Raw genomic sequence first — 57,720 nt, forward strand, 5'->3', positions numbered from 1 at the left:
ATGTCCTTTTCCATTGGTGCTGCTATCTCCTTCCATGCCTTATCACCCCTATCACCAGACACCAATACACATTGATCTCCTTTTTACTATGCTGGTTGAATAAAACACTGTTCTGGGATGTAAGCTTTTGCCAGATCCTCAGCTAAAGCACACCAAAAGAGTTTCATTAGTCCCTTGTTTACATGCAGAGGGGTGCAAGTTATTTATAATTTAAAATAAAGAATCAGATTTTTTTGTAGTCTTCTTTTGTCCCATTGTATAAAATCAGGGTAATCCCAGATCATCCCAATAAGGGTCCTCTGTTGGTGTGCGGCATCAATAGCCAGTCTTTGCCAACCTGATTCCCTGGATCTCTTGTGTCAGAAACACTGGGAGAAGAGCTGGACTAGTCCTATGACCCCAATGATTTGAGAAAGGCAAAACCCACCTATAAAAAAGATAAAAAAGAGGACTCAGGTAAATACAGCCCAGTCAGCCTCACTTAAGCCCCTGAACTAAGCATGTTCTCAAAGAAGAATTAAAGAACTAGTAATTGCTCATGTAAAATTTCCAAACCTCATTCAGCTATAGGAAGGCAAAATCCAGTGTCAAGATCTAGATTCATTTTGTCCTTGAAGATTAAGTTAGTTTAGTGGGCAAAATGAAAGACTAACAAAGGGGAAAGATCAAACCAGAACATAATATAAGAAAAAAAAATCCTAAAAAAGTATTGAGGAAAAGAAAGATTCATCATGTAAAGGCAGTATGAAAGATACCAAGGCAGTATAGTACACTGAAGTTGGATGCATCTGTAATGATGCTATGCATACTAGTCCTAGGACAGTGACAAAAAATTTAGTATCTTTGCTGCACAGATACATTCTGAAGACACTAATACTTCAAAGGCTGAAAAATTAATAAAAACACACACAAAGCATTAGCATTGTGTCTGTATGTTGAAATGCATTTTCATATGGTCAGGCTGATAAAAGCAGATTATCCAATTAATGAGATAAATAATTACAGATGCACTTCATGGAAGAGCATGTTATTCTAAGAAAATTGCTGTAATCACTGGAGGTGCCCTGCAAAGTATTATCCATTCCTAGCTGTTTGAATCTTAAAACTTTGATTCAGATCTTAATAAAATATCCTAACCAGAAGTGTTAGCTATGCCCCTAATAACTAACCTTGAAAATAAATTACTAGTTTATCAATATAAGGCACTGTCTATCTTTGTGTAGACAAGTCAACTCTATATACCCTGGACATAAATCCAGTGCTCATCAGATAAAGGAAAACAATACCTGCTGGAAAAATACCTGTGACATGAGTGAATGCAGAAGAGGCTGAGGATCATCAATAGACATGGACAGCCACAAGCTGTCTCTAAAGCCCTTCTACATTGCTTGGGCTGATACTTCAAATGATAGGTAAGTTTCAGAGATTTATTGGTGAAACAGTTGATGTTTGAAAAATAGTTAAATGAACTACATATCACTTCATTAAAATAATTTTAAAATTACATAGCCGCACAATCATAGATGTTTCCACATGTCTATTTTGATACAAATGGTCAAGGGCAAAATTACTATGATGCTCTCAGAAAGAGTCCACCTATGTCTGCAGAATGGCATGATCTCTTACCAAAAAAAACGCCTTTTATCTTAATCTGAAAATTAGCATCAGCAAAGTAACAGAGGCTCATAACAGCAGTGTTCCCTTCTTTTTTTTGCTTTTGTTTTCATTCTGTACTTAGTTTTGAGACAAAACCAAGGAAAATAAATGTTTTTGTTTGTTAAAAGGGGAGAATTAAGTGCTAATGTCCATAGCATGATTTGCTCATCTACCACTTTGATGCCTGTAAAACACTCCCAATTCCATCCTCTTCTGGAAAAGACAAGAAAAAGAAAAATCACTAATGTCCTAGTTGATGTGGATCCCAGAAAGATCTAAGCACACCATAAAATAAACAGTTAAAATAAATGTGAAATGCTAACAAGTCATATACTAACAACATTAATAATTTTCCTGTTCCTGCTGAGCTACATACTTGAAAGTAAGTATGGGAAATCTCTTTTATTAAGAGCAGTTAAATAAAAAGTCTAATTCAAACTCCAGTATTTCCATCACAAAGTCAGTCATTTCTATTGCATTTCAACTTTAAAGTCATATTAGGTAACAATAAACAGCAATATTTGAATTATTTCTGTCAAATTGGCCTAGAAAAATGGGACTTCTTTGACATCCTCCTATCTGTTTATCCAAGAAAATGGATATAAATATTTTTATACTGTAGGCGAGTAAAAAAGCTAAATGCACTGTCCAGAGATATTTCCTTAGAAGTCCAATGATAACAGAACACTACTGACAGAATACAGATGTAAGAAGAAGTTTCTTATTACTACATGGTAATTTTTTTTTCTCTTTCCCCCACCCCCATCAACCCTGACATCCTTGGACTATCCCAACTTCTTCAACCTCAAAGCCATGGTTTTTTTGACCTCTGATCCTCTGGCTACCATTGTTGAGGACTAGTTGGTCCAAGTCTTTCTCAAAGTGCGATGTGCCAAATGGGTCAAATTGTTGAGGTGAAGGAAACATGGAGCACTTACGTGCTGTGCTTCAGTTCGGACAGCTCAAGTGTTTGCTATTTGCACAATAGTACAACACTGTTGACTGAAGTCCAATTTATGATCTGCTGAAGTCCCCTAGACTCCTTTCCGCAGAACTCTCTCTAGCCAGTCATTCTGTTTTCCTGATGTTGTAGCGATCATTCCTACCTGTGTTGCCCTTGCTCTTACCAAGTTGTCTTCACATTTTTTCAGTTCATCTCTCTAATTTATAAACACTGCTTTGAATACTAATCCTATCTTCCAAAATGCTTGCAGCCCTTCAATTCTGGTGTTAATCTGAAAATTTAATCATAATGTTCTCTAACACCTCATTGAAATCATTAATGAAGTTATTAACATTTTCAACTTGAATAGCCCTGTTTGACATAGGGATGTGGCTCCATGTATGGCAAATTTAAGCTTCCTAATAATACGTTTTTTCAACTACCTTTTCTGATCTCCTAAACTGAAGCATATTCCACAGGAAATAGTGCAAGATTCCTGACTCAGAGATCTATTCTCAACCCATGTGCACATCCTTTCTCTTCTGATGAAGAAGTAAAAGTGTCTCCTTTTCAGTCTCAGAATCTTAGTTCCTAGAGGGGAACAACCAATGCACTTCCATACTGAATTTGTCCTCAAATAGGCAGGGAACAGACAATGAAAGATTCAAAATATTTTTATGCCAGTTAGATAACTGATAAGAACACAAACATTTGTCTTCCCTGCCATCTGGGGAGATATATTTTGAACTGCTATGCCAGTTCCTTATGTTTTAATTGTTGTTTATAAGTTGCACATACCTTGAGACCGCAGTAAACATATTTTACTGAATAGAAAACAAAATATCCAGAAATCACCAAGTTTTATATATCACATCAGTGAAAGATGATAAAAGCAAAGGATATACTATACAGTAAAATGATGAATCATACTGCTGGTTATTTCTGCTACCTACAGGATCTGTGATAGCAAAAAAAGTGAGATGCTGAAAATATACATTATGCCCTTCATCTACATGCCTTGCTGTTCATTAATCCCTGCATTTGTATGGATCTTGTAATATGGTTATGCAAGTTCTTTCTGTGTCAAGAAAGACCTTCCCTTTTTTTTGCCCATTGTTGCCACTTCATTATTTACTAGACATAAACTAAGCCATAAATACCCCAGTATGAACATCTGCATCTCCTGAATCAAAGGTCTTAGAAATTTTATTTGCAAATGTTGCAGCCGCTCCATATCAATCCTTAAGTCCGTGTACATTCCCACTTGTCTCTTCAGAGATTTCTTCATGTGAAGGTCTCTCTAAAGTTGGCATTGACTAGCACTACCAATGGAGGGCAGATGACACGCTTCTCATAAGGGATGAATGGCTATGGTCTCAATTAATACATTTATTTTTCTCTTTCCAATATGCCGCCTCTCAAGGACTAGCCACAACAAACCCTATTTTATAAGATTTCTACATTTGTATGCCTCTGGTGCAGCAGCATTTGGAGCATGTCCACAATGTACTGCACGCAAATGGCTCTCCCATGAAATTTTCAAAGAAACCCTTATGCTAGTGGCACGAAGACGAGTTCCAGTAGTTTTGTGACAGGTGAAAACCACTCCTGCTCTGTGGTGATAAAGGGATGAGTAAATGCATGTTATGGCAGGAAGTAAGACTCTGCCTTTCAGTCTGTATTAGCAGTGAAAAGGTTTCAGTGTAACAACTGTGTTGTTTTGCATGCATCTGCATCAGTAGAAGCTGGTCCTTTATTTACAAGTATGAATTACCTGCTGTTTCAGCTCAGTACTACTAAGAATTGCTTTGGCCAACATGATGAGGGGAGAAAGTCTATGAATGGAAAACTGTCTTGACTCCAAGCAGGTGTGAAGTCTGAAAGATGCAGATGACAATTTGATCAGTCATCTTCCTTCAGGCTGGGTGCTTCAGTGTAATGGAACAGACTTGCCTCATGAAGAACCTCTAATGCTGCTGAATGGTTATTTTCAGAGACCTAAATAGCTTGAGGTTTTGAAAATAATGAACACAAACATAAGAATTATTTTTCAAGGATCATCTATTCTACTCCACATACATAGGCTACAAGAGAGATTTAGTAATCTTATGCCCAAACACACAGAGAAAAAAGTAAATCAGTCAGTGACACCAAATATGCTATAGCGAAGATTCACTTTGACTTCCAAAATGTGTCTGATGTTTTGGGATGCTTCTCTTTTTGAACATGAAAGACAAGACAGGGACTTTGCTTTCAGGAAGTGCTGAGCATGCACTGTCTGTAAATCATATACTCTTTAAGTTACTGGATGTCAGGCAAAAGACAGCTATATTTAAAAAATTGAGATCAAAGTTTTACTGACCTGCTTTAAAATATCACTTTGTGATAAATTAATGCTGCAGTAGAAAAGCAAAAATTATAACTAAACTTCCCTAGAACTTGCAAAATAGGAGAATTTATAGATTAAAATACAAATCCAGGAGCAAGTATAGCTAATTATTATTATTTTCAAAGCCTCCCTCAGGTGGCATTATTCTGTTGAGTCTTGACTTGGCAGTTCACCTGGGTGCTTTTTTGCAAAAGACTCAGTCTCTGCACCAAAGGAATGACATTTTAAGGCCAAAAAAAGCTCAACCCATGCAAAAATAGGTATTTTGTAGGTAGACATTTTGAGAGATATGAATTAGATGAAGGAATATATTTGATGAATAACACAATTAAAAAAAAACACAAACAAAACATGAAACAGAAATTGTTGGATAACTTTGGGCATAAACTGTGTGTAAATTTTTCTGTCTCTCTGAAAGGGAAGATAACATTCCCCTGCTTGTAAAGCAGCGTAAAAACTCTGGAGAAAGGAGTTATAGTTCTGAAAAATAAAATTGAAGATATCCAGGCATCTCTGAGAATGTATTCTGAAGAAAGGACTAACATTTATTTCTTTTCTTCTTCCCCATTTCTGCTCTTGCTCTCTTTCTTACACATACACACACATGTTTGTATGACCACAACATTGGAGAAAAAACGAGCACCAACCAGGCAAGACCTTAGCAACTGTACTCTTAAAGCAATGAACAAAGACAGAACCACCAGATCTACTTCTCAAATATGGAATTAAATTTACATGTATGACTAAAGACATAATTTACAGTGGGAGCAGGTCTAATGAAAATAAATAAGAGTTTTGGAACTGCTGCCCAACAGGAAAACAGGAGTGACCCAGAATGGACACAGAAATGTTTCTTTTGTTGTCTTTCACAGGCTGGGCATGATCTATCCCTATGCTTTTGAGTGATTCCACTCTGCCAGAGGCATCTTTCCAGTTTTGCTTTGAGTGATGGAGTATTTTGTAGCAGTAGACTTTAGTGACATGGAAAACCCAATTTGTAAGCATTTCTTATAACGATGTGTTTAAGGGACCTCCTTAGGGCAGCTTTCATGTTTGTACATTGCAATAATCATTGCTTTATTCTATTGAACTGTTTCTACTTTACGATTTTATGCATCACAAAGTTTGTTCTTGTTTTAACATTCTCTAAAATCGGTGTGACATACAGGATTAGTAACTAACTTTATAATATATGTGAATTAAAGAAAAAACAAAATATGAGTCTGTACATTTACCATTGTCAATTTTGATTTAGAGTGACAGGGATACAAACAAATACAAAAATCCACTGAGCAGTTTCATCAAGTTACCCATCAGTGGCAAAATTCTAGGTCTCCATTCCCAGCTTTCCATGTTGTATTTCAAGTCAAGCTTCTCTTTATGCCCACATCAACTACAATAACAACAAGTTATTTTCTTCAATTACTGCAGAAAAGATTCAGTTAACAGGATTGTCATATGAGTAAGGAACAGTTCTGATGCCTAGATAGAAAGAAGATGATTGTGACCAGTGAGACGAGTCAGTGAATTATAAATTTGAATGAAAATAAGTGTACTAAAGAACACATATATTCCCACTGAAAGGGGCAATACTGAGCTCAAATGATACTGAAACAGTGCATAGGTCTTTGCACAGAAGTGCAGTTTACTGTAAGTGAATAGATGCCAACTCACTGGAGATGGTGAATCCATTACTTTATTGGTTTTTAGATTTCCATCTTAGCACCTTTGAAAAGATGCATGACTTCGCTTTGTACATGAATATTTCTGTTGCCTGTATCATTGTTCAGTCTGCAACTTCACTCTTGCACTGTGGTAAGCAAGAAGAGGGAAAGGGTATAAAATTAATTGATTGCTTTTGCAGCTGATCAGCAGCTTTCCCTCTTTAACTTAAAGAGTTTCAGATGTTCACGCAACTCTCAAATTTTGTGGAACCCTTCTGCTCACTGAAATGGCTTGAACAACAGGATCAGGCATTAAGCCATCAACTTACATGATGCTGTTACGGTACTATACACTGAGAATACTGCCTAAGACAGATGTAGACTAAGAGAAAAATCTGAATGATAGCTTTCTTGCTGCCTGCAAAGGAAATGAAGTAAAGGATATGTATTGTAATCAGCAAGACCTGCATTTTATCAGTACAACATTAACTATATTAGATGCAATTGGAAATGCCATTCCACTGAAATGCTGGGGTTTTTTTTTCCAAGCCTTCTCTTCATATATATGCTTACTGATTGCATAAATATTATCATCATTAAAGAAAAAAAAACCACACAGAAGCATGTATCAGATGACTTTCCTATGGCTAGCACAAAGTGTCTGCAGTGTTCTTAATTTTCAATAGGGCATGAGTAGGATTTGTGCTTGTAAGTACTTGTCTCTTAGGGGGATGATTTTCACCCACTCAAAATGTGTTTTCCTCTAATCACATACTCCAACTAGGAAGAGGAAATATGTCATAAAATACCGGGAAATTAAATATCACAAAGACCAGACACTCCAGATCAGAACTCAGCCTCATTGATTTGTAGAAGTCTTATACACAAAAAAACCCAACCTGCTACTTGTTAAATCCTCAGAGCCTCAGGTAAAGTTTTATTTGAAGTCTAGTTCATGCCAGAAATAAAAGTCTGTCATAAAACAGAATTAATAAATTTGAAAATTCATTTACGTGTCATTTAAGAAGGACTTCTGTTTGGAAATTACACTGTACATAACAATCCTGATTGAAAGGCAAAGCCATGCATTAGTATACAGCAGGGCATGAGGTTAAGCAGGTGTATCAAGTTAAGAAAAACTTGCTTTTTGTTTTTTGCAGTGCTCTCAAACCACTTATCATATTGCACAACTTTTGCAGTCACATAATTTCATCGATTTCAGTGGAGTTGCTCCACTTACACCAATGAATAAGGAGGAAACTCAGGTGCCGTATTTGTACTTGCAGTGAGGGCAGAATGTTTGTCAGGATCATAGTTTGTAACTTGCTGTGGTGGGGATAAAATGGGAGATGATGTCAGGCCAAAAACACAGTCTCCAATATAACTGGTGTGGACAGCTATGCAGAAATCTGATGAAGGTGATTTGGGAGGACAGTCGAAGATACATAAGATAGCACTAATTTCACTCATCTCCATATGGTTCAAAAATAATTGTCATGTCAAAACTGTTGACAGAGAGTTGTCAAGTCATTGATTGACTACCTTTATTGATTAAACCTATACAACTAGATTTCTGAGGCAACCAAAAACGAGGAGCCTCCTTTTGCTGCAATTTCACAGTTAAATGCTAAAACAGGGGCACGTTGGAGGTATCAGAAAACAAAACACACATTGCCTAGTGTGCAATACACGCATGTGGCAGCACATATGGCATGATGTGTGAGCACCAAACAATATGCTCAGGACCCAACGAGTTTGCAGAAAGTCAGAGAAAACACAAGTGGGTGACAACAGTAATATGCAATATAAGAGGAAAGTGTGGACCCAGCAGAGCATGAAAATGCATTCACTCCTCCTTCTTCCAGGATGTATGGAATATGGCTAAAAGCAGAGGATTGTCCTCCATAGATCCATGGACTGTATCTGAGGGAAAACAGGATAACTACAGTTGTTGGATTTATTAGTGTTTGTGTTCCCGTCCTGACATTCTGGAGAAGTCCAGCTTGTACACAATCCAAAACATACAGCAGCAGGACAGAATGCTGTACAGCATGCCTAATATACTGCAAGTAATGCTACACTGTAATGTTTCACCACAAAGATAGTGGCTCTATTTCACAGATGCATCTTGTACCAATGCTATTTTGGAGACTGAGATAATAGTCTACCAGTAATGTGCTGCCTTCTGAACTGTTATTCCCAAATGATTTTTGATTTTTTTATATCCTTTCCCATTATTTCCTTTACTATTCATTGCATTCATTTTTTTCCAAAATTAAAGCATACCTATTTGATGTCTTAAGCATACACTGGCTGAAGACAAACAGATAACTAATTAAATATTTACATCATGGTGATTTGAACATGTGCAGTACTAACATACCATGTGTTTCTTGTACAAGGAAAATGCACAGAAGCTACAGAACATGACTGAACACACAGCAAGTCCTATCACATAGCAGATTTGCTCCTCAAGTGCAATTTGGCGTGAAGGCAGTAACAGCTCCTAAACAAGGAGAAGCACTGGGATCTTGCTAGGTAATTCTTGGTATTTTGATGATAGAAAACCTTTGCCTCAAAACCATAAATAAATGTACTGTTTACAAACTTGAAAGATTGCACTGTTGATGCAAGGTGTTTCTCGCAGGTTGAATTAAAAGCCTCTGTTAGAGAGACAGGTAATTAAATAGGGTTTGCTAGACAAGGACTGGTAAAGCAAGAAAAAATTACCGCTGTCTTTCCTATGTGAGGTTCTGTATTGACTGTATGAACTGCTGCTCACACGATTACAGCTGACAACACAAAAGGAAGGTGGATTTCAGCTCCTGTGCAAAGGGAGTTGAAGAAAATTTGAAGTTGGCTTTTCTACATCTCTAATGATAAGAATTCTTTCTTCTTCTTTAATGTTAGGGGAAGAAGATGACCAATGATTTAATGGTTTTCAGAGAGCTGCCATAGTAAGCATGATGTAAAGGCAAACTCCTCACAAGTGGTAGCTGGAACCAGATACAGTACATTCTATCTCTGTTTAGAGGGGTTTTTTGTTTGTTTAGGATAATCAATTTATTTGAGAACTTATTCCCTGAGCAGATAATAGAAAGGTATTGCACAGGTAAGCATTTTTGTGTACTATCTTTCATATCTCAACAGCATCTAAAGATTTAAAAGCTTCACATGCATGATAAAAGTCTTGCTTATGCCTAGGCAATTATTTTTCAAATTTAAACGTGTGTACTATTTTAAGGATTATTTTTTTTACATCCCCTAAAGGTCTTTAGCTAGCCTGAAGAAAGAACTAACATCAGATTTCCCTTTTTAAAATGGAAGATGTCTATAATTTTAAAATGCAGTATTTACTTGGTTCCCATTTAACTGAAATTTTATACATTTAGAAGCCTCCTAATTTATATTCAGGATCACCATTTCAATACCAGTGATCAAAATTTCATACATATTTGTGCACAGCAGCTGCTGTATGCATACTGATGAACACCTTTCAAGTAATTCCTGTTGCGCTAACATTTGCAAATGATGTGCTGACATGATGGTCTTTCAGATAAAAAGACTGCATGCAGACAAACTCTCCCCAGACCACTCCAGTGGACTGTCAGTCCAAACTTACAATAAAGTAGTGAAAAGAGGCTGCAAAATGCAGGAGGAAAGACACGAGTCCCTGGAAATTCCTGTGCACCTAAGTCTGCCTCAGTAAAAGCAGCCTCTTTTTCCTGGAAACTGAAGTCCTAGCAGTTTTTGCAGCAGCTTGTGACACACATGATTGAGGAGTCTGTATTTTGTTAAAAATGCTTCTTGTGAGAAGAGAAAAATCAAGGCTTCTCTCCAAAGGAAAGTAAATTCATGTTACCACTTGCCTCTCGATCATAGGCATTTAAGAAAAGTACTGAATATCACCCCTGCCTTGGGATGAAACGAGGTCAGACCATTCCCACATACACTCCCCAAAGGTAGTGGCTACAGTTTTCATTATCAGTGACACGTCAAGCCCCTGCTGAGATCAGGGCCTACCATGGGAAGCGAAGTATGTAGACACTGTGACTGCTCCAACCTCAGAGAATTCAGTCTTCTCAGATGAGGCAGATAGGAGTAAATGTGAGCACATCCAGGAGGAATTGCGACAGCTAGTCAAAGACAGGTTTCTCAGAGCAACCTGTCATGGCTTTTTGAAGGTCACACCAGAAATGAGCAGAGAGAGGCACTGAATTAAAAGGTGTATGTATGTATGTAAGCCACTTGTGCCTTCGCCACATGACTTATGAACTGTCTATTAACTTTCTTCCCCAGATAGCACACTACTGAAGGATCTTTTTCCTTCACAGAATACTGCTTGTTAAATCTCACATCAAAATGTTTAATGCTACTCCTAAAACAGAGAATAATTACAACAGATTTTTTACTGTTTCAGGCTCTGCTGTGCAGAACATGGCCAAATTTACTCTCTAATAATGTAATTTCAGATGCACTGTAGCATATACAGTTTTGCATTGTACATCTGTGGTTCTGCTCCTCATGGACTGATTTATCAGCTTATCATTGTATCACAACTGGAATGACTTTTCAGTTCTTCTCTCTCTCTTTCTCTGTTGTCTATAACTACTACAGAAAGAACTTAATATAGGACATTCAGCTGTTTTGGTGGCCAAAAGCATAGTCAAGACTGGTGACTAGCTTTTCTAGTTATTCTTCCCTTTAATTTCTAGAAAACATTCTTTCCTCAGCCATACTAATTTCTAATACAGAGCCAGGCTGCCTGCCTGTCATTTTTGTTTTAAGGAAAGGCTGGTGAAAAGGGGCTAGTACTAGCAACTGCAATCTAGCAAGTTTATTCTTACAGTAAGAGTGCCTATTTCCCCAGGGGTGACTGGCTAGAACCATGCTGGGAACTTCTGCAGCAAATGCCTCCCTGTCACTCAATGTCTCTTCTCATAGCCAGTGCCATGGATGCCCTGAGATGGCTCGGCCCCAAGATTGCTGTTGTGTTGGAGCAGAGGAACATTAAATGTGCAAGTCAAGCTCTAGGTGTTTTGCAGTCCCATCTGTCTGACTATAACCACAGTGACAGTACCCTGTAGGAGCTGCTATACAACACTGCAATTTTTTGTTTTGGTTTGGTTGCTTTATTTTGCAGAAGATTTCCCTAGTGCAGTTCTTTACTTGCTGCGATAAACTACTATTTATGAGTTTCATGAGGCATATAAAAATTAAGTCATAACATTGCCTGTGAACTATATGCCCCCTTTAATAAAAGTATTTCTCCATTTGAAAATAATCAGGCATCATCTTTGTCTTTAATAGTTCCTTCTACAGAAGCTGTCCTGGGCAAGGGCAGGAAAGCATGTGCTGGTTTTGCTAAAAATCTTCAATCAATCAGAAAGCCCCTTCACATAAGTTGACAAGTCCTATCTTGGCAGTTTCTGCATCTCTCAATTTATTCTCTGTGGCTCTTTCACAGGAAGATAGATTAATCTGGTACGTGGGATAAGGTAGAGGATATGAGGATCCATAGTGCCCATCAAAAAATCCTTATTTTATCAATTTATTAGTATTCTTCCAGATTCTATTTCAGTTTTGCATATCTGCCATATAACAAATCCTAACTGGGTAGTTAAGTTAGATCTTCATGCAAATTTTGCCTGTTTGTTTCAATAATTCACTCTGTCCTTCTGTTCCCTGACACAGCTAGGCTGACACCACACAAAATCTCTTTACAAATCACCTTGAGTAGACTGATGAGCTCTCCACAGTGGTGCAGAGCAGTCCTCTGTGAGTGGAACAACATTATGATGTCCTCCATTTCTGGTTCTTAGTACCAGTAGTGTTTATACACTGGGGAACTGGTAAAAAGAAGTTCTATTGATCCTAATCTCAGATACGGAGTTGGTTAAAAGACCACTGAATACAAGGGAAAACATCTGTAGAACTTAATAAGCTCTTGCTTGCAGCCTTAGCAAGGGTCATGCTTTTATTTCCTTATATTACCCACTGTCACTCCACTTAGCTTTAATTTCACTTACTCTGCCTTTTCCTTGCATTTTGTACAGTCCCTTGTCTTTTTCACATTGCACAGCTGTTCTGAATTCTGCAGAAGCCTTAAATCATGTCTCAGAGGAAATAAAAAATATTCCTGTTACATTCAGCAGAGGAACCCTGCCAGGTAGGGAAGGGTTAGTAAATACAAGTCAACACAAATTCAGGTTTTGTCTCATAGCTACTGTACCTGCAGTGGTAGGTATGACCATACACCTGCCCGTCTGCTTCAGCCTTTCTGACAGGCTGGGATGGAAGAAGTCAGCCTGCAAAATACCTGGTCATTCAATCTTGGATTTAGAGGTGTCGTTCTGAATTCAAATCTAATTATTCTGCATCTGTATGTTAGCCAGGCAAAATATTTTATCGTCTTTGCTTCACCCTTCTCCTCTCATATGAAGATTCTGCCCTTGTCTTTTGGGGGGTTTTGCTTCACTGGGAGACACTGATATCTTTAGAGAGATTTTGTGATGGGATATGAATCCAGCTGTCAAGTACAAGTATCAAAGCCTGGACATGTGGTTTCATCTTCTGGCTCTATCAAATCGACACTCAATCTCTTAACATGGCACTTTAGCCAATAAGATCATCAATGGGTCATATGAATGTCAGCATCTGAGTTTGCAGAGCTATGTATTAGCACAGCTCAGCAAGTCTCTCCTTTTCAGTATTAGCTTTTGGGGGAAATGCAGCTTTGAGAGGACATCAGTGCAAAGCTATCAATGTGCAAATCTATCAATGCAAACCCTAATGCAGTTTGGAGTGCTGTAAAATAGCAATTACTAGCATGTGCTGTGAATAAAATATTCCAGTTCCACCATCTGAAATACACATAGATGTGTGTGCATGTTTTCCCTCTCTGACTTTCCTGTTTTTTCAGCGGCAGCGCCTTAGCTTTTTAGCACTTCATAGGAAAAACTATCTAATAACAGTTTGATTGTTCACCTTGGTTCAATTGATATGTTAGTCTTGTATGCCATGGTTTTTGCTGCAAAACCTTTGCATTTTATTTGATTGATACCTTGGGGATCTGCAAAATTAAGGTCATCTACATGCTCTTCCCTGAGCACCAGAGCTCCTGTTCTCTTCTTTGCACTCTACATAAGCAATTCTACCATATGACAAATAAGCTGAAGAAGAAACCAGGCGAAACAGATTTTCCTTTGCAATACAAAGCAGCCTCAATTTGTAAAAAACTTACTACAGACAAGAACCTTCTCATGCTTCAGGAAAGATGAACTATTCTTTAATAAGGAGTTGCAGTGCTGAGCTCACAGTTGAAAACGATCAAATTTGCTACATCCTACATTATTTGCATAATAAGGAAGCAAAATCCCAGACATGTCCAGATGAGGTATCTCCTTGTGCCTTGAACATATGTATAAGGAAGACATGTAGATAAGTGTGTGGATCTGATATGAGAGGTGTGGGAATACGAGGGAGTGTATCTGCTTTGTATTTCCTAATGACCACTTTACTAATCAACTTTGATTAACTTAGATTTTACTTAGTCCAGCCTAGGAGCTGCAGTGTTTAGAACAAGGGGTCTGGCAGCATGAGCTAAACAAAACAAGGATCAAACCTTCAAAATCATTTCAGAACACAGCGATATGCATCTAGTATCATACTTCTCCTAGTAGGAAAGACCTGCCTGACTTCTATTGGGACTAAGTATCTCCTCTCTCTGGGCATCTGGAAAAAATGTACTATCTACCTAGCAGCAGCTTCCAGCACCTAAATACCACTGCAAACCTCGCCCATTCTACAGCTGATTCATAAAACTCAAATATGGACTGAGTACACAGGGACAGAGACTAATGCTTACGTAGAGTGATTATTTCCCTCAAGACTGGGTAGATCAGGGAACTGGAATCCATCAAGATTTTCTGTCCAGCACTGTGCATTTCCCAGTTGTCTTTTTCTTTTGCTGGAAAGCACTCTTAGTTGCCTGTAGCTGAGGCTTAGCCTGCACCTCTCACACAAGCTTGTCTGTATTGCCATGCAAATTTTCCACTCAGAAAGATAAAGCTTGTGGGGATGAGGTGGCTGTTATGGCAGAACTGTGCTGCAGGGTTTCCTATGCTCTTCAAAGTGCTCTGTGGTGGGTGTTTGTTTTCACTTCTTTCAGAATCCATAATGACTCCACCTTTTCTGCTTTTCCCCAGCGTTACCTGCTGCACATGAAAGCAAAGCCAACAAGATCAGTGGAACTAATATCATACTGACTTACTGAAGATAAGTAATCAGAATTCAAGCCGTCAGGGAACAGCCTAAAAGATGCTCCAAAATATCTGACAACAAAAGGTCTTCACAGATATTTTTTTCTGTCGCATACATTCTTTTTAATCTTTACTGGACAAAGATAAACCCAGTTATCTTTGGGGGAAAACCTGGACTAATAAATGGTCTGATGTTACTTAAACCCTAATATTAAGATGCTGATACGATGATTCTTCTGTGACTGAAGTGGCTTGTCTGTTTATACGAGGAGAGAAAGACAACCTTTGTGAAAGCTTTTTACTGATCTTCCTGCAAATTTCTATTTATTAAAATAGTTCACTGTTTGAAGTCTGGTGCAGAGGTTGGATTCTATTCTGATTCTGAACCATATGGATATTTTTGCTTTAGGATTTCCTCTGTAATTTCTCTTTGCAAGGATGGATAGGATTTAATTTAAATTCAGTCATTGAAGATTTTAATGCAGAGTTCAGACCTGGTAAAAAAAAAGCTGCCTAGAGTAGATCCATGTGGCTGCGATGAGAGAAGAGAGTTACAAAGTCCTGCCTTCTATTAGTGGATGAGTTTATGCTTCCCAGCCATTTCATGTTTTACTGATAGGACTTCACCCTTTGTAGACCTAGCTAAATTAAGTGGGCCAAATCTATCTCTGGGGGAGGCTCACTAAAGACTGTGATATTAGCATACTGTGACTGACATGCTGCAAAATCAGATTAGGCACCAATTTCTTCAATGGCTAATCTTGCTATCTGTCATGCTGCTACCCAGACTTAAAATTGCCCTGCTCTCTTCTTTGTAGAACTCCATTTTAGAGAGGTCCCGCAAATCATCCCATTTGGCTTTTTACTAAAACAAGCCGAACATAAGCTGTTTTTCTCTTCAAAAACTGAATTAAGCATTTTTGTACAGTACATTCATTATCTATAGTATAGCTGTATACAAAATGCTTAATTGGTCTGTGGGATGTATGAAGCAAAATACTGCCCAGTTAAAATACAGTTTGAAAGACATTATCCTGGTTATGAATATAACTGAATTGTGATTCATTAGCAGATTTGTATCTGGAGAGGGAATCTGGAGATGTCTAGCCAAACAGACTGTCTGGCTTTATCTTTGTGTATGTTATCATGATCTCTGACAGAACAAAGCTATTGACTAGGTATGTCTTAGTAATTACTCTGCAGAGCTGAGATCTTTTGCTTTTTTCTCCCTACAATTTCCACTGAAAATGGTATCATTTTACTTAATCTTTTGTTCTGCAAAGTGGGATGGAGTTTTTGATCAGCCTTTTTATGACACTTTCTTGAAAATGAGCAGCTATATTGCATTTTTTTATTGTTTCAAACTGTTTTGAATCCTTTGACAGACAAATTTATTTCTCTTTCTTTATGTCACTACTGTAGACTTCCACTGGTGACAGCTTCTCTCCTCTTTGCCACAGGAACTGGGCCTGTCCTTACCTCTCTCCAAGAAATGGAGTGGAGGGGATACACTACACAATTATGTTTTCACAGGATTCAATCAGTCAAGCTATGCTGATTTACACTAGCTGAGGTCTTGGATGACTGTCTCTGAAATAAGCTGTCTCCTGGTCAGAGAGATTTGAGGCGTATTATTTTACATGGGCGGTTTCTCCAGTAAATGAGCCTAGCCTGTCTATCTTTGAGGTTTTAGTCTGAAGTGGATCATTTCCTGAATCATTATTTTCAATACTGAATCAGTATTATCAATGCTATTTCTATTAAAAAAAAAAAAATCCAGTGACTATAAGTCTTATCAGAACATTAACATCTGCCTTGAAATTCCAGCTAAAGCTTAGACCAGCAAGCAATTTATGAGAGGATGGAATTCTGTTGCTACATTTGTTTCCTTATTTCTTTGCTCTTCCCTAATTCCTTTGAAACCTTTCCAGGGAGAGACTGCAGTTTTGAAGGATGGACGATAAATGAGGAACTGATATTCCCAGGCAGAGGCTGCAGAAAGACAAAGCATTAAGAGGGAGCAACAGTTCTGTTACACTGGTTTGGGCTACAGCTCTTTTTGCTTCTCTTGCCTTTTGGCCAGAAAGCATTCAATGTCTGTGGGTCCTGCTGATAGGATGTAGAAGAAAGGATATGGTATACAGCATAGTTTTTATTTCTATCAGTAGCATGTGTCCCCTCCCCTTAACGTCTCCCTCCTGTTGCTCCTGTATTTTGGCTCAGTACTATATTTTTTACTCACATTAACAAGCACACAAGAGCAAGCTCCCTGAAGCTTCAGTGTCTGTGAACAAACTGTACTTACTCAAGAAAAAATAAATAAGCTACAGCTGTTTTAATAGTTTTTGCCTGGGACCGCTTGTTTAAAATTCTGGACAGGTTTGGCCTTGGGACAGGTGGTGCAATGAAAAAAATGAACATTCAGTATCTTTCCAGGAGAATTTCTCCTAGAGTGCTGCTTATAATGAGTGCTTGCTACTCGGCTGGTTTATGCCAGGCAGAAAGGGAAATGCCAAAAATTTGATTCATCCTACATTTCCTTTTTTCCTGTGAAACTTCTTGATAACATTCTCATTTAGCTTACTTCTCCACTTCATGCAAGCAGAGTCAACTTGAAGGAATACAAAGAAATATTTTACACAGAAAGCATTTCACTATCTACTTTTCTCCCTGCAGGTGCTGTTCAGTAGGTACGTGGAGACTGAACTAGCTCTGATCATGGAGTTCATGGTCAAATTCATCTGTGCCTGGCTTAAGAATTCAGGTTGTGTTCCATAGCACTTTCTTAGCAAAATCTTACAGCTTTTCTGCTTAAACTTCATCATATACGTGTCTGTCTTTCCTTTCCTTCAATAAAATCCCAAAGGATTTTAAAAGATGGAAATTTCACCATTAATATATTTCAGATATTACTTTAACTGAAAAGCTATACTTCTTAGCTCTTATCTAACTTAAAATGTTTACCTTAATTATTAAAAATAACCATCAACACTGACAGTATTTTCAATGGACAGACAATCACTTGTGAGGCTGGATCACTGAAGGCAAGGCCAGGGGCTATTAGCTTCCACAAGCTGCTCCTCAGCCAGTGTTGTGTGACAAGGTTGCTATTGCTATTTTAACCTCTTTTTTAAAAAAAGAAATCCAATATACATGTTTTGTGTTATTCCCAACAGAACGCTCTCTCCTTCAAGGCATAACAGAAGAATGAGTTTTAATAGCAAAGCTGGACTGCAGTAGAAAACATAGCTAAAAAAATCAGCCATGGTTCTGATTAAACTTGCTGCTCTGAGTACCAAGGGTTACAGTTACATGGAACTGAATTTTCAAACAGGGGAAAGTGTTTTGCTTTTCCCAGCTAATTAATTTCCTTTTTTTAAAGGATTTCCCTTTGAGGTCTGGGTTTGGGTTTTTTTGATACTCAAGGATTTTGGTGAAAGTTAACAGCAAGTGGCATCAATGGAAATCCTGCATGCAGATCTCTTGGGTATTTACTGGGGCTCACAAGCTTACTCAAAAATATTCATAAATACTGCAAGGAGGTTGCAGCAGGGGAACACTGCAGAACCTGAGAGAAAATTTCTGCCGCAAAACTCCAGCAAACATAGCTTAGACCCAGCTCCTTATATGCACATGCTCTACTGTATCCTCCAAGGTCATTGGAAGGGGAGGGAGCTGGTCCTCTAAAGCACAGCCATTTTGCAGCAGAGACTCGTAGAAGGCTACACATCTGCATCTTCCTGCTAGCCTGCAGCAGGGCCTGCAGCATGGTGGAGCAGGGAGCTAAGTAAGGAGTTCTGTCTCAGCATTGTTCCCAAGGGAAGGAACATTATCTCAACTTTCACTGTCAGCTGTGCACTCTAGCTCTAATGAATGCCTTTTCCAAGTAACATTCACAATAAATCTGTATCTCAGCTTTATGAGATGAGCAGACTGATTATTTTCATTGTCAATCTGCTCTTTTCACAAAGCTGGGTTTCATTCTTCCAAGGGTACAGGAAGGTAAGCTGGGATGCTGTGTGAGGTGCAGCCCTGAGAAAATCACGAGCAGGAATGAAAGTGAAGATGGAAACAGGTCCCCAAGGTGTGTGATTCATCATCTCCAACAATTCATGTTACTAGGATTTGCAATGATAGGTCCCAGCATCTTTCTATCACCTACTTGAAGATTACTATCCCTCTATCTGAGATGTAAGATCAAGCAAGAAATCTTCCTTATTGCAGGCAAAGTCCAAAGTCTAGCCTATTAGCTCACATCACTATTAATTTCATTTTACATTAATATATAATATTGCTAATGCTTCTCTGTGGATTTCTCACACATCAGAAGAAGCAAATACATATTTATTTAACTAAAAGGATGCAGCCAGAGTCCAAATAAATTAGTATAGTAACCCTGGTTTTACCGGTACTTCACAAAATTATCAGACTGCCAAACACAAGACAAAACCAGCAGCATTTCCCATCCCACACTGTGAACAAGAAGACATTAATTCAGATTTAATCCAAGTTTCCTACAAGAGTCAATCCTTATCTTGTCTTTCATCTCCAAAAAATGAGCCTGTTCTCATAACCTTCTAACTCTTCCCAATTTCACTTACTTGGAAAGAAGCTGCATGGCAATCTTCTTGCTATGTTCTGATTGGTTTGTGTTTCTCTGAAAATTATTTTGCTGAAGTTAAAATTCTCATAAAACCAACTGTCGTTCCTGTCATATCCTCAGTCATTTTATTAATAACTTTAAGATCATTTAATTGTGCTCTGACTTTATATTTTACTGCTGCCACAATAAAAATATTGTCGGAAAACTGCATCTTTTATAGACAACACAGTTTAAAGGGTTAATTCTTATTGTTGATGTTTCTGCTGTTTTACTCAAAGCATTTTTTTAATCAGGCACTCAGCCGTCTCCAGTTCCCTAAGTTCTAAGTAATGTATTTAAACAGTGGGAACAATAAGCAAATATGTGAACAGCAGATGTCGAAGACAATTTTAAAAGTGCACTGAAGTAGAGGGTCAGGTTTTTGAACAATTATTACAGCACTAAATATAGACCATAATTCAGGAGACCAAGGGCCAAAATAGTAAAGTGGAGAAACCATGGAAGTCAGTACTAACTGTTCATATTATAAGGGAAAAATACAATGAATTTAAGAGTGTAAAAATTAAAGCATATTATCATAAGCAAACTTCTACAAATCACACTGCAATAGGCAGTTGAAGAAAAAGCACTGATGCCAAGAGTACATACATGTATGACTGGCTATCATTCAGTCTTCTAAACACTTGGAAAGACACCAGAGAGATCTGCAGAGAGTAAAAAATTATTTTTTCTCTCTCTCTAATAAACCTCTATGTATGTATGACAAGTTTTTTAGAATAAGATGTATAAATCCCTAGTGATTATTTAAGGATATCATTTAGTCTTGTAATTACTGTCGTCTCTTAACAGCTGTATGTTTAATTGATTGCAATGCTTCAGGGCTCGCACGATTTGTCTTGGAGCTCCATCTACTGATTCAAAGCTGGCACGGCATATCAGAAACCATCCCGCTCTGCCTTCAGGCAGATCTTAGCTGTTTCAAACAAAGGTATATCCCGCTGTAAGAAGGGCCAAATAAACAAGTCTGGTGCGTACAGCAGGGCTATAGCTATATTGAACTTCATTGCTGTAACTAATGCTGTAGTTTGACAAGTTTGACTCTATCGTGTCAGCACAAGCACTCTCTGCTCCCTAATTGCACGTGCCCAGTTCTTACACCTCCCGATGCCATACTGTTAGTCACAACTGCAAAGCTACTTTCCAGGCTTTGCATAATTCAGAAAATTTTGACTTGTTTTGGTCCCACGTTCTGGGATGAAGGCAATCTTTTCCTGGGCTAGCACACATACCCACCTCACCCCATGTTTGAGAAAAGCACTGCACACACTGAGCATGTTAGAATTGAAATAATGCATGTCACATACTGTCATGCATCTTTAGAAAATGAATACAAATAGATCCTCTTTCTGTAGAAAACCAAATATTTTTGCATAAGATTTTACTCAGTTCTACCTTCACTTAAGTAGGACTAAATGAGATGTATCAGAGTAAAATCATTGTTGTTTGGTCCATTATCATTTTCATAAAAGATATACAGCACTCTGTTTTATAAAACACGCAAGCCATCATCTTGGGTATTCAGCCTGAAAAGCATTCAAAACAGGTTTAATGCCAGCTCTCTTTAAAAATAACTGAGTTGGATTTTTGGTTTTGTTTTATTTTGGTTTTTTTTTTCAAGTAACTACACCAGATTGCTGACAGAGAGACCAAGGAAGATTAAACCTGTATGAAGAGTAACAGGGCATTTGGAAAAAGACTGCATCTAAAATTTCAAACACTGGAAACAATGCAGGCAGAACAAACACTTTCTATAAAATTAACCATGTGGAGACAAAGCAGTGACTGTGTATTGAGATTTGGGGCTGATTTTATCCTGTTGTTTCCCTCTTCTTGAGAAAGGATGGGTGAGATGTTATTTGTACCTCCCTGAACTGGCGTTTAGCAGTGCTATGAAACGTTCTGAGAACTGCTCCATTCCCCAACTCATTTGTTTGTGCCCCTGTAGCTTTACATGCAGGAAAGTGTTCAAATATACTTAGGTTTTTGCCATCCTAAACACAGCTCACAGCCTAAGAGTGGTGTCCAGAAACGACTATGTATCACTGTGGTAGGTAACAAGGAAAGAGAAGCAATACTTCATAGCCTGGGGTGCACTGCTGAACTCCTTGAGTTTCATGAGGAATTCACTGCAGGAAAACCTCTGGAATTACTCTCGCTGAGCTAGCATTGCACACAGCCTGCTGGCAACAGAGAGAAAAGAGGATGTGCAGGGTCAAAAATACACCATTTTACCAACAGAGAGAAAGAATGCTACAGGCAAGTGCAGTCACACCTGACAGCAAAATGACCCAGATAGACAACATGTGCACTGACCTCTGTCCAAACTGGAGTCTACTCAGAGGAATAAGAATATTCAAAGAGAAAAATTAGGACACTAGAAGTTTCCTTTGGAGATTTGTTCATATAATAAAGCACAACAACAGAACTCTTTCTGTAGGATTCCATTTCTGTCCGGAGGTCTTTGCTCGCTATTAATTAAAATCGTATTGTCTGTTTATCCAAAGACAAAGACATCCAGGGCTTAAGTAGAAGATAAAAAGTAGACCCCATATAATTAAAAGAAGCCTGAAAAATGTTTAATTATGTGCTTTATTCTCTCTGAAGAGCAATTTAAGTATGTTTCCTTTTCTATCAATAATGACATTAGCTAGATGATTTTCAACCGTCACAAGAATGCAGTACATCACGGGCCCCTCAGGCATACGTACATACTGTGAAAACCAGGGTCATGTACATAAAGCATGCATGCACAGTGCAGCAGTTTCTTCTGGACCTGGCTGCACTTCCTGAAACAGTGCTTTCAACTCAGTTCTTTCCAAATGTAATGTACATTTACATTTTTCTTCAATAATATGCCCAAAGCACTGTAAACACTAAAAGTTGCGTTAATTTTACAGGTCACTAAGAACAGAACCGGCAGTAGTACAAATTCATCACTGCAGCCTTTTCTTTCTCCTCACAAGTTTTGCCTTGATTCTACCCTTGCACAGGGAACACCACCTAATCCATAACATTCTGCTAATTAGTCCTTGCCAGGGATACTTTTATCCATACGAAACTACCACCTTTCACTGTGACAGAAACAAAGCATAAATGCCTGGCATAAAGGAATAAGATCTAGCAGAAGCTTAGAACATTTTCTTAAGAGAACCGTCTATTTTAATTTCAATTTCTAGAAACAGCACTCTGTTGAAAAAACAGACACATCCCCAAACCCTCTTCATGAATTCTTTATCTAGATCTACCTGCAACACAGCAAAATTTTGTCATGAGTTTTAAGAGACAGTGAGGGGCAGAACATCAGCTCCAACCAAGTAGGGCCAGAGCCAGCAAAAAAAATCAGGTGATGCTATGGATGAAGCTGTTAGCGCCAGACTCCTGAGCAGGGCTAGTGGTGCCAGGGCCTGTTAGCCCTTTACTACCCTTGCGTCCTGCCCTTTTAAGTTTATAATCACAGCACATAAAACCTCTGCAGTGCCAGGCTAAGGAAGCTGAAGCAGCCTCTGTGCCCAAGGAAGGACTGCAGAGCAGACAGCTCTAGGAAACTTATTTTTTGAGAGAATATAAACCTCCAGGTTTAGCCCACCTTCCTCTCCCACTTGTATTTTTGCCCCGGAGTTTCTGTCAGAATGAGCCACAGAAGCCACCAGCTGCTGCCACAGCCCCAGGTACTACAAAAACAGGCAGTGCCATAACAGTGCCAAGTTCTTAGCCACACCTGAGTCCCTCGGAATGCTAAAGAGACACAAACCAACCTCCTTAGTTAAAAAAAACTAACCTTTTCCTCTGCAGTTTGTCCTCCTGAGGCCTGGGATCTTCCCAGCGCTGTGCCTGCTCATCCCGTGCACTGCTGCCCTGCACCATCTGCCAGGCTGGTGAGAGTGCTTCTTTTGCCACCTCAGGGACTGCCATGTTGTGCCTCTCCTGGGGCAGCGCCTCCCTGAAGGAGGGGCTAACACTTCCCGTGAGGATCTCCAGCAATGGCAGCTGCTGCCTGACGTGCTGGGTCTCTTGCCCCTGCTGCACAGGGCAGAGACACAAGGCCTAAAGACAGGAGGGTGAATAATGGCTCCCCACCATGTAATGCCCACTTTGGATACCCCATATTGTGGTGTCTTTATTTCTTCCTTGGCATTGTTCACTTTCAGGGATGCCATACACACCTATTCTCCCCAGCAGCAGCACTGGGCTTCATGTTCCACTTGCAGTGGCCACGTTATTTTTCTCACCTCAGCCCCTTCACTGTGGTGCAGAGGCAGGACTGGGTGCAGGGAGGGTCCCGCTGGGGCAGGCAGGTATACAGGGACCCCGAGGAGCTCCAACCCACACACAAGCACAAAAGCTGCCATGAAAATCTCCCTCGCCTAGACCTGAGGAACACGCCAGCCTCTAGATCCAGGGACTGAGCTGCAGGCCATGGGGACCTACTCTATCATCATACCTCCTTCTGCACAGCAAAATGGCTGCTGTGCTGCAGGGCAGGGAAGGAGCACCATGAGGAAGACCAGGGGGCACAGGGTGGCAGGCAGAGCTTTCTGCTGCTACAGTGCTTTTCTTTAAATGGAAGTACTGTATTTGCTCATTCTAGTCTTTTGTTGTTTAGACACAAAGAGCAGAGGAGAGTGAGGGGCCCAGTCAGCGAAGCAGCGGCATGAAAGGCAGGAGCTCTGCTTGCCTCTGGTCATTTTGAGGGGCTGAATTTGAGGAGTCAGCTATCCTTGTGGTTCCCTCCATGGAATTTTGACTAAAATTTCCAGATAATCTGTACCCCAGTTTCATGTTTACATAGAAAGAGGCTTATCTTTCAGGTAATGCCACAGTTCAGGATGTTCCGTGTCTTTACAGTCATCACTCTGATGCCTGAAAAGATTTCTTGGGAGCACCAAAGTTCAGGAAAAAAATATCTGAGTTAATACTGAAACCCTCCTTTTAAGCCCTTGGGGAAATCCAATTGTGCTTTTAAAGTCATTATATATGCCTGAATATTAGTCCTCTACATGTACTACATACATATGCCATCTGCCTGCACGTGAACATCTGTGAACCAGATTCTGCCCTGCTGGAAAAACACATTGGTATGATTCTTTTATGAGTTTTTCTCTGCTCTTGACTATACTGATATCAATTTAGTATAATTTCATTAAATTAAGTAGAGCTTTTTTTATTTACTCTAGTAAAAAGTCAGAGTAGACTCTTCTGCATTGTCAGTCTAAAATGATCATAAATAAGGCCAGATTTTGTCATTAATTATTTTTGCTTCCAATAGTCTTTACTGAAAGGATGCATATCAACCAGTTTATCCCTTCTTCTGCTTGGTTGAAGACTGCCTAAATTGCGTGTGTAAGTACCAACAGCACCAGAACTGTTATATACCATTACGTTGATGATTGTTCTGTTTTGACACCAGGTAACACGCTTTACAGGGGAGTTCTTTCTGAGAAACAAGTCTATTGTTTCATGAATTGCTAAAATGCTTGTATTGTTATACAGTTCCATGTGATGAATGCAAAGGCTTTCTGCCCAATGAATTAGGATCATCTATTGTAACTTTTGTTAATAATACATTGCTATATTCTGGAAGCATTATTATGAGCATAAAGAAATTAAAAATATAAGTTCCCTCCTCCTTCAGTGCCCCACATAAATTTTATTTTTCTATTAATCATCTAATGTAAGACTGATCAAAATCAGGCTGAAAACCCTGATCACAACATTTCCACTTAATTCTGTAAATCTAACCTCCATTCTTTTTTCTGCTCCCATACATATTGATTCCCTGTCATTTTTTTCTCAGGCATACATTTTCTTTCTAAATTATTTCTCATTAATTCCATTTCTAGTCTGTCTTTCTTCACCACATACTCTGTTCGTCACGTTTTTGTTCTCATGCTTTTCACCCTGTGAACCCCACTTTCATCATGGAAATCAGTGTAAAAGGGAGACACTTTGCTTCATCTTTTTCATACACAAGTGCACAGAGTTCAAACTGAGAAAAATAATAATTTTTTTTCTTTAATGAAATTTCTTTAGATCTTACTTTGAGAATTAAGTGTAATTTTCTGCCAGGCAATGCAGCCTTGCAATTTTTCCTTATTTCCTTGTTATTAGGTACACAGCACATAGACTTTGTACATGCCATTACAGCTACTCAATAATTTGCATACAGGCACAATCTGAGAAAAACAAATCAGGATATACCAGGGCCTTCTTATAAGGCCTGTATTTAATTTTTTCTTTACATCAGGTTCACTGATAACCCAAGGCTGATGGAGTAGCCATTTGCCCACAACCACTTTCTGAGTATCTAGGGCTAGTATACAGGTAACTCAAGGTGCAAGCTAATTATCATATGGCAAATACAAAAGAAACAGACCATTTATCAATTGTCTGTTAGGATAAATTACTAAAAATCATACTGTCCTAATTCACAGCTCTAGACCAGTGACTCTTAGGAGCCTTACCCTGGAAAACCCTCAGAAGTAATAATAACCGTTTCCTAAACAGCCCACAGGAACTCACCCTACTCTGGGAAGTACAGAAGCCACCAAACTTTAGACTATGAAGTTTTGTAATTCCCGAACAAAGTAACTGTGGAGCTCAGAGGGATGCGGTGGAGGCTCATGAATGAAATAGCCTGATAACAGACTGAAATCTCTCATCCTGGAAGTCATTTAATTGCACTGTTCTCTGTTCAGTTCTGCCATTCACACTTCACAAAGCCAGTTATTTTCGGATGTATTTGTATTCTAAACAGTGCATGGTCTGATAGTAGTAACATTGTCATAGCACTATTACATGCATGGATGCATAACTGTTTCTTTCCTTTCACAGTAAAGTTTATATATAGAACTGGCTGTAAAAACCCGCACAAACCCCAGAACTATGGGGTTTTTATTTATTGTGGCAAAGCCTAATAATTCACATCGAAGTGTGATTTATTGAAGGACCTTTATTATGAAAATAAATCCTAATAAGAATTGCTTTGCCAGGCACTTTGTAATTAAAGATAAAGCTATCCAGAAAAGAAAAATGTAACATGTAAATGGAATAAGGATATATAAATGGAAATTATCATATGTGAGGTAGAAGAAAAACTCAAAGAGCTTAAAGCGCTGAAATTTGAGGGACAGGATAATCTCCGTCCCTGGGTTCTGAGAGAACTGGCACATGAAATTGCATGTCCAGCAGCAAGGATTGTTAATAAAGCCAACAACTGGTAGCGTATCATCACTGAAAAACAGACCTCTTGCTTGTATTTCAGAAAGGAGAAAAAAGGATAACCAGAAAACGTTAAGAGTGACCTCAACAATATTCAAGGCTCTAGAAGGTATTTTTTAAGAAAAACATCTGTGTAAGTAGACATAAATGGAAAATGGGACAAAATGCAATGAAGTTTACCAAAGGTAAAACAGGTTGAGTGAATATATTTCTGTTGATTGTAACTGATGGTTTAATCAGCAGGAAGTGCTATAGATACCACCTATTAGGCCTTTGTAAATTAAGTTGTGAATAAAATGTTAAAGCAGAAAAACCTCTTAGTTGTGCTTGAAGAAGAGCTGTTGTCTAGAGGGAGGGTATTATTGTAATTTTTAAAGGATCAGTATTGGAATCTGTCTTATTTAACATTTCCAGTAATAACTGTGACACAAAAAGAGTATGCTAATGAAATTTTGTTGAAAACAAACACTGAGAGATATTACTGATACTGAAGAGGATTAAAGGCTCATATAGGGAAAAATAGATGCTGTGACAACTGGAATAAGACAAATTGAATGAAATTTAACAGCATACAATGACTGTATGAAAAACCAATAGCAGGAGCTGAGCACTGGAAACCAAACATGGAAGAGATACGTTAGTTGAACACAGGCTACCTATGAGTCACTACTGTGAAGACATGTGTGGAAAAGCTAAACACGATCCTAAAATGTTCTAGGTGTGATATTGCTAGTAGATAAATGAAAATAATACCACTGTACAAGGCATTCCTGAAATCTCAAGAAAAATAATTTTTATTCTCCATGTTTGAGTGCTAGGACAGGTGGAAAAGACTGCTACTTGTCTTACTGAGATAATGAAGATAGTTCAGCTTCTTTCCCCAGGCTTAGTATCAAGTCACTAGCAAACTATAATATTCACCTGTTCAGCATTTTGAATCACAAGACTGTTGGATAGATTATTGTCATGATAATGTAGCCAATACATCAGGTCTAAAATATATAATTTTGGGAGGGTTGTTGTCTAATTCTTAGTCCTCTGTTATCACCCATAAATACCCATATCATACCTCATTTACTACCAGAACACAAATATTCATTATAATCTCTATTATTTACAGTAATCAGAAATTGTATGTATAAAATTTCCTATACTTAATTATATTTTTATTTGCTTTTTAACAATTTGTTTTTAAAACTGTAACACTTAACAAATAACACTTGGGAAAAGAAAGGATTAAGATATGTGTACTGAGTAGGGCTTGTCTGAATAAAGAATGTACACAAATATTTTATTTTAGTTGTGATGTTGCCTTATTCCTTTATCAGAGAAAATTAATGACATTATTTTAAAACTGTACTTTTAGAAAGCTGTGGTTTTTTAAAAGACAGATACTGTGTCTAATTAGTGCATAGATTATATCTACTCTTCTATCCCCGGTTAATCATTTAAAATACAGTACAGGCATGTGCAGATTTTCTGTTAAAGAGCAAGGAGACCTTTGGATGTCTTCCAGTAAATATTCTGTGAACACTTCTGCCAACTGCAAATAACAGTAACTACCATTAACACTTCAACCTTTAAGAATACAGTGTGCTCAAAAAATATCAAACTTGCTTGGGTTTGTATGAGCTCTGACACAAAGAATGCTAAAATAAAATACAAATATTGTAAATATGTGGTTTTAACAAACTGCGTAGATAGATACGCACTTTAGTCAGGAACACTTATCATTATGTGAATTCATTAATTAACTTTATTACGTGTAGCCATGTTAGTGTTTTCATTCCATTAAATATTGAAAGATAAATGTTCTGCTAAATATCTATGAGAATGTTTACTATAGTATTGGATTACAGCATGTTCCAGTTCAACATTTTCAGATTCATTGTCCATGGAATACAGGAGTCGTGGTAAGACATGTTATTAGAACTAGAGTCCTAACAAACTTTAAGACAACAGTAATGTTGTGTGTGAATTGACTAAAGTGTGAAATCCATGGGCTCAATCTATTTTGAAAGTGAACTGTCTTTAAGGAATAAAGACATTTCTGGTGGTAGATGCCAAGGATGCCTGAGGTAGAGCTCAGCATACCCTACAGCACATTATGCCCAAATGGAATACTGTGCATGAAATATACTCCTCATGCTGGGGTTATTGTACTGATATGTCAAAGCAGGCATACCTCACCTCCTCCCAGAAACGCAACTCCTGTCCTCAGTTTAAATGTGCAGTGGAAGTAATTTTGGTAAGACTTCAACCCTCCAGTATTTTATTTTAAATGAAAATGTGTGTGTTTGCTGGTGCTGTTATTTTAAAGGTGAAGATACATATGTAGAAAGACAGAGGACTGCTGTTACTCAGCCAAAACCAAGGATCACTAACAGGGTGCTCACCATCAGCCATCAGGTAGCAATGACTTCCCACCACTGCTGACATTGTATTTCCTTTTATTTCATATGTATATAACAGGCATGGGAATAAGTGTAAGTCTGAAAGGTTTCAAGCAGCTACATTACGTCTGTGTACTGGATGGTGAAGGCTGTATGGCCTGCTGCTGGGCATTCAGCTGCCCTTTGATTTCTTCCTGCTGTTGTAGAGAGCCAGAGTGTGTTGATGACTGCCATGGCTGCCCTAAGCATGGTACTTCAGAGAAGCTGGATCTCAGAGCAAAGCAGTTGCCCAGAGAAACAGCCCACTGCTGAGGAAAAAGCTAAAGAGGAGACTGCCTGGAGGAGCCACTGCTGTGTAGGTCAGTCTTTCCAACAGCACAACCCTGCAGCAAAAGGCAACCTTTGTGACAGTTAGGTCCCACAGCTTCAGGGAAATTGAAGAGATGATTTGGTGTCTTTTTCTATTTGTTTTCTGGAGTTGATCAAACTAAACTTTCCTGACTTAAAATCAGTTTTGTTTTAGATTTGAAGGAAATACTGCTAACATCCTATGGTCTGATTATGTTATTTTTATGCTTCATAATAACTTGTCTTGCAAATAGTTCCATTTATTGTGATGAAAGACACATGATTTTATGTTCATAAAGTATGAAATGCCAAGAAAATGGGCCTCTTTGGTTTCCCTCTTGCTTCCACAGTGAAAATACTTCAGTATGGCTTCACACCAGCATCCTCTTATCATTCTATCTGTCAAAGCTGCTTGTCAGCCCTCTGCTACTTTCATGCCATCTTTGTCCATAATCTCTGCTGCCACAGGTGATTTGCTGTTCACTGTGGAATAAGTCTCTGCTTTTTTAAATGACCGCATCAAGGAAGTAGAAGAGGAGGATGACCTACTGATGCATTAATTTTATTTTCTATTCCATTTTTTACTTTCTACATTGTGTTAGTGGACTTTGAAGTGCCAGGAGCCAGCTGAGGTAGCTCATCAACACATTTCATGTTGGAAAGAGAGAAAAATGCAAGTTGTCTTAACATAGCAAGAAAGTAAGTCTGTCAAGGGAGGAGAGCTTTACTTCCTCAAGCTGCAGACAGACAGGCATTCTGTCAACTCGTGTTTTTACGTTTATGTTTGCAGAAGTCCCCTCCAGTGAAAATATACCTTGAATATATGTACATATACATTTAGTGTGCATACATAAAATCTAATTTTGACTAAATTGGAAATATTCTGTGTCATTGTCCACAGCAGAATTTTATGGAAATAACATAGAAGGAATGCTTCTGAACAGCATCCTTCAGTATACCTGGCTGGAATCAGCTAATGCAAATCCATCACTGCTAGTGCTTGTTTTCGCTTTCTCACTACAAACCACAGTTTGCCTCTGACATATGGGTTAAGGAGCCAGGAAGAAGCTTTATCACACTGAGGTGAATATTGAGTCTACCAATTTCCAGAATCATGCCTAAAGAGCAGATTATGTGTTATTGGTATGAATACCAGAAAACAATACTAGCATGCATGCCAGAGGTTAATCTTTACTATTCTTTTCTGTTCTCACTACAAGGTAAACATTTTGATGATACTCTTCATGCTATGCTGATAAGTAACTACTATTTGGTCTTTTTATTTGCTTCATTGAAGTATCTGTGAAGAGTCCAGGCTGAAGAGGAAGAAACTATGGCATACAGCTGGTTTTATTTATTTTGCATTGTTTAAGCTACTTAAGATACTCTGAAATCTAATTCAGATGTGAGGTGGAGAAATGCGGTTAGAAAACGTGGGATATATACCAATGTTGACAATCACAAATGGAAACCTGCCCACAGCGAGTACACTTGATGTTTGTAGTAGTCTTTCAGCTGTCTCCTGCCTTATCTATCTATTAGCATTGCTTTAGGCTTGCTGACAAGGTAATATGACAATTTCAGCACAAAATAGGTGCTAAGCAAAGATGACTCTAAATGGGCTATGTACTTACTGTGGTAAGCGTGACTGTTTCTGCATGAAATCCCTTTTTTGCTGTTTGGGAGAATTCAAACATAATTTTGTGTTCTTTGTGTCTAAGAGCATACGACAGGAACTGTAGCTGAGGGGAAGGAGAATGAGGACTCCGGATTAAAAATGTGTATATTTCTTTAGGCAGAAGACCGATTGACAAGCCTAGTGGTATCCAGGCTAAAACCCGCTAAATTTGGGAGCTTTCTAAAGTAAAATGGTGTTGTAACTAAGGCATCCCTGCAGCTGCCATAGCACTAACAGAGTAGACTATCTGGGTGTTCAGTTTCTCTTCTTTATCAATGCCTACAAAGGTGACCTTCTAAAGAAACAAAATATTTCTCCTGAAAGGATAATTATTAAGTTTCTTAAACAGAGGAATATAAGAAAACAATCAGACTTCAACAGTATAGTGATCCTTATTTATTGCAAACTGACTGAACATCTTCCACAGAAGGTTTTTAGCACAGCTATTTTTTTCTAGATAGGGATTTTTAAACACTCCATCACTTATTTGGGGAAATTTGGGAAACACTGCATGTGTATATTTATGTCTGTCTCATTCTTTTCCCTTTAATGCATTTTATTTCCTGCTTATATGGGAAATATATTAACGCAGAATAAGAACTATTATGTGTTTTGTTTCTTTGCTGGGGCTGATTTCTCTCCCAGTCCACCCTGCCCTTCTGGTACTCATGAAATAAGCAGAACACAGAGTTTCCAGTTTAATCACTATTGCTTTTCTCTTAAAGATCTTGTTACAATAAACAAACAGCAGTCATACTAATAAAGTCTCTGTTGTTAATATTTAAGAACTAAATTTTCCTGTTATATATTAAAAAGATCCACATTTTTAAGTACACAAGCTTTATTTTAGTTGTGTTTGTTAAAGAAACCAGAAGTGCTTTATATAACTTTTATAAATTTTTAAGATTTTAAACTTATGTATGAACTCCATCCAGTTTTCTCTGATCATAGCAGAGTTTCACCTTTTTGATAGAGCAGATGAAAATCAACATCCATTTGTGCTCCATTTAAAACTTGAATAACAATTAAAAAAAAAATCACCCCGGTGGAATTCCATTTGAACTACTGAACACGACATTTTAAAGTAAAGGAATTGGCACTGAAAGAGAACTGAAAGGGTAAATATTTTATATTCATTTAAACAACTTAACTGGGACCAATTTAAAAATGGTGTAACACAAACACATTTTAGCCATTTCTAATCTTAAGGTAAATATGATCTAATCATATTTATCATGATCTAATCATGTTGAACTGTTTCTATACTGCACTTTTCCTCACATTTTAAAAAGATGTATACCACAATACAATTTCACAGTGATTAGAAAAGTGGAAATTACAGTCTACAGAAGCAACTCAAAGAACTTTATTCATTGTCAGGTAGGCTTGCTTTGGGCAGGATTAGACAACCTCATAAGCATGTCAGTAGATATCTGAACCTTGCAATTCTGTGACCGGTATCACTGATGGATATGCACTAGTGTTAGCTCAGCGGTGAAAGGGAGATTTTATAATGAAGGTCACTCAGAGGATGTTTTAAAGGCTTTCATGTTTTTTATAAGGAGCTTCTAAACACGAGGATGACTACAGAAGAAAGCATGAAGGTGTGCTATCAGTGCTACTTAGTAAAAGGACATTCTGGGCCAGGCAAAGGTGAGAGTCCACATCTTGACAGTGAATGTGAGCTGATAGGGGGTAAAATATGAAAGGAATTTTGCTTCCCTTTCGAAAGGGAAGTGTGGAGATAATGAAGCTATATGTTAATGAACAAATATACCAGGGACACATAAGGAGGAGAAAGCAGCGTCTTCCCAGCAACAAGACAGGGAAGGGAGTACTGGTGTTCTCTGGCAGTTTAGAGGTTTCTTGCCAGCCTATGGACCAGACCTGATTTGAATAGGGATCAGTAAGGGACTGGAAATTAACTTGCAAGTTTATCAGCCAGTGCAGGAAGCCACAGTAATCTCCCTGTAAACCCAAAAGTGAGTGGTGCCAGGAGATCAGTTACCAATTCACAGGTGAGTTCAAGGTGTTTGTTAAGACTGCATAAACAGAAAGGGATTGCATGTGTGGTGGGGAACATCTGAAGTCTGTCTAGTCCTCTTTGGGCAGTTCTGCCTGTGCAGGTAAATGTCTGCATTTATATGTTTATTATAGTATAACAGATAGCCATAAACATGAGACTCATCAGTTATAATGTAGAAAAGCTTATAATACTATCCACTATATCAATTTTTATATAACAGCTTATGGTGGTACATAATGAACACTTCCAAACTAATAAGATAATTTTTTAAGAGAAGATTTTATCATCGTATGTGATGTCTGAAAAATATAAAATACATTCTTGATTGTTACATATAAGAAAACATTTATTTTGAACTGAGTTTCCAAATATTTGTTAATGGAGATCTCAGACTAAACAAATTTCTTGATTATGTTGGTATTGCTCTGTGAAATGTCAGATCTAAGCAGAACAATTTCCTTGCCAAAAAACATTTACTGCATAAAATGTTAGCTGCAAAGTCTGAGAAAGAGGGAAAAAACCCAAAACCCAATTTTCTGCTAATCAGTTTAAAGTCAGACAGTCTTTTCATTTGTTCCCTTTCAGCTAAATCATTGTTTTTCTTCACTGTTTCACATACAAAGCAAACTGTATACCAAAACCACACTATATGATTCAGAGGTTTGAAAGAAGTAGAGACATTATTGCTATTGATTTCAATAACATGAAATCAGCAGGATACTTTCCTTTCATTTTGGCAAGATAGTAATTCTTATAAATGCTATTTTAATACAGAACTCTCTCTGCACACACTTTATGTTACACTCTCACCATATGTTATATATAACACTACAGTAAACCAAGTAAGTTTTAGAGAAAAGTCTTCATTGTACCTCATTTTCTTTCAAATATGAATAAAGAAGGAAATGATAATAGACCTCAAGCTGCATCCACATACAATTCTACATCTCATTCCAAAAATTTATTTCTCTATTCTCTGTGTGATTGTCTTGCTAAAAGTGTGTGATAAGCTAACTGAAATTTATAGAGAAACATGTAACAGGATTGGAATAGCAGAGTTCTTTGAACTGTCTGCAGAAATAAACATTTACCTCACAAGCAAAGTAAAATGGTCACTTTTCTATAACAAGCAAGACTAGTTCTGTTTGAAACAAACTATATCCAGAATACAATAAATCCTGGATGCTTAGGTGAAAACTGTTCAAAAGAAAAATCCATATGAATTTGGAAGAAATAATTTATTAATTGAGAAACTTCTACAGCCCATGGCTGGTATACTTTTTTCAAGCGAGGAGAGAGATAGATTTAAGGGTTTTTTTACATTTAATGTTTGAGTAAATGTCTTGAATAATAGTATTATGTGACTCAGAATAGAAAATTACTGGGGAAAATGTACATAGCCTACCTTTCTTGTCCACTGCTTAAGCATCCAAATGAACACAGATTGTGTATCTATGGAAAGATATAATTACAGTTTTTTACAATCTGTCATCCATCCTCTTTAATTCTACAGCTAAATATGCACATTCTTAACATACAGCAAAAATACAGAGCATAAAATTAGGAATATATTATCTGTCTATATTTAATACAGAGTCAGTGTTTTGAATGATTACAGCAACATCACGACCCTGGCACAAGTGAGCACCACTTCAAGACTGTATTTAAGAGTTACTACTATTAAAGGCCTATCAGCCAAGTACCTTTCTGAACTAGAAAGGAATGGGAACACTTTCAGGTCAAATTTTCAGAGATATTTAGCCACCATGCACACACCCCCACACACATGAAACTGGCTTTCTAGACTGTAGAATTCTTCTGGGGAAAATGGTCTGAAAGTGAGGACAGGGAGCTCATGACATTTGCATGTGCGCTTTGCTGTCTCCCACTCACAAAAGCAGCTGTTGTGCATGCAGTTCAGCACCCAGTTTCTACAGAGCACTGCGATGCTCTCTCCCACCTGACCTGCTGTGTTATTGGGCAGATTTGGCCTTGCTCCTGCACAGGATTCCTGAACGCATGGGTGAAAAGGTGTGGCTGACAGCCCCTTGCAAAAGCAGCTACCAAACACCCAGCCTGCAACTGGGATGGCAAAATCTGCAGGCTGGGACTGCAGCTGTGCTGGGTGGTCTAGGGATTGTGTGCATTTGAGAATTTGGGTCTGAATTGCTTTCAAGAGCAAGTCTGGGCTTGTATGCTAGCATTGCACTTAGGAAAACATCTCCCCAGGAGATGAAATCCTACTGGAAAACTGCAGGACTCAGATGCAAAGTCCTACTGGGTCTTTTGCAAAGTGAGAAGCCTGAAACTAGGCTGAGCCTCGGGGGCTTGCACAGGGGTGGCTGCCCACTGCAAAGGCAAATTAGACTGTTGCCAAATCTCTTAAAGGGCCTGCTATGCACCCACACCCACACACCCCCACAGATGTTAAGGGGTGCACCCAAGTCTTGCAGGAAGGTTTGCTCCATGGGAAGGGCTGCTGGTGAAACAAACTGTTGCATATTAGAATTGTTTCAGAGCAGCATATAGATGTTACATGGTTCTTTTGAAACTAACTGGTAAAAAACTTCACAACTAATTGGTAGTTTATTTTTATGGTATTCTTGTTAATGTACAAGAGGCTGTTGGCATCTCAGGATTTTAAAACAGAATTAGCCATTGTGTATGTGAGAAATATCAAAGTGGAGAGTTTTCTCCTGGAAATAGGCTACTGTGTAAACTATGGTTTTGTAGCTACCAGCAGTAACAAATAACAAGTGCTTTCTAAGCAATACTGGAACTGGAGCACTCCTGTATTTCTAATTGTAAGCCTGTCTTTTGTTTCCAGAGAAGGAATTCCAAGAAAAGGAGACAGGTCTTTCAAATGACATATGCTTTCTGCCTTCATCTTAGTATCTTGTTTTGAAAAACAGAATGATGAAAGTGGGGTTTTTTTTTTCTCCTGAGGCAGTCACTCCTGATCAAGAGAAGCATGCTGCAAATTGGAAACAAAACGGGACTGAAATCTTATGCATATTAAAGGTGAATGCATGAGAAGTATGAAAGTGACTGTGTATGTTAAAATGCCAAAAGGGAAAGCTATCACTTAAGGCAGTACTGTAAAAGACACTGCATTTCTCTCCCATGCACACCCCACCCATCCAAAACACCCCATCTCTGCATGCACCAGCTCAGGGAAATGTACTCCAATGTGTGGAACATTCTCCCCTGCTCCTGCAGACACAGTCCCTGCTCACTCTCTCTGTCTCTCCAGCCCCCCATGGCTGAGGCTCCAGCCTGCACCAAGGGGCTGCAGGGGGAGGTGGGCAGGTACAGCCATGCCTGGCTGAGAGAGAGGAGGGTGCTGCAGGCTCCCCAGAGCAGGGCATTCCCCACCCACTTCGGTGGGCTCTCCTGCCCCGCCTGCCCAGGCTGCTACATGTTGGGGCAACAGACACCGTGCCCTATATAAAAGCCCTGAGGAGCTGGCCCAGTTGTGCCAGGGTAGTTAACCAGTGCCATGGAGGCTGAGGAGGCCACAGCAGTGGCAGCGAAGGCGGCAGTGCGGACACCCAAGTGCTCCCGCTGCCGGAACCATGGCTTCGTGGTGCCAGTGAAGGGCCATGCCGGCCAGTGCCGCTGGAAGCTCTGCCGGTGCGACAAATGCGCTCTCATTACTGAGCGCCAGAAGATCATGGCTGCCCAGAAGGCCCTGAGGCAGCAGATGCCCGACTTCCCGGCTGGGGCAGCTGCAGGGCCCGCTCCCCGAGGCGAAGGCCCTGGGGTGGCCACTGCCTCCAGGCAGACCGTCCGTGAAGCAGTGAAGGATACCCAGCCTACCGGCAGCAAAGGCATGACGTGCAGGGGGCTGCCGCCACCTCCCAGCAGCCCTCCTTTCTGGGACTACGGTAAGGGTCTGTCCCCAAACCCTCTTTCCTTGTCTACTCCTCTTCCCTCCACCAAACACTGCCACTTGTGCAGTTTGCACCTGCCGATTCCTCAGGCTCCAACTGCCTGCAGAGCCATACCTGCTGTCTCCCACTTTCCTTCCCCAGTGGACACAGGTACTCAGCTTGCATGTTGAGTGTGCAATCCTGCATTTATTTTCCCTTTTGGAGGGTCTGCAGTGCGACTCATGCAGCTCTGCAGCAGCAGGAGCAATGTGCTCAGCCTTGCCACTCATTGCAAAGTTCAAGTTTTATCAAGTGGCTTTTCTCTGAGCGGGAAATTAGTCCGGAGAGAAACCAAACTGTGATCCACTATGCACTGCAGGAGCTCATGCATGTTTCTCTGAGTGCTGTCTCACTGTTTATAAATTCACAGGTGCAAGCATCTAGCAACAAAAATGCTAAAAAAACTCGGTGACGGCAGGTAAATGGGGAAGTTACTGCTCCAGTTGCCTGAAGCGAGCATTTTATGATAGCACTGTAAAAGAAAGAGACCTTTTGGCCTTAATTCCTGCAGCAAAGACTGAACTTGGCTGGGATCGCTTGTGTAAAAATGCATTTGGTATTTAAGAGCAGAGCATAGGCTTTGCAGGTGGAACAGTTGTATGGTCTATCACCTCTTAAATTGCTTCCTTTAATAGAGTCTTCCATGTGACTTGTCTAGTTTATTAGCATTTATTACAGTAACTTCATACTACTACTATTTGCTATAGTAATTTTATGGAAAACCCTAGAGACTGCAGTAGTCATTTAGTCAGAGCCTATGGAGAGTTGGCAGCCTGCAAGACAAAATGCTGTTCTGAGAATCCCAGAGGAAAGACTCATTTTGGACACCACTAGTTCCCACCTAATCTGTCAATAACTGTTACCTTTTTTTTCTAGCTTTGTTTCCTAAGAAAATCATGTTTATGGATGACACTAACTGTACCTGGGCCTGCCAGTCTTTCCCTTAATAACATTTTTAACCTGCTGGCCAATTTAAAAAAAGTTTAGGAACAAATTGTATAATTCTAGTACTTGTACTCCTGAAGAAAATTTTTCCACTTCTCTACCAACAGGAGGATGTGCAGACAAGAAAAACACTATTGGTATTCAAATTACCACTCTCTTTGTTAAGACTTCAGAGGATTCCAGATGCAAGATAAGAAACAAAGGAAGTAACTGATTCCTGCATCTGAAATTGCCTGTATATGTCCCTAAAACCAAACCTTTGTGAACTGAGAAGTGATGGATAGGACTAAAGTTAGACCTCTATTATTTCTGTAAATTTCTAAGTTCTGCTAGAGTTCAAAGTCTTAAGGAAGGTCGTTTTGTTGTTGCTGATGTACTGAATTAAGATTCTGCAGCCAAGTGCTTTACTAAGGACTAGCTTCACAATGCACAAGGCAGGAAAGAAATGCAGATTATTCTGTGTTACAGTATCTGCTGCTGTGCCTTTCCATAGCTCCGTAAAAGAAAAATCACAAAATAATGTGCTAACCATGAAACCAAAGGGCCAGATTCTCCTGTCTGAGAGTGGAATTTGTTGCTGCAGCTTCTTCTAATGAACTCAGTAGAATTACATGGATACTTTTATGTGTTCTTTTTTCATTGTTTCCTAGCTCACACTGCTGTTCCTCCAGAATACCTGGTCAACCCAGAATGCCGAGAGAAAGAACCTCCAAAAGTGTACCCTGGGCATGCTGGGGTATATCCTTACCACCCATTTCCCATGGGATTTGCCATCAATGAGTCAAGCGGTAGAGGAGCACCATCACCTCCAGGGATATCACTTCAGAGAGCTTTCCGACACATTCCTAGCAACTACGGGCCAGGGAATGCAGCTTCTGTGTCGGTAAGTAGCAGTCTTTTAATCAGCTCCAGAAATACTACTGTCTTGACTTATAGCTGCCTTCTTGCTGCTACAGCACCCATGAAAAGTTATCCTGCCTATCAGTTACTTCACAGCATTTTGCTATATTATGCTGAAGAAAACATCAGCAAACAGTGATGTTAATAGCCTGACCTAAACCCAGTAGAGCAAACCCATGCACTTGCAAGGGGACAGATTTTGTGAAGTGTTTGGGGCCTTACACATCCTGCTAATACCTGCATCAGCCTTTTGGAATGATGGCAGTTGGACACTTAATATGGTCATGCTGTGCCAATGCAGATGGCACAGAATACACATTGAGAGGTTCTTCTCTCATGCAGGACAAATCTAATGGGGAGGGAGAGTGTCAGGGCTTGGCCAAGGCACCACAGTCACAGAGAAGAACAGGGGAAAATTGGCTTCCACAAGGAAAAGAATCAGCATGGTTGGATATTTCTTGAGACATTTGGTTTCTCAAAAACAGTGGAAAATTCTATGGTTAACAGAAGTTTCAGATGAAAAATTATGTTTAGCATCATAGGGCCCACACCTTCAAACCACACAGACGTGGTAAGAAACAAGATGCTAAACTGCTTGTCAGTTGTAATGGTATGTGTGGGCATTTCCAGTTCCTTTCAGTGCTGTCAGTCATGTTGGTTCAAACTGGTGGTGTCTAGTTTTTGTACCACAGTTGGGCACATTATCAGATTTCCAGCTACCATGCGCTATTCTGTCTGCATGGAGTACCATTCATTAGTTCAGGTTAAAGCAGAGTGACCTTCTTTAACACTTCTAGATTTATTATGCTTGCATAGAAATTCCCCATCATATTTTAGGGGCTATTGAGAAAGAGGGTGGCTAGCAGCAGTCTTAGGTCCAGACATATTACCCTGGTGGGCTGGATATACACAGGTTGGGAAATGCTTTATCTAGACCATCACTGTATATAGTTTTGAACTTAATTTTTAACTGTCCTTAAACAGGTGGAAAGTTGTCATACCAGTTCTATCTGTAGCAGGGTGCACGGCCAGATCCCAGAGAAGAAACTCTGATTTCTCTGATGCTAGTGTTTCTGAGGGATGGAAATGCCTCCTTGCACATGGAATGAGTTTTATCATGCACTAACAGATCTGGTGATCACAGAAGATCAGGGCTGTAGGGCACCCTGTGCTGCACACCAGCCCCTCACCATAGGTAGAGTGCCTCTACAGACTAGCAGGGAGGTGGTAGCAAGGAAGGAGCATTTTCCTAGACTGCCACTCTGTTGCATGCAGACTTCCAGACTTGTTCAGTGGCAAATGCACCAGGTCAGTGCTGAAGGTGAGCTGCTCCTGGTTTTAACCAACTGCTCTAATGAGATGCCAGAACAGGTGATGAGGACTTAGAAGGTCAATTTCAGCTGAGATATGGTCTGAGAAGCTGCTACTTCTCAGCTTCAACATGCTACACTATGCACAGGCTTTGCATGTGCGAATACATGCATGGATGTGGTGGCGTATGGCCACAAAATGGACAAAACATGCAATATTCACAGGTAAAATTTGAAACAGACGTTTGATACTGCAGATGTATCCTGGAGAGAGTCTTTAGATGGAAGATGCTTTACTGTTTCTGTTGCTGCAGATTCCAGATGGAGGTGGAAACTTCCATCAAGGATACTACACTCCTCTGCCTCAGTTCATCCCACCAAGTTTTCTGCCAGGGATTCATTACATTCCACCTCCCCTTCCACTGAACACGTCAGCTGAAATCACCAAGGAAGCACATGGTAAGGATGTATGAGATGGGCCGTGGGAGATACAGTTTTAACTTGATTTCAGTGTCTAACTAGAGGTGGAAATCCCGAGACCCTGATTCTAACTAGTTTACAGGGGTTCCCAGATCCCTGTGATGGAGCCAGGACTGAGATCCTGAAGGATCTGCAAAGGGCAGACCTAGCACAAGCAGACTGACGTGCTTGGGCTTTCCAGCTGACAAGCATCTCATGCAGACATTTGAAGGCCCCAGGACTCAGAGCTATTTCAGAATATGAATTGTTGATGTTCTCAAAATGAAAATAATTTTCTAAATAGCTAGTTTGCAGGACATATTTTTAAAATTATTTGGCTCTATTGCAATTTAGACAAAACGTTTAAAAAAAAGCAGACTAACAGCATGAAAAGAAGAAATTTCTTGTTCATCTGAAAATTCTACATTTTAATAGCTGTAAATGAAAGATTGAATCTTCAAAATCTCAAGTTCTTTTATTGAATCTCACAGGATTTTAAATTTCTGGCATACGTTAAGTCTTCCTGCCCCCTCTTTTGTGTCTCTTTCATGTATTGTGCCTACATGTGGACATTTGTGGTTATATTTGCATGTTTTTCATTTGGCTGCAGCTAGCTGTGACCACAAGAGGGTAGAGCTGCTCAGAGAATTAAACCACTAGCACTGCATGAATGAATAGCCAGTTTTATTTTAAAATCTTTTTGAAAATGCAGATAAATACAATTTTATTTCTCTTCTTGAACATGAGAATACAAAATTGTTAATCTGTCTGTTTATGAAAAAATTAGAATAACCACCCAGTGAAAAATGAAATCTTTTGTATAACTGGGCGGAGAAAAAGAGGAGTCTAATTAACTCATTTGAATTGAAAAGAGGTTGATGGTAGTTATAAGGGACAAAATATAGTAAGGTGGGGGGTTTTTTGGACTGGTTTCTCAACAACATAAGGCTTGCGCAGTTTCATTTTCTGTGAATGTCAGTCCTCTCATAACTTTTCAACCCATTAGTTATTTTCAGCCAAACGTTATCTGTTGTGATCACAGGCCTACACAATATTGATCTGCAAGGGAAGCAGATGCCTGCCACAAAACCATTTGTTTGCAGCCATGTCATGGTGGTTGGCTGGCTGTCAGCTTGCACTCAGTTCCCGACTGACATGTGTGTAACTTGGCCAACAACCAAGTGCCTGCCACTCAGCCCAGCAGTGGGCACATATCTCCAGAGCAATCAGAGCGTACCTGCTTCTTGTCTGGCTGGAAAGCCAAAGAAAAGTAAGCAGGAGATGTTGTGGACAAGGGGAATATGGAGAACATGGCAGTGGGGGTTGTATACAGACATCATAGAAATGTAAAGTTATTTTAGGATACTGCAAAAGGCATTCCATGCAGCATGTAGGAGATACTAGTGTGCTGGAGGTGAAATAATACAGGCTGAGCTTGAGGGGAAGAGAGGAAAACAAGGGCTGGCAGGCAAACCAGAAAGTGAGGATTAATGGGTGTTGTGATTTGGAGGGGAAAAAGATCTGGGGGATACTGCAGTGGCAGAGAACATGCAAGGAGCTGCAGCTATTCTGTTGGAGTATGTGGGAATGGGAACGAACTGGGAGTAGCAGACAGGCATGGGGGACATGGAGACCAGTAGTGGTATTGCATGAGGAAAACAGGAAATCCAGTCCTGTATTGGTAGAGTGAAGTTGTACTGACCAAAAAATCATGAAAACAGGCAACTGGATAGGGAAGAGAGGTCATGAGAGCACCCCCCCAGAGAACACAATGCTATCCAATTACCTCAGCCCTTATTACACACTACGGAAATCACAACCCAGGCACAAAGCCATAGGAAACAATGCGTCATGGATTGTGCTGCTTGGAGAACAATCCAGTTTTTTTAGTATTACAGAGAAAGTACAGATTAATTGCACTACATAGCATTTATGCTCCAGGATATGTAGGAATTTGCAATTGTGACCCAGTGAGGGGGGGATACTTCTGCATGAGGTCATACACAAAACAGCCTGCCAGCAAGAAGATGCAGATGTAGAGGGAAGCTACAGTGAAACTAGTAATTCTTTGATTCTAGTATCCAAGATGCTTGAAAAAAAAGAGAAAAGCTGTAACATTTAGTGCACAGGGATGTGTTAGAATTGCATCATGTCTTTTTTTTTCCCAAGAAAGGAACTGACTCAAACCTGTACTTAGAGTTGGTGAAACGGGCTTTCTGGCAAAACTATTGCAGAAAAATGGATATAGAAAACTCTAGCAGGGGACAACTGGTGACAAGAAATGTTTGTAATCTGTTGCCCCAAACAGAATCTGAGATGAAGACATCTTCCTGTCTGAAAAAGATTTTCCAAGGCTAGAAGCTGCTACCAGAAATATTTGAGTCAAAAGTTGACTGCATTTGAATGACTGAGGCCAGTTAGGTTTACAATGGTGATGTGAAGTATAGGCCATGTTGTTACACAATTTCATGCAGTATTGACTAGTAATGTTGGGGAAATTTGACAAAACAAACACAAGGTATGTCCAGTAAAACAGCCAGTACAGCACCTGAGGACAGAATCTGATTGCAGATTGTTGGCTTTCTAAAAGAGCAAGCCACAGAAAAATAAAACCCCAAGTTGCCTGTGAGGAAATCAGGGAGCTTTTAATGCAAATTGGCAAGTAAATACTTTATAAAATGAGAATCTCTAGTTAGATTTGAAGAAGGAATTATTCAGTCTGTCAAGGCCTTTGAGAATTTGCAGGAGTGTTAGAAAGGCATGGCAGATTTGCTGCAGTTAAGTGGGCAAAAGAGTCTGCCTCATACTTCTCTTCCAGTGCAGTATAAACACTTGCCGTCTTGAAGCACTCTTGCTATATTGCTTTAAGCATGGCTGAAACAATCAACTGCTGTTTGCAGTGCAGTGTCTTAGTTCAGAGAGCTACAGCTCTTAATGTCAAGCACCTTTCAGTTAACTAGGTTGAAAAACAAATTGGATTGACAAATATCATTTTGCATTGAGAATTTACCTCTGCAAATGTGATTGATACCAGGTGTAATGCAAACTGAAATACAGGGTTTGGGGCTTGTTTGTGTTTAACTGACCTTTTTCTGTTCTTCATTTTTATTTCAGCTACTGAAGCTGACAGTCAGGATTCAGGGGTGGTTTGTGAACCTAGCCAACCATCATCTTCCCCAGAAGAAACAAGCAGAGACCAGCCTGTATATTCTGAACAGTAAATGGGCTGGAGAAGAGCTGAGTAGCAGGCAGCACTACTTTCATTTATTTCATTCATTTTCATAGAGTGACATTTAGTTGCTGAGTAGTTACAACAGCTATAAGAAGGGGATTAGATTCCTCTGCCTCCCTTTATCATGTTATAGCTACCAGGCTCACAGCTCTGCCTCCCTAGCACTGTAAAGCCCGTGTTCCTAGAAGAGGGTTTTTAGAGCCATGGTAAATCCCTTCCCCCATAAGCAGGTGGAAGCAGGAAATTATTATGACTCTGAATTTGTTTCCTTTGCTGAGGTTAGATGGCTCTGTGACTTTGAAGTGAAGTCTCTGAGCCACGTATGTTCTGTAGCCTTCTCATGTTCACGACAGTAGTAAAAAATATGTTAGTATATGATTTGCTTTAAAGGAAACCTAGTTCTGAGTATTATGGAAAAATTAGGTGATACGGAGCCTGAAGACTGAGTGAGAGAGGATGGGAAGACACTCTGGGTTGCTGATTTACTTGGCTGCTTAAGAACCTGATTCACTGGATTCAGCAGGGTAAGGGAACAGCAGATGCTTGTCAAGAAGGGCATGGGAGGAATTTGCAGAAAGGTTTGGTATAGGCTGAAATCCAGTGCCCTCTGTATTGTTTTCTGGGTGAATTGCCTTTAAGGCACCTTCTGTTCAGGTTTGGGACAGACTGATTTGGAATTGCCTTTTGTCACACAGGCTTCAGGATATTGAATGTCCTTGGTGGTTTATACATAATTTCAGTGTTGTTTAACTCAGTACAGCTGAACTAAAGAGTACTATTTGTTTCTAAAGGTCTGGTGTAGACAGCTTTATACTTGTGTATTGGAAGTGCACTGTGGCGTATCAAAGGTGTGGAGAGATTGCCTAGGAAACTAGGACTAAACACCGTTTAGAATAATAATTAAACCCATACATATTACCATTTTCAATAAAAATGTTTAATTAAAAATGAAAAGTATGTTCCTCTACTGCTTTGCCTAGAGGAATTTGGTTTGTATTAAGTGGATCAGTTGTTAATGCTTGAGTAATTTGGGGAAGGTTTTTGTATAATTAAAAAAAATAATTAGATTGTTGGTATGGTTTTGATGATTTGAGGCTTGCATATCTACACATAATTTTTCTAGCCAAATGTCAGATGTTGCCCTGAACAGCTCTGTATAACAGACTGTGTAACAGACAGAGATTTAGGCTTGAGTATTTTTCTTCTACAACTTTTTCACTGCTGCAGTAGAGGTAAGCACAGTTAAATAAACCTTCTTTTTCTGCTACTTGTACTAGTAATCCCTTGCACAGTGCAAAATGTAAAGAAATTATATAAGCTAATTTTTAATTTTTGTTTTTATGTAGTAGATGATTTGCTGGAATGCTTTCCAGCACACAGGGATTTGGGACAAAAGTGAAAGTGGCAAACTTAGAACTGCCAAGAGGAAAAACTGAAAAACACATGTATCTATAGCAAATAATCCGATATACAACTTGTTATATACTAACTTAGAACAGGATCTTTGCTCCCAGGACTGTCCTAAACCTGCTTTTAAAACTGCTGTCTGCTTGGGAAAATCTGGATACTTCTTTAAGGTATCTGGATAGAGCAAAGTTCTTTTCAAAATACAATAAATCTACAAATAGAAACACCAGCGGCACCCACAAAGCAGGTTCTCTGTGGATGGCGAGTTGGGGGGTTTTATATACATAATATAATGGTTTAAGGAAATAGTAATGTACAAAATGAATAATCTTCCCAGATACTTTTTAGACATATTCAGTGTTGTATTACTCCTTAAATCTCAAAGTAAGATGGACTCCAGCCCATTTCACTGACTGTAATGCACAGTCATTGCAGATATACTGCATACACAGTACTATTTTCTCTGTTTTGCTGTGCCAATGACTGCTTCCAGATTGCCAAGCCAAACTCCTTATTTTCTTTTCCTTCCATCTTTTTGAACTGTCAGTGAGTAAACCAAAACCTTTACTTTGGCTGTTTGAATGATGGTATGGTACTCCAGCAGGATATCTCTCACTAAATTGCTGCAGACCAGTGTTCATCTCCAGAGGAGTGTAGCAACTTTAAAGAGCCAGTGAAGGGCAACTCTAAATTGACCAAGGAGATGGAGAAGTTGTCTTACAAGGGGAGTCTAAAAATAGACTAGTTTTCTGTTTGGAGAGAAGAAAGTTGAGGGGGGATACGGCTCAGTTTTAAAACGTCACATCAGCTGTGGCAAAATAGATGCAAAAAACCATTACCAAACCTTGCTACGTCCATACACATGAAGGACAAGAAGGTGATGCGGGCAGGGGCAAATGACATCTGACCAGCCTTATTGCCTTCCATAAGGAAATGACAGGCATCTACTGCAGTCTAAAGTCTTAACAGTTACAATTGGCTTTCCTAGAGCATCAATAGTAAGGCCAATACTATTTAATATGCACAATTAGTCAAACTTCTTTTTGTGTCATTTCAGATTTTTACATGTTAGGAAATTTTTCCCCAATTTCTTGCATCTATCTCTGCATGGAAAAGTAAATGACTTGGTAAGAGAATTGAAGTGAGTAACTCTCTAGTTGACAGGAAGAATTATGTGGATAATTCAAGGTTTCATTCTTCCATTTTATACTCAGCTTGTCCTTTTTAACCAAGGAAAAAATGTTGCTTGACAACTGGTATTGTCATACTGTGCACTTAAGGACTTCAAAGTGAATAATTTTAATTCCAAACTTAGTGCCAACCAATGTTTCCAATAATTAAACTCTGTGATCTCTTCTGACTCCATTTATTTAAATAAATGACTTAGGGATAATGAAATCAATTTGGATTAAAATGGAATGATTTGGATTAGACAAGTCACTCAGAGGTTGTTCCAGACTAAATCATCCCAGAATTTTATTGTTTTTTATTAAGGCTGAAGCCACAGAGACTTTGGCCAAATTAATAAAATTTGGGCAGAAAAAAGAAAGTTAGTTATGATACCCGCTTCTGAAATCTTTCTGCGTGCAAGCTGCTACTGACTGCAGTAGAAATTCTGCACGTAACATTTATCATTATTATTTTCTGATTTCTGAGGAGTGACTTCCTTGCTAAATACATCTGAACTTCTGAAGATGTGATTCCTAACACCTGACACTTCTGTCAATCCTCTGTCCTCACTGCAAACCCCTAGGTCATCACAGAGCAGCAAGCTTTGTACACTGAAGGGGAAAAACCTGAAATTAGGAACCAGTTCTTTAAAATCTACTCATACTGCTAATTTCATTACTTTCAGTGGAATTATTTGTGAGGGTACAGAGTTGACAACGTTGGTTAGGTATGCAAGTTTAGAATCCAAGTTTTATATAGAGGTGTCAATGACACTGCCCAAAACCTCAGATTATTGTAGATTTGCATTTTCTGTAGCAGCTTTGGAAAAAAGAAAACAAACCCAAGGGATTCTAGAAGGATCACGTAATATATTCATTCTGCAAACATATGCAAGATTCATTTGTCATTGCCCTGCAGCAAACTGGTAGATGTTAACACTTCCTGCAGTATCAGCTTCTACATCTGGACTGAAGCAGGTTTTTGTATGACAGTAATTATAATACTCTTTCTAGGTCTTTTTTTCCTGTTTCTTCTTGGAATTAGATGCACCCAGTTGGAAACCTCTGAACCCACAGCAAGACTATAGCTGTTTTTTCCACATTAATGAGTAATTAATGTTGAACAGCAATCCAAAGAAATACTTAATTGCCTACCAATAAAGTCAGCTTGCTGCAAACAAAATTCTCCCTCCCCTTAAAAAAATAATTTTCATGACAGAAAAATTCTTTATGATGTGAAACATACCTATTCTGGAAGAGTGGAAACTTTAATTAAATCATTCTTATGGGCAGGCAGGTCTGGTTTTCCTATTTTTTTGCCCAATATTTTACTACTGCAACATTAGCATTAGTCACAGAGTTATGTCTCTCTTTAGCTTGCCAGAACATAAGGGAGAAATCCAAATGTAAAGAAAAACTTTGTGGAGTCTGTTCCTGAAATCAGAGCGTCACTGCATGTTTTATTGTAGCCCAGGCCACTGAGAAAGCTCTAGATCCACCACAGGTGACCTTTCACCCACCTATGCATTTTACTTACAGGCATGTCTTAAGAGTTGGGCTTGAAAAGCCTAAACTAGAAATTTCTGAAAAAGCCCCCACCCGAACCAGCAGGCTTATTTTGGTATTACTTTTATTTACAGCAGCTAACATGTTTCTCTTTCCTTGCCTATCCCACTAGCTCTTTAGATATTGTCCTCAGCTGGGCAACATTAGTGGCAACCTTGCTACTGGCTTCATAAGGTGATCCCCTATGGATCTAATGATAGGCCAGCTGTGGTCTTATGCTGTTTTCACTTTTATTTTACACAACTGGATTTATTGAAGGCACTTCTGGCTTCATTTACTAATTACTGTCAGAGTTTTATAGTCTTGCTGGTACAGTCTACTCAAAAGCGTCCAGGCCACATAAGCTAGAGCAATACAAAACATTTTCTTTTTACAAAATGTGGTTTCAATAACAGTTATATGCATAGTTCCCTGGGAGAACCTTTCTAGTTTTTCCACAATAGGCTCTGTTTCCCATTAAGAAATGTGTTCTTTTGATCAAGGTGCAAATTGTCTGTTTCTCTTGCTCTTCCAACAGTAAATACACACTTACATTCAAGTAATTCAAAAGTCTGACGTACCTGTAGATAGTTAATTTTTCACATTCTCTTCCTCATGGACTGTCTCACATCATGAAATGGTTCTTTACTTCCTGACGTTCCTCAGTCCTGGGATTACAAATTTGGTTTTAAATGTCTCTGGGCATTTTGGCCATCTTCCTGCTGGTCTTTCTAAAAGCATGCACAAGGCTAGTAATCCCATTCCCCAAAATTGCCGAGCTTTGATGAGAGACCTGCAGAAGCCACACCTGCTTAATTTACTGTCTTTACTGAGTCTGCAGCTGGGTTTTGTTCTTCCTCAAAACACTTTCTTTTTCATGGCAGCCAGTGCAATAATGGCATACAAATGAATCAGAGAAACAAATGTAAAAAAAAATACAGAGAAATAATAAAGTAATTTTCATCTAAGGAAGCAAAGCACCTGGCACCCTCAAAGGGAATACTGTAGAGGAAGATGGAAAAATCAGAACCTGGATTCATGTTTCCTTATGGAGATGAAAGCCACCTGTCCATCATCAGCATCCAGGTAAGTCCAATGGTTGCTTTCATATAGTGGGAGATGCCTCACAATTTTGTTTTTGAAGACCAAGGTGCCATCAATACACTTCAGCAAACGCATACTTAAGAGTCTGTAAAAGAAAGGCCATATCACTACACCCATTCCCACGGCAAGAGGCACAACCTGACCCTGTCACTTCTGCCTGGAGCAAAAGGGTGACCAGGAGCCCCAGCAGCACAGCTAGGACACCCCTGGCCACACTCCACTCAGCCCTGGGGCCGCACAGAAGCACACCCTGCCCCTGAGTAGTGTCGGGACGCCAGGCTATGAGGGAAGGGGACGACCACCTCTTCCGGGCGGGATCCCTCGCAGCGACCTACGCTCACCTCCCCTCACAGGCCCGGCAGAGGGAAGGCGGGCGGGCGCGCGCGCTGAGGTAGACACAGGGCGGCGGCTTTGGCGGGCGGCAGGACCGCGCGCTTCCCGCCTCCGAGCGTCGCCTGGCGGCGTGAGGCGGGCTGAGGCGGCCGGCACCTCAGGAGGCCTGCGGTGAGTAGGGGGCCGCCCACCTCAGCCCTGGGCGTAATAAGACGTGCGCTTACTCCCGTAGTTCAACCATGCAAGCGTTCTCGGGTTGAGGTCACGATTCCCTTGCAGTTTTCCTGTTGCCACACGTGATGTAAAATTTCTCCGTGTGTTGCATTGGCAAAGGAATAGATTGCAAATGGTGGCTTTGTGGTCGGGTTGGGCTGCTGATTGGCACCCTTTAATGAATATGCCTTACTACAGCCTTAGTAGTGTAAAGGGGGAAATGGTCCACTAAGAAGGTTATCTATTGATGCATTTGTGTGTGTTCACCAGTAAAGAGCAAACAGCAAGCTCTCCAACAAAGTTCCAAGAAAAGTGTTTGCCAGCACTGAGAGGGTAATGGTGGCTGGATGTTTGCCACAGTTCTTGGACAGCAAGGCTTGGGGGTACGTCATGTTGGACATCTCTAGCAACTTCATAAATGTGCAACTTTTGTCAGTTACCATATCTAACTCCTTACTAGCATGTAAAGGACAAGGTCATGTTATAAGTTGTCTGTCTGACTGCTTAAACAGAAAGTAACAACTACAGTTTAAAACCAAGTTTTGTAAGGCATATATGGCATTGCCTTTTAAAGTAAAAATCAAGCCTGGAACTTGTGGTACCAGTACCTGATGTAGCTTTACATTTCATACCCATTTCTAAATGTCATGCTTTCAGAGTATTTTTGCCATTTGAAAAGTCTAAAAAGAAAAAAAACACACCACCCTGAGCTTAAAAACAGGGAAGGGAGATATTTAAGACAAGCCAAAATACCTGTATTTTTACAGTAATTCAACAGTTATTTGTGGCTTTGGAGTCCGTGGACTTAAATTTAGCCCTAATGTTAGCCCTGTGAGACTTGTGCTTATTCACGTTGAACTTCTTCAGTCTTAAGAAGATTCAAGGTCAAACAAAATCTGACTCCTTCAGACCAATTTAAGTCTTTACAGTGCTTCTTTCTGGCTAAACTTACTTGGTTTGTTTACATCAGCTTCCAAGTTCAAAAGTGAAACTTCAGGAGAAGACAGTTAACCAGTGGAACAGGTTACCAACAGGGTGATGTGAATTTTCCATTACTCTAAGTCTAAAATGAGTAAGCGTGCTTCTCTAGTAGAATTGCAGGTGGGTGTGTTGAAGAAATCCAAGTTAAATGCAGTCTGTCTCATGCAATGGATAGGTCAGAGGATAATGACTGCTCTTGGTGCCATAGAACAGTCTGCAGCTCAGGAGGGCACTTGCCTCTTGGGGTAGGCCACTCTCAACCTTCCTGCTAAGAGGACCTAGTACTATAAGAAAGAGAATAATGTGGTGTGAGGACTGTCCATTTGTTTCAGTATGGCAAGCAGTGGTATTCAGACTCTAGAGCATGTTCAGTGGTGGTTGGTGCAGTTTGACCTATATTGTGTTACCTTCAGATTAAGACCCTGTTTTTGAGGACCTCTTTCCATGAGAGTTACATATACTTCTATAGTAATATAAACGTCTTTGTGTAACTGTAAGGAAAAGATTGGTCAAAGATATTTTTACACCAAGTTTCTAGCTTTCCCCCTCTAAGCTCAAGCTTGTCAAAGTGATTAGTGATTATTACAGTGTTTAAATCATAGAGCTTTTAAGTAGATGTTAAATAAGCTAGCTCTTGGTAGATGATTCATGAACCAGGGTGGTATAGCAGTTGAAGCTGAGTCAGGAAGGCTTTGTTCAATACCTGACCTCAGGCCTACTGAGTAAAGTCAGGCAGTTAATTCTCTTCTTATCCTGGTTTCGTCAGATCAGTGGTTTTACAGACCTTCTTTGGACTTGAAATATTTGCAGCAAAATTATGTCTGCAAGATTTTCAAATTGTATAATATAAACCTGTGGAAGTACAGCCTGTGTACAGATCTGGTTTGTATGGTATCTCTTGTGCTAGTGTTCTAGAGCAGTAGATTATAATTAAGGCAATTCTAAAGTACCATAAACTTCTGTCCCAGAAAAATGGCATTCTGTTTTCAAACCTGAGTGAGAGAATAAGGAAACAAAGAACCTTTGCAGGTAAAGCTCTAGAATGTATCACAATGGAGTGGGATCTCAAGCAGGGAGAGCTATTGGAAATGACACTGGCTCAGAGCCTAAAAAGACCCAATGAGGACCTTGTAGCAGTTGCACAACCTTACTTACATTTGGTCACAGTTCACTTTTCAACTTCATGTATTTCAAGCCTGACTTCCTACGTTTTATCTTCTGATACATTTAAGCACAACAGTTCTAGAATATTGATTTTGTCCGTACTAGGCACAAGACTTTCTCCTTTCAAATATAAATGCTTTTATATCTAATTGAGAGTCACTAGAGAAATAAATCTGAAGCTGGATACATGCAAAAAAGTGACTGCAGTTGGAGTGCTAGTGTTTATTCCAGTGAGTTTAGTTCCTTTTAGAGGGATGTGTGGTCAGAGGCAACAAAAACACAGACTAGCTCTGAGAAATGCAAAGAGAACTACACATTGAACTACAAGCAGAATGCAGGCTCAGAATCTTACAAAATATGTTCATTTTGTGGAAGAAAAGCAGCGTGATCCAGAATGCAAAACCGTAAGTATCTCTGGCAAAGGACAGTGTATGATGTTTAGCTAGAATACCCAGTGTTACTCTGAAATGAAAATCCCAAAGCAGAATTTATCATTTTCAATAGAATCCTTTTAAAAGCATGAAACATGCATGATGTTGAGGCACAGTTTCTTAATAGGAGGAGGACTGCATCAGTCTTTGGAGAACGCATGCAGAACTAATGCAGTTCAGAAGTGTCTGACTTGGGTGTAAGTGAGCTACATCTTATATGAGAAGTCATTGAATTACAACAGTGCAGCTTTCCTTGTTAGATCAACCCAAGAAGAAGATTAAATCTAAGTCACCATATTCTGAAACTGCCTCCAGTGCTTTGGTTAATGTGAGCTTCTCTACATGGCATCAGTTCCCTAACTCACAGTCATTTAAGCATTTTCCTTAACTTGGAGTTTGAGCATAACATTAACCACTTGGCTCAAAGCAAGACTTTCACTGGGACTTCTGTCCCTGGCAGTAAAAAAAGCTTGAAACTACAATCTCAGTGCACTGCAAAGTTTCAGCAAGTATAATAAACTGTTTTGAGAGGGGATGATCTGTAGGTTTTGAGTGACTAGTGACAGAATTGTTCAACCTGAGCAGTGACTGAAATGAAGAAACCAGACTCATGCCTTTCTCCGGGGAATTTCTGGATCATCAGAAGTTCATTTTGTCTTCTCAGCAATGTGCTTTACCCTCAGGTAATACTACCCTTATGACTAGGTACTGGTTGTGTTAACATAATCAAGCTCATGTTGGAGAGGCTGTTTTTAGTGTCCTGACTGGGAAAATAAGATCTTTTCCAATAGGTAGTTCATTTTCTTGTATGTGTTAGCCAGCTTTATTCACTATTTTAGAATACTACCCATTAAACAGAGGTACTGTATATTTTACAGCTTAAAAAAAGGCTTTTCAGAAAAAGAATTTTTAGGTATCTTTCTGTTCCATTTAAGGAGTATTTTACAAGATGTGAATGGGTTAAGAGTAGTGTACTAAATAATGTGAGAAGTGAATTAAAATGGCTTTACATTTTTTAAAAAATACTCATTTTAGTCACTGTTTCATGAATGTTTCCTATGCTTGCAGAAGTTCTCACTGAAGTGGTGCTTGTTGGTTTTATATTAATTTTTCTGGACCTTGGTTTAAACATGAAGTTAGAGCTCCATGGGATTCAGAATACTTTTCTGTGTAACAGGTGAATATTAAAGGAATAAGCATATGCTTTCTCTTGAGTAGTGATAGTGACAAAAATGACAATGGAAACATTAATTTTGTTGTACAGTCACTTAGCCATTGAAATGGGCTCTCAAGGTGACTCTCTTTGCCTTTTTTGCAGTGATCAAACTGTAGTTAGTATCCCAGTAAGAAATTGGATATTTGATGCAAAGCTTGGTCTAAGATGGAGAAGGATGCTAGCACTGAGCTGTGCCCAAGTGTCAACAGCTTCCATCTCCAAGAGCCTTGGTCCCAGTCAGGCTGCACCCAGGTGCTGGCAGAAGTGACTTTTGGTGGTCTCAGCTGCCACAGCAGCTCTTTCATGTCCCCACTGCAGAGAAGGCAGTGGCAGCACTGAATCACCATGTAGTTGGGGACTAATGCAGCTATGAGGAGGTAGAGGAAGCCTGCTCCTGTGTAGTAAGTGAGGCTTTAACAGAGGACGGAAAATGCGTTCAGAAGTTTGGTGTTTAACCTGTTTGGGATTGATAATAGATTCTGCATTTGAGTGCAGAAGAGCCAGTCTTTTAATTTTGTTTTTTTTTTTTGATTGGAATGTGATGAAACATGAAAACACGTATAGAAAATACAGGCCCCTTCTGGAGGGAATGTACAGAAATACTACTGGTGTGTACCTCAGCACTCTTCCACAGCCCTCTACTCCTTTTATGCATTCATGTTGCTTATTCTCTTAAATAGGTGAGGACTTGGTGGTTTAATGAACTTGACAAAAATTTCACAGTTAAATTAAAAAACCCCAACAATTTCTTCAATAATTAATCTCAAGAAACACTGGCATTTCTCTGAGCACTTTTCTCAACTAAAGAGAAATGTTGAACACAGATTTCCCAAATGCCGAGACACAAACACTTGGCAGCAACTGGAATCAAAAAGACAGATCTACTGGTGTAAAGAACATATTTTTGTTGCAGTATACCCTGATTTTAAATTTCAGACATTTGTCCATTGTGCTTATGTTGATCAAACACTCTGGAATATTTTGTAAGGTTTTCCAGCATTGTTGAACTGAGTTAAAATGTAATCGACTTAAAACAAATAGAACACAACACTCATCTAATAAATGTCAGTTTCATGCTGACTGGAAAGAAAACACCATGTTCCTGCCCTGTGACCCCAGTGCTTGTGTTAAAGCACAGTCTCCAATCATACCAATGCAACATAAAACCTTTCCTTATTCGCTTCTTTCTCCAAGCAAGTATGTGATAGTGTGGGCAATATAAGAAGCTGGCTTTTTATTTGTGTAGAAATTTTATAGCGTACCTCAGTGAGTAGCCTGGTAAAGGCTCAGCCAAAGGTAAGACTAACTGATGAGCACCATGGACCAGGTCCTGTAGAGTCACTGATGTTAAAGATTGGTTTGGACCGAGCTGCACAAGGGTGTGTCTGGGTGGAGCATGGGGCAAACAGCTCTCTGCTGATGATGGCAAGAGCTGTGGCTTATGAGCTGACAGAATTCTGCCCACTTCGGGGAGGAGCTGTGCCCTGTCTTGTCAGCCCTTTCTACAGTGCACACCTGAGCTTTATCACACAACACTGGCAGCAGTCATGTTCTTTAGAAGGCAGCCAGGAAAATGATGGCCACGATAACAATGTTGTGATGGATGAGCCATGCCTGGCTTGGCTGTGGGAGATCCAGGACATTCTCTCCTTTACAGGGAATTTTGCACTGTGCCATACACTGGCACATCATTAATGGCAGGGATGGGGCAATGCCTGTTCTTGACTCAAGTTTCTTGTTCTTCGGTAAGTGTATCTGAGTAAGTGTTCATGCTCTTTTTAGCTATAGTAGATCTTTGGAGACCAGGTGGTTGCAAAGAAATCCAGAAAGAGACATTGGTTGAAGCTGTATTTAAGCATTTCAATAGCGTACCAATGAGTATAAGATGAGAGCCGAGATTTGTACACAAGGATTCAACAAATGAAACTTTCAGTCTGAGTATCTTCCGATCTTGGGTTTAACCTCCCTCTCCAAGACCCTTGGTGTTTGAGTTGTAGTGGCAAACAGGTTAGTTTGCCTTCTTGCTGTCATTAAGGAATGTGCCAGTATTGTAGGTATCCCACTCTGTGTTTTTCTAATTTTCCTTTCAGTGTAACTCATTGCTTCCCAGCAAAAGCTAATGACCTTCACTTGTGCACTTTGCCTTGTTGTGAGCTTTCTCCTGTGCTTTGCACTTTCTATTTAGACAATAAAAGGACCAAAGGGAAAACAATGTTTCTTTATGTTAGAAGTAGAGCAGCCTCACATGTCAATATTTCTTTTCCCCCTATGCACTCTGACAGAGTTTATTTTTTTAAACACTTTGGCTTCTTTTGAGGAGTTTGGAGTTCCAGAGCAAACCAGTTTGCACAATGTACGCAGCTTCATGTTGCATTGGACTGATCGCATTTGTTATGTCTACCAGCTGATAGAGGTTTCTGAAAATATTTAGCCTGTAATGTAACCCTCGCAGGTCTTCTGTTTTTATTGCAAACATGCAATTAATCACCCTAATTGTTCCAATTACTCGGAAGCCCAAGTGATTATGGTTTAAAAAAATAAATAAAGATAGTGATGGCATGATGTGGCTGTAGGAGGAGATGAACCTTCAGCAAAGCCCAGGAATCTTCAACTGATTCTTTTATGTCTGGGGTGAAGTCCTGGATGTGGCTGGATGCATATGCTGGGTGTCACACAATCCAACCCGGGTGCTGCCTGTGTCTTTCAGGTTATTATTGCATGCTGCCCTCAAAATGTTGCCAGATCTGGCACTACCAGAAAATGTTAGTGACAAATAATTGCATGAGAAATAGTTGAGGAAATAAGTACACATTGTCTTAGAAAATGATATTTAAGTCATATTAGAGCTGTCATTTGCATCAAGACCAGCATCATTTAGAGGTCAAGTGTATATGAATAATTCTAATTCCTGAAAATATCTGAAACCAAAATGCTGTTTCTGTGCTTTGTAAATTAAAAACAGAGCAAATTTTCTCCCCTTCAAGTAATTCTCATGCTAGGAGCTTGATTCTGTAATAAGTTTCACTTGTTTGGCACATCCTCAGGCCCAGTTAAAAAATCCTTGGAAATGTTTCTAAAAGTAATGTCTGACTACAAACCTGCAAGCAGCGATCCTGGCGGGTGTGCCAGTGAGAGCTTTGTGCTTCCGAGACTTCTGAAAATCTCTGCAATGACTGATCAGCTTTGGGGAAAATAAAGCCAACCATAGTCTGAATTTCTTCTGTTTAGAAGGAAATGGCATTTTAATGTTCCGGAAAAGTACAAGCTACATGCTTTTGTTTTGCTACCAGGAGACAATCTGGGGAGTTTACTATGTTCTCTAATAAATATAAATGTGGGTTTTTTAATATATATTTATCTGCGTGTGTATATATATATATATGAGAATGTAATTCGTCTCGTACTAACATTATGTCACTGTTCTATCTGTTGTAAATCTGGGTCATTCCTGAGTTACATTACTGTGAATGCAGATGGAGCTTTGACTACAGCATGGGTCTGAAATGTTGTTTTCTAATAGGATTAGTGGATCATTTGTGTCCAGATGTGGATTTGTTTAGGGGAAGGGTATGGGGGTGGGGTGGGGAGGTGGTGTCCTGACTTCTGATCCCTGAAACATCCCTGGGAATTTCCAGCACTTGGGTTGCCTGTCTTTGCAACTCTTCCCCAAGCACAGAGAGCTGGAGAGAGCCAGGACAGCTCCAGGGATTGAGACACTCTTCCTCTCTGTTGAGTTGAGGCTGACCCAGAGAGAGGCAGAGGTAGCCAGCACAACTGAGGTGTTTCCATGCTAGGGGAGATTAAGCTGATTAGGACTTTTGAGTCCTCAAAGAGATTTAGGAATGGAGGTAACAGAGGTTTACAGAATCCTAATCACCAGAGAGTCAGCAAATGCAAAATAAACTCAGTTGCAAAAAGTAAGAAGACCCCAGGGTACATGCTGTTAGGTGGCAGAATGCTACCAAGACCAAAAAGACTAAATTATTTTGATAGGAATTGGACAAAATCATGGGGAGAGGCCCATGAGGGCTATTATACAGCACCATCCAGGGCAGGAGAACAGGGTACTGAATAGGAGGTTTAATTGGTGCATTCCCAGACTTAATGCTGACAGTATTTTTCCCTGGAACAATGGTTCCT

General features: G+C 39.5%; 1 protein-coding gene across 1 annotated transcript; it reads left to right on the top strand.

The window, feature by feature from the left end:
- The first annotated feature begins 1,347 nt into the window (after positions 1–1,347).
- DMRTB1 (DMRT like family B with proline rich C-terminal 1) lies at positions 1,348–44,006 on the top strand. Its single transcript, XM_005231673.2, is given in 6 exon segments — positions 1,348–1,412; positions 36,515–36,733; positions 36,735–37,126; positions 38,767–38,999; positions 40,641–40,785; positions 43,900–44,006. Coding segments are annotated over 6 exon segments (1,161 nt in total).
- The last annotated feature ends 13,714 nt before the right edge of the window (positions 44,007–57,720 follow it).

This window comes from Falco peregrinus, chromosome 10, assembly GCF_023634155.1.
Source record: "Falco peregrinus isolate bFalPer1 chromosome 10, bFalPer1.pri, whole genome shotgun sequence".
NCBI lineage: Eukaryota > Metazoa > Chordata > Aves > Falconiformes > Falconidae > Falco > Falco peregrinus.